Here is a 72,089-nt window from a genome sequence, read left to right on the forward strand (position 1 = left end):
CATCTCTGATCAGTCTTCTCCTTGTATGAGCTGAAAGTTTAGAGGGACGGCCAGGTCTTGGTAGATTTGCAGTGGTCTGATACTCCTTCCATTTCAATATTATCGCTTGCACAGTGCTCCTTGGGATGTTTAAAGCTTGGGAAATCTTTTTGTATCCAAATCCGGCTTTAAACTTCTTCACAACAGTATCTCGGACCTGCCTGGTGTGTTCCTTGTTCTTCATGATGCTCTCTGCGCTTTTAACGGACCTCTGAGACTATCACAGTGCAGGTGCATTTATACGGAGACTTGATTACACACAGGTGGATTTGTATTTATCATCATTAGTCATTTAGGTCAACATTGGATCATTCAGAGATCCTCACTGAACTTCTGGAGAGAGTTTGCTGCACTGAAAGTAAAGGGGCTGAATAATTTTGCACGCCCAATTTTTCAGTTTTTGATTTGTTAAAAAAGTTTGAAATATCCAATAAATGTCGTTCCACTTCATGATTGTGTCCCACTTGTTGTTGATTCTTCACAAAAAAATACAGTTTTATATCTTTATGTTTGAAGCCTGAAATGTGGCAAAAGGTCGCAAAGTTCAAGGGGGCCGAATACTTTCGCAAGGCACTGTACTGTACTCGATACCATCTACTGCATCTTGCCTGTGCCATTCTGTACCATCACTCATTCATATGTCTTTATGTACATATTCTTTATCCCATTACACTTGTGTGTATAAGGTAGTTGTTGTGGAATTGTTAGGTTAGATTACTCGTTGGTTATTACTGCATTGTCGGAACTAGAAGCACAAGCATTTCACTACACTCGCATTAACCTCTACCATGTGTATGTGACAAATACAATTTGATACTTTCCAGTGAACGACACACTGACATCACGTACAGATGCACGTGACTCTTGGCTGCAGTAAGAAAGCCACGCCATCTGCTCACATTCAACATAGTCTAGATTTACGTTTTTATAAGTTCTAAACAAAATAACTTTTGGGGGGCTCTCCTAACGCTTGATGTGTTGATGTGTTGATTCTTGCTTGAACAGTCACTAAGAATATAATTTGGTGTTGATCTTTGTAAATGAACTATTTTGGATGCAGCAAGTTGTTAGCTAGAATGCTAAACACTCAATGACATGGACATAGGATGTAGCCAAAGAGACATTTTACTGGTTGAAGTTGAAGTTATTTTTAAGTATAATGCATTTGATTTACAATGATGACACAAACGTTATATTGAGCAGGACTTTCGTATGAGCCTTAATAAACTCCAATTATAATCCAAAAGTAATGTGAAATGCACTCATATGCAACATGTAAATAGAGGCTTTTTTTGTTGGTGTTCCGTTCTGTCACCATAGTGGATTGAGCAGTCAAATGGAATGGTGAACAGACCATTTTTTTGTGTTTGTAAACGTTGCTGCATGAGGGCGATGCGCGCAACGTTTGCAAACACAAAAAATAGTCTACTCCCTATTCCATTTGACTGCTCAATCTACTATCTCATCAGCCCAGCCAGGCAATTTATTACCTTGATCTCCACTGTAAAAAGCATTTAGATATTATATCCCATTTATTTTAGACTAGCATTTGGTTTTCAACAGTGGAGATTTGTATTAATCTTGCTGTCTGTCTCATTCCACGGGGATGCTGACCCATGTTGACTCCAATCCTTCCCACATTTGTGTCAAGTTGGCAGGATGTCCTTAGGGTGGTGGACCATTCTTGATACACACAGGAAACTGTTGAGCGTGAAAAACCCAGCACTGTTACAGTTCTGGCACCTAGTACCATACCTCGTTCAAAGGCACTTAAATATTGTGTCTTGTCCTTTCCCCCTCTGAATGGCACACATACACAATCCATGTCTTTAACCTGTCTCCTCCCCTTCATCTATTTACTGATTTAAGTGGCTTTAACAAGTGACATAAATAAGGGATCATAGCTTTCACCTGGATTTGCCTGATCAGTCTATGTCATGTTAATGTTTTGTATACCCAGTGTATACAGCATCTCATGGAAGGATGAAATCGTATGGATGAATTCATCAAAATAACGTTTTTATTGAAAATATGTCAATCATTATTTTAATATTTTGGTAACCCGTTGTTTTGTCTGGTAGACCAAAAAGTTACATATTGCAGCTTTAAATCCATAATAATGATACTGACCTTTGGCTTTGAGGTACTGGAAGGTATCTAGACATAACAAAATGGGTCATTATCATGCTCCTTTTGCCATTATGAAAAATAAGAAAACATGAGATGGGATCACTTTACACAAGCTGGCGAAGCAGAACAGTCTGTAATGCATTCACAGCCATGTTATCAAGCAGTGGTCATTCTTATCTGTACAAAATGCAAAATAATGACAGAGAAATTAAAAATCAATAGGATGATCAATGGAATAAGACACTTATTATATCCATAACATGTTGAAATGTTAAGAGTTCCTAAAGTAAAAGACTAAAAGAGGGGAAAGAAGAATGGAATATCCTGAAGCACAAACAGATGATGGAACGGAAAAATAACTCACTGAAAAGGAGGATGAGTAAAAACAGATGACCAGCCATATCAGGGATGAACAATGTCATTTTTTAGACAGCTACATACATACTGTTAGTCTGACTTCACAGAAGATGGTGGTAGTGACTGGGACAAAGATTAACTGTTTCAATAGAAAAGCAGATGTGGAGCTTGTTCACAGGAAAACCACATATGTCTCATATGACAACTGTGGGCTAATGTCATGTTGCAGAGGACAAGGAGGCTGAACATTCAGAATCATTCATCTGTAATTATTTTTAGGTTCTAAAGCTACCTGTCTTCAACAAAATGTATTTTGTATCATTATTGCAGGCAATTCAATTTCTAAAACCAACAAACTAACTTGTCTTTCGGAGAAAAATATTTATCTTAGACTTTTTGGTTTAAGTTTTTAACAGCTGCACAATGTTTAACTACAAAAACCCTGCCAGGGTTTTCATATTTCATTTATGTTTGGTGAGTCACATTTCATAAAATGCCAGAGCAGCCAGAGCAGTGACGGTACACTGAAATTGTATGTGTGGGGTACAGAGATGAGGTTATTAGAAAATCATGTTAAACACTATTATTGCACACAGAGTGAGTCCATGCAACATATTATGCGCCTTGTTAAGCAACATTTTACTTCTGAACTTATTTTGGATTTCCATAACAAAGGTGTTGAATACTCATTCACACTTGTTTTGTTTTTTACGTAATTCCACTTTGACATTTATTTAAATTTAAATTTTAACTTTATTTAACTAGGCAAGTCAGTTAAGAACAAATTCTTATTTTCAACGACTGTCTAGGAACAGTGGGTTAACTGCCTTGTTCAGGGGCAGAACAACTGATTTTTACCTTGTCAGCTCGGGAATTCCATCTTGCAACCTTTCGATTACTAGTCCAAAGGTCTAACCATTGGATTACCTGCCACCCCGATATGGGTTATTGTGTGTAGGCCAGTGACAAAAAAATCTAAATTTCATACATTTTAAATTCAGGCTGTAACACAAGATGTGGAAAACGTCTGAAGGGTATGAAGACATTGTATGTTTCATCATTTAGATATAAAAGCACTTTATCTATATAGACCCCACATTTGGCAGGGTAGCCTAGTGGTTAGAGCGTTGGACTAGTAACCGGAATGTTGCAAGTTCAAATCCCCGAGCTGACAAGGTACAAATCTGTTGTTCTGCCCCTGAACAGGCAGTTAACCCACTGTTCCTAGGCCGTCATTGAAAATAAGAATTTGTTCTTAACTGACTTGCCTAGTTAAATAAAGGTAAAATAAATTTTACAAAATTTGAAGAAGAAGAAGTCACAAGTATTTGGACAAACTCATTCATGGTGTATTAACGTAGTCAAACATTTTCTATTTTGGTCCTATATTCTTTGCACCCAATAAATACATCAAGCTTGTGACTCAACAAACTTCTTGGATGAATTTGCAGTTTGTTTTGGTTGTGCTTTAGACTATGTTTTGCCCAATAGGAAATTAATTATATCCAACCGCTATGGAAGGAGGTATCTCACAGTCAACATAATATACATAATTACAGTAGATTTAACATTTACTAGGGGGAAGAAATAAGTAAAATGCTCAAAGGGGAATATGCCCCGGACCCCTCCGAATAAAAAATATTTTAAAAGTAACTGATATTATGGATTCACATTCACATTACAGTAACTGGAAGTGTGAAACAAAGGATGTCGTGTGAGAAAGAATGCATTTGTGTGAGATGTGTGAGACATAGCTAGAGAAAGCTAGAGGTGTAGTGTCAGTGTGTCTGCAGAAGACTGTACAACCCATCAGGCTGGGCTGAGGTTGCTGGTCTGTCGGGGATTGAGCTGTATACGTGGTACATATCAGAATAGAGGAAAGAAACAGATTCACTTCAGGGCTTTGAATCTACAGTACAGTAAATGTAATTCATAAGGGACATTTTATGAGGATGTAACACCAATCTTAAACTGAAAGTCATAAAAAACAGTGAGAGAGACTTTTAAAACATTTTTTAAACCTTTATTTAACTAGGCAAGTCAGTTAAGAACAAATTCTCATTTACAATGACTGCCTACACCGGCCAAACCCGGACAATTGTATGCCGCCCTATGGGACTCACAATCACGGCCTGGTGTGAAACAGCCTGGATTTGAACCAGGGTGTCTGTTGTGACGCCTCTAGCACTGAGATGCAGTGCCACTCGGGAGCCACTAAAGTGTTGTCAGGAGAGAGAGAGAGAGAGAGAGAGAGAGAGAGAGAGAGAGAGAGAGAGAGAGAGAGAGAGATAGAGAGAGAGAGAGAGAGAGAGAGAGAGAGAGAGAGAGAGAGAGAGAGAGAGAGAGAGAGAGAGAGAGAGAGAGAGAGAGAGACTGTAATCCTCTAGTCAGTCTGTCTGTGAAAACAATGCTACATATCATAATATAACAATATAATACAATGAATTGTACAACGATGTACGTATGAGTGTGTGTTTGAGGTGGGATCATGTGTATTTCACATGTCTACATTGCATGTGTGTTACTTAGTCAAGATTGCCCTATTGCGTTAGTAACAACCAAACAGAAGAAGTGCAAGTAACAAGGCTTGATGTCATTTCACACTTCTCCTCATGACTCAAACCCCCCTGCAGATCTGCAGATCTACAGATCTATTCTCACGCTCCCCAGATGCTCTGACACATTCATTTTCTAATTAAGTGTTTTAATTTTAAGTGTCATATATGCGTTTTGATAAGGTTGATATGGTTAGGCCCAAAGTTTAAGCATGTAAAGTAGCTGTGCACGTGCAGATGGTTCTGAGTTCTGAGGGACAAACCTGAGGGCATGAATGTGTACAGTACAGAAGTGATCTGAGAATCGATTCCAGCATCTCCTGAATCCACCTGTAGTGGAGAGAGAGGGAGAAGAGAGAGGCGTTTTATCCTCCAGTCGTAACAAACTGTCTGTCTATTCTATTCTCTAACTCGAGACATGAACTGCACCCTCCTTTGTATCACAGGAAGTGTTTGTGGGTTTTGTGTTATTCTGAGGTCTACACATGTCCAATGCAAGATGTAGGTTATTTGATAAAAAATAGTTTATAAGACTGAACTCTGTACCTACTTAGGAACACATTTACAAGGTTTAACATGAATTAATGTATTAAGAAATTATTTCTGGGGAAAAACATCTTATTTGATAATAAATATAAATTGCCATATAAATCTGTAAATAAATATAGCTGTTGATTTGATACTTTGAACATTCATATGTTGAAGCACTACTAATGTAACATTAAGGTCTTGATCCTCAGATCAGACAGTCAGAGGATGCTGGTGAGAGGAGTTATAGGAGGACAGGCTCATTGTAATTGTTGAAATGGAATGAAGAGAATGGAGTCAAACACGTAGTTTTGATGTATTTGATGTGTTTGACTCTGTTCTGTTAATTTCATTCCAGCCATTACAATGAGCCTGTCCTCCTATAACTCATCTCACCAGCCTCCTCTGTCAGAGGGGTACATGTGTACAGATTCCACTGTAATGTAGAATAATCACCATGACTCCGCTGCTCACCGCTCCCATAGACACCAAATCATCTACAACAGAAACACAATGAAAATGGGATTACAGTGTTTGTACATGTGATTATATAGTTCTGTATGTCGTATGTGTGTGTATGTTTGATGTATTTTGTTTGGAACATACATTGTCTGTGATCATCCTGTCTGGCTGTAGGTCTGTACAACATAAAAGTATAAGGAGGTTGTGGTAAGAAAATCTCATCATGGACAATACAGAACTGAAGGTTGATACAATCTGCATCATATTCACAAGGGAATTCTTACCTCTGAGAATTGGTTTTCTCTGAAAAACAAATGATACTAAATTAATTACATTGAATATTGTCTAACCTATACAATATGATCAAAATGAGTTGATAAATGAATCCATGCCAAAGGCACTTACATTAATGTTAGCACGGTAAATTTTCAAATGATTTGTTTTGCAGAATCAAATGTACTCACTGGTCCTCCTGCAGAGACAGACAGCTGTCAACCCTACCAGGAACACGCCCACTCCAGAAGCCACACCCACTGCTGCCTGCCATAATTGCCCCACTATTTGGTGACATGATGACATTGGGAGAGGTCATCAGCTCTTGTTCTTCTAAGAAAATGTGCACAGCTCTGTTTTCATGTGTGAGAAAAGACAACTAGAAAAGGATACTTACCCAGAATGCTTTCTTGACTGTTTGATTCCACTTCACTTTCTGTGGAGCTTTGACCTCCTGGGCACATGCAAGAGAGAAGGACAACTTAATAACAGAGTTATGTAAATATTTCTAAGAAGAGAAATTGTTTGATTAATCCTAATGCCTTGACTGAATTTACATTTGGCTACATTTGAAAAATTGGTTTATGCTTTAATAGACAAAAATATTTAGCAACTAAATTAAACCTATTGGCTAAACTTACTTTCAGTTGGACTCGCTGGGGTGTCAGTGGTCAAAGTACAGCAAACAGTCGACCCTGATGCAAAACAAATCATTGGATCTGATTATAAAAAATACATCTAAATGTGTTGATTTTAATCAATCAAAAATCAACCTCTTTTTGTAATGAGGCAAATTTGTGATGTGGAAAAAACAAAACATGGAGAAGATAAAGCTACTCTATTTGTTTTACTTATATTTGCTAACTAGATAAAGATGATTAGGAGAACTGATGAAGGATTCACTGCCCTGCTAGGGGTCAAAGGGGAGGTCAAACCTGGTGAGAAGGTATTACTCATATTACACAAGAACAAATGAAAGTGAATGTAATATCTAAGGTCTTTCAATAAGCATGAAGGGAAGTACACTACACATTACCTACAAATCAGATGGACTAAAAGTGGTTCAAAATCTGGACTGAAAAGAGCTTTAGTGAATGAATGTGAACAAAGATATTGTATTGGCAAACTAAGTTATAATTGGTGGATCTACTTACTGGTAGTTGGTATCAGTGTGGTGTCTGGGGTAAAGGTACAAGTAACCGTTGAAACTAGTGGGAAGCAATATGATTACACAAGAATAAGGTTTTACATTCACATTTGGGTCACTTAATTTTATGGTCATTTAGAGGCCCAACACACCTTCTGTAGGACTCACTGTTGTGCTGGGAGGCAAAGTAGATATAGGACCTGGAGTCAAACTCACTGAGAAAACACATATTAATGAAATTAGAATTTGATTAATGATTGTATTAATGATCATCATGGTGTTGTTGGCCTTTTGAAATACCTTCATGACTTGTCTATTCAAAGTGGGAAAAGTAGGACTATAAAATCACTACGGACAGATTGCTTCCTGCCCTGGTAGATTAGATTTCTCCTCATTATAGAGATGATAAGACCAATTCATAAGGTGATCAAGTCTTTCAGGGCAGATAAGGTGTTGATTGTTGTTAACAGCTTCCTAGAATAAGGTCACCATGTTATCTAACAGCAGAAGCCTAACAGAGTATAGATACGATCTAAACACTCGACTAGATGAACACAGACATTATAATACTTGTGCTGATGATCCCAGGCGTTGGTGTTGAGGCTGGTGTCATATCTATAGAACAGCTTAATTATCTAACAGAACAGCTTCATTTACACATTAACACAACTATTCTTATTGCTGAAACTTGCTTTGCTTTAAAATAACAGCAGTGTCACTATAAAAGCACAAATGTGTGGACTACCTGCTATAGAAGGTGTCTGTATAGTTGTTGGATCACTGATGTGAACTCCCACCAGATCTAAAATAATTTGGGAATGAAATGTGGTATTTAGTTTGTTGGTCAGAATTAACATAGTCATACTAAGAAGATGCTGAAATAAAAGTGAGTCAGATCATGAAGACCTGCAGCACTGATAGATATGTTTAGATTATGACTCACCTGTAAAGCTGTGTCCATCACTGCGTGGAGAGAGAGAGTTTGGTCCTGAGCTCACTCTGTAGTCACAGCTCACCTCCTTACGCCTCACTGACTGTAGACGACTGATCAGATCACTATGTTTTGGAGTGAATTGACAGAACTGCTGTACGGATGCTGAGATAGCTTTTCTCTTCATGATCTTTGCTGTGAAGGATGGCTGACTCTCCTCTCCAACATACAGGTTACAGGTGGTGTCAGGACTGACGGATCCACAAATCAAACAGATGATGGTGAAGTCCTCATCAATATTGACTGTAATGTCTGGTTTTGGACCTGTTAGGAAAGGACAGAGACTCCTTTTTGCATCACTGTATTTGAACATAATGTATATGTCACAAGTGACACTGACTCTTACTAAACTAGACCCTGCCATTCTCTTTATATTACGTATTAGCATGTCTTATTTGATATCATGCATATCTATGAGTGCCAAATAATCATGTGTGCTGTGTGTTTACAACGATTGCCTTTCACTTAATTCCTTACATTCTCACGTGTGAAATTAAATTGAATGAAATTGAATCGCACAGACAATTTTGCTTGCTTGTATGGTGTGTAGTGATTCCACAGATCTTCCTCTCCCTGCTCGGGAGGAAGAGCCGAACCCAGTTCGGGTAGAGCCGAACTAATCGTGCTCGGGTAGAAATGAATGAACAAATCTTGCTCGGAAGGACCCGGGAATCACCTGCTGTGTTAGTTTGGCCCGTTGCTTCTTTTTAGCCTACAGCCCTAAATCCCAGCCTATTTATACTTTTCTAATAGGACCGTAGTGATACTGTGTATTACGGTGTAAACTGAGTTTATAAAGAACCTTTGGTTGTACTTTGGCCTCTCTGTGGTTGTTTGCTGTGGGATCTTAGAACTCTACTTTTAACATTTACATTTCAAATATTTAATGTCTTCACAACAACTATTTGAAATGACATTGGATGAGATTGTGATTTAAACAGAATCATCCAAGACAATCTGAATATATCATTTCTTACCAAGAATAGTAACAGAGACTGAACCACTGTGCATCGATGGATAGTGAGATTCTACAGTGTAAAAACATCTCAGTTTGATCTCAGCTGATGAACTTTGACCTGCCCACGAGAGCAGCTCAGTCCCCGTGAGTGATCGCGTACAGGTTGAGGGTTTAGGATCTCTCCCCTCTATGTAGAAGTAACACTGAGACACAGAGACAGATGGGGGAGTCTGACAGCTCAGCCGAACTGAGTCTTTCTCTCTGATGACTGTAGAACTGACTGTCAGCCTGGGAGGAGGTGGGTCTGTGAGATCAGGAGAATAGTGTCACTTTGAAAGTTGTATTTCAAAAACATCACAGGTAATCCATACATACTAACAGTATGGAAACTCCATTAATCAAATGTTCAACTATGTCAGCATTTATGTTTGTACAAAGTACAGTAATTCCTATCATTATGTGCAATGAAGACACAAGATCTCATTTTCAGAACGAGCATAATTAATACGGTATAACAGTGACGTGTATAATTTTATGAACCACCTACTTACCCTGAACAGTGACTGAGACAGGGTTACTTGAAGGAGATATGTGAGACATCCCTACAGCATAGTAACACTTCACTTTGACCACATCTGGAAACGTTTGATCTGCCCTCTTGAGCAGCTCTGTTCCTGTGAGTGTCTGAGTACAGGATGAGTCTGGAAGATTCTTCCTCCCCTCTATGTAGAAGTAACAGTGAGACACACGGAGAGATGGAGGAGTCTCACAACTCAGCTGAACTGATTCTGTCTCTCTCATGACTGTAGAACTCACTGTCAGCTGGGGAAGGTCTGTGAGAATTGGGGAATTAAGCATTTAGCATTTTGTGGTTTTGAGAAATATACTGATAGTCTAATCCCTCCTTGTTATTTCAGAATTAAGGATCTTGAGTCAATATCTTTATGCAGCGACAGTATGGGAAATTAAGGAGATATAATATATTGCTTGATTGCTTCATGTAATAGATTATGACAACACACAGTATGATAACATATCACAAGAGGAACATGGTAATGATGGCACAACAGTACATTGTTTACAACCATTCAAATAGTCTTCTTACCCTGAATTGTGACTGTTGAAGGCTCACTGTATATGGATCTAAACTGTGAACCTGTAGCACTGTACTGACATTGTATTTTGACCTCAGCTGGTGAACTCTGACCTGTCCACCTCACCAGTAGTGTTCCTGTGAGTGTCTGTTGACAGGGTGATGAAATGGTGAATTCCACTTGCCCAGCCATTTTGAAGTAACACTCAGAGACAGATGGAGAAGTCTGACAGTTCAGCTGAACTGAGTCTCTCTCTTTGATGAATGCAGGAATCACTGTTAGACTGGGCTGAGGAGGATCTGTGAGATCAGTGGGATGATGGAGTGTCTTTTTAAATTGAATTATGAATTCATTTTCAATGTTTAACTACTCATACAGATAATGTACAACTTAATATTGTATGAGTTTGACAGAGAAAACAATTCAGACACTGTTGTCTATTTAAGCAATAAACAATGAGAACCCGTGCCAGGAACAGCCCTTAGGAGGGAGTTATCACACAATAATCCTCGGCCTCGATGGACATTTTGCTTTTGTAAAACGGTTGCCAACATTTAAATTAAAGATGAAGAACATGTCTTTCATTAAAGACGTATTATTGTTCATAGTAAATGTGTTTTATTTTCATCCTTCCACCAGGACATATGCTCATTTTGGAACGTTGCTAAATGGGCACAGCCAAACAACAGAAGTGATGGATTTCTTTCTGACCAGAACTGTCCCAGAGCTTGGGGAGGTGTGTCTGCGCTTGTGCTGCAGCGGCAGGTATACAAGACCAAACTTTACCAGCATCACACATATCGGTGAATCACTGTGACATATGAAATACAAGTGATAGTGTAATCAATCTGTAATAACTACGTAAAAAAGTAACAAACGTGTTAATTTATTATGTGACGTACAGTCATATCTAGGTCCTGATTGGTCAACAAGCTGATTTGACGCAACAAACAGTGTTATTTCACGTGCATCTTTTTGGAAATGCAAAGACCCAAATGGCGTTCCATACTTTTACAGATGCACAATCGAGAGCATCCTGTCGGGCTGTACGGCAACTGCTCTGCCCCCAACCGTAAGGTTCTCCAGAGGGTAGTGAGGTCTGCACAACGCATCACCGGGGGCAAACTAACTGCACTCCAGGACACCTACACCACCCGATGTCACAGGAAGGCCATAAAGATCATCAAGGACAACAACCACTCGAGCCACTGCCTGTTCACCCACTATCATCCAGAAGGCGAGGTCAGTACAGGTGCGTCAAAGCAGGGACCGAGAGAATGAAAACAGCTTCTATCGCAAGGCCATCAGACTGTTAAACAGCCACCACTAACATTGAGTGGCTGCTGCCAACATACTGACTCAACTCCAGCCAATTTAATAATGGAATATTGTATCACTAGAAACTTTAAACAATGCCACTTAATATAATGTTTACATACCCTACATTACTCATCTCATATGTATATACTGTACTCTATACAATCTACTGCATCTTGCCATCTTGATGTAATACATGTATCACTAGCCACTTTAAACAATGCCACTTTTATGTTTACATACCTAACATTACTCATCTCATATGCATATACTGTACTCGATACCATCTACTGCATCTTGCCTATGCCGTTCTGTACCATCACTCATTCATATATCTTTATGTACATATTCTTTATCCCTTTACACTTGTGTGTATAAGGTAGTTGTTGTGGAATTGTTAGGTTAGATTACTCGTTGGTTATTACTGCAGTGTCGGAACTAGAAGCACAAGCATTTCGCTACACTCGCATTACCATTTGTTAACCATGTGTATGTGACAAATACAAATTGATACTTTCCAGTGAACGACACACTGACATCATGTACAGGTGCGCGTGACTCTTGGCTGCAGTAAGAAAGCCTCGCCATCTGCTCATTCAACATAGCCTAGATTTACGTTTTTATTAGTTCTAAACAAAATAACTTTTGGGGGGCTCTCCTAACACTTACAATAATGTGTTGATTCTTGCTTGAACAGTCACTAAGAATATAATTTGGTGTTGACCTTTGTAAATGAACTATTTTGGATGCATCAAGTTGTTAGCTAGAATGCTAAACACTCACTGACATGGCCATAGGTTGCAGCAAAAGATAGCCAAAGAGCCATTTTACTGGTTGAAGTTGAAGTTATTTTTAAGTATAATGCATTTGATTTACAATGATGACACAAACGTTATATTAAGCAGGACTTTCGTAAGACCCTTAAACTCCAATTATAATCCAAAAGTAGTGTGAAATGCACCCATATGCAACATGTAAATAGAGGCTTTTTTTTGTTGGCTTTCCGTTCACCATAGTGGATTGAGCAGTCAAATGGAATAGTGAATAGACCATTTTTTTGTGTTTGTAAACGTTGCCGCACGAGGGCGATGCGCGCAACGTTTGCAAACACAAAAAAGGGTCTATTCACTATACCATTTGACTGCTCAATCTACTATCTCATCAGCCCAGCCAGGCAATTTATTACCTTGATCTCCACTGTAGAAAGCATTTAGATATTATATCCCATTTATTTTAGACTATCATTTGGTTTTCAACAGTGGAGATTTGTATTAATCTTGCTGTCTGTCTCATTCCACGGGGATGCTGACCCATGTTGACTCCAATCCTTCCCACAGTTGTGTCAAGTTGGCAGGATGTCCTTAGGGTGGTGGACCATTCTTGATACACACAGAAAACTGTTGAGCGTGAAAAACCCAGCACTGTTACAGTTCTGGCACCTAGTAGCATACCCCGTTCAAAGGCACTTAAATATTGTGTCTTGCCCTTTCCCCCTCTGAATGGCACACATACACAATCCATGTCTTTAACCTGTCTCCTCCCCTTAGTCTATTTACTGATTTAAGTGGCTTTAACAAGTGACATAAATAAGGGATCATAGCTTTCACCTGGATTTGCCTGATCAGTCTATGTCATGTTAATGTTTTGTATAGCCAGTGTATACAGCAGCTCATGGAAGGATGAAATTGTATGGATGAATTCATCAAAATAGCGTTTTTATTGAAAATATGTCAATCATTATTTTAATATTTTGGTAATCCGTTGTTTTGTCTGGTAGCCCAAAAAAGTTACATATTGCAGCTTTAAATCCATAATAATGATACTGACCTTTGGCTTTGAGGTACTGGAAGGTATCTAGACATAACAAAATGGGTCATTATTATGCTCTTTTTGCCATTATGAAAAATAAGAAAACATGAGATGGGATCACTTTACACAAGCTGGCGAAGCAGAACAGTCTGTAATGCATTCACAGCCATGTTATCAAGCTGTGGTCATTCTTATCTATACAAAATGCAAAATAATGACAGAGAAATTAAAAATAAATAAGATGATCAATGGAATAAGACACATTTATTATAACCATAACATGTTGAAATATTAAGAGTTCCTAAAGTAAAAGACTAAAAGAGGGGAAAGAAGAATGGAATATCCTGAAGCACAAACAGATGGAAGGAAAAATAACTCACCGAAAAGGAGGATGAGCAAAAACAGACGACCAGCCATATCAGGGATGAACAATGTCATTTTTTAGACAGCTACATACATACTGTTAGTCTGACTTCACAGAAGATGGTGGTAGTGACTGGGACAAAGATTAACTGTTGTCTCAATAGAAATGCAGATGTGGAGCTTGTTCACAGGAAAACCACAGATGTCTCATATGACAACTATGGGCTAATGTCATGTTGCAGAGGACAAGGAGGCTGAATATTCAGAATCATTTATCTGTAATTATTTTTAGGCTCTAAAGCTACCTGTCTTCAACAAAATGTATTTTGTATCATTATTGCAGGCAATTCAATTTCTAAAACCAACAAAGTAACTTGTCTTTCGGAGAAAAATATTTATCTTCGACTTTTTGTTTTAAGTTTTTAACAGCTGCACAATGTTTAACTATAAAAACCCTGCAAGGGTTTTCATATTTAATTTATGTTTGGTGAGTCACGTTTAATAATATGCCAGAGCAGTGACGGTAAACTGATAAGCGCAGTAAAGGAAATAATGGATGGAAGGAAGGAAAGGAGGAGAGAAGAAAAAGCGAGTTCACACTACTCGGACTGATCAGTTTACCTTTAATGCTTTGACTGGTACCTACATTTCAGCGCCCGTTCAGATAAACCGCGTGCTTTGCTTGAAGTGCATAACATTGAACGTGTGTAGGCTGAGAATGCAGTTGCTGTTTTTAAACGAACGTTTTTATATAGCCTAACTTTGAGATTAACCGTTTGATCATGCTACCTAAAAAAAAGCATCAGTTTTGGTTAGATTACGGTTGATACATTTGTCAATTTCATTGTTAGAATCCAGCAAAGCGCCTGCTGTGGCACGAAAAACTCCTCTTCATCCACCCACGATGGTGTTGGTTAATGAAGCGCTGAAGGAGTTGGACTCTCGAATCGTCTCATCGCAGGCCATTCGCGGCTACATAACAGAGAAATATCCATCTGTGGACCTGATGAGGTTGAAGTACATGACACGAAAGTTCCTGAAAATAGGAATCGAGGGCGGAGTGTTGGTGAGGACATCAACTCGATAGCAAACGGCGCACAGGTGAGGTTTCGGTTAAGGGACCCATGCATCCTACATCTTATTCAAGTAAATGCCCAGTGTTTCCAGATTTCTATTAAATATGACCTATAATTTACAACATGAGTGAAATGGTTTTCCTTCCCAAAAATGTTAATTGAGTATGTTAAAGCAGCATTCCTGTTTGAATAGTGTTTGTTATTTATATATTACTACATTGGGCAATTAAATACAATTTCCAGTGGCACACTGACTCACGTAATGATGAAGCCACCATATGCTACTACTCACGGTGATGGTCAATGCGCTCTTCTGGCTAGAGGAGCAATAGCCTATCTCAAGATGAGCTACTTTGAAAAACAGTGCTGCTGGTCACTAAAATTTGGGAGTTCAGAATTATATTGGTTCTAGAGACAGTCTTCTATTTTCAGCAGTAGACATTTGCCTTCCAAACTATGTTTTTCCCGCAATTTTTATATTGAAACGTGCAAACAGCTGCAACCAACTACATATCATCCATGGATGGCAGTTCCAGTTCAGATCAGGACTGGCAGCCATTGCTAGTGTACCCATGAGTTTCCACTCAAAATGCCAGGGTAAGAGGATCCAAAAATCGATGTATTATGTCTATGGCCACAACACAACAAGCTGTATATTTGGCTGCCAAATTGCAGCCTTCCAGACTGTAGGCAACCTGTAACTACCAAAATAAAGGAAACATTTGAATACATTTGGGACAAAGTTTATAGTGTGTGTGGGGTGCGTTTTCCTGTCATGGTTTAGATCAATTTCTAGAATTTATGCGAAGGCGCATTGAAGCTGTTCTTGCAACTGGTGGAGGCCAAACACCCTTTTTAACACACTTTGTTGGCGTTTTTTTTAATTTTGTTAGTTACCTGCATGACTTTACAGATAATTGTATGTGTGGGGTACAGAGATGAGGTTATTAAAGAATCATGTTAAACACTATTATTGCACACAGAGTGAGTCCATGCAACATATTATGCGCCATGTTAAGCAACATTTTACTTCTGAACTTATTTTGGATTTCCATAACAAAGGTGTTGAATACTCATTCACACTTGTTGTTGTTTTTTTACGTAATTCCACCATTTATTTTAATTTTAACTTTATTTAAAAAGACAAGTCAGTTAAGAACAAATTCTTATTTTCAACGACTGTCTAGGAACAGTGGGTTAACTGCCTTGTTCAGGGGCAGAACAACCGATTTTTACCTTGTCAGCTCGGGAATTCCATCTTGCAACCTTTCGATTACTAGTCCAAAGCTCTAACCACTGGATTACCTGCCACCCTGATATGGGTTATTGTGTGTAGGCCAGTGACAAAAAAAATCTCAATTTCATACATTTTAAATTCAGGCTGTAACACAACAAAATGTGGAAAACGTCAAGGGGTGTGAAGACCTTCTGAAGGCATTGTATGTTTTACCATTTAGATATTAAAAGCACTTTATCTATATAGACCCCACATTTGGCAGGGTAGCCTAGTGGTTAGAGTGTTGGACGAGTAACCGGAAGGTTGCAAGTTCAAATCCCCGAGCTGACAAGGTACAAATCTGTTGTTCTGCCCCTGAACAGGCAGTTAACCCATTGTTCCTAGGCCGTCATTGAAAATAAGAATTTGTTCTTAACTGACTTGCCTAGTTAAATAAAGGTAAAATAAATTGTACAAAATTTGAAGAAGAAGTCACAAGTATTTGGACAAACTAATTTATGGTATATTAAGGTAGTCAAACATTTTCTATTTTGGTCCTATATTCTTTGCACCCAATAAATACATCAAGCTTGTGACTCAAGTTTGTTTTGGTTGTGCTTTAGACTATGTTTTGCCCAATAGGAAATTAATTATATCCAACCGCTATGGAAGGAGGTATCTCACAGTCAACATAATATACATAATTACAGTAGATTTAACATTTACTAGGGGGAAGAAATAAGTAAAATGCTCAAAGGGGAATATGCCCCGGACCCCTCTGAATAAAAAATATTTTAAAAGTAACTGATATTATGGATTCACATGTCACAGAAGCCACTTGTCCAAGTGTAATACAGTAAAAATATTACCTGTTAATCAACTTATTTACAGTAACTGGAAGTGTGGAACAAAGAATGTCGTGTGAGAAAGAATGCATTTGTGAGATGTGCGAGACAGATACAGAAAGCCAGAGGTGTAGTGTTAGTGTGTCTGCAGAAGACTGTACAACCCATCCGGCTGGGCTGAGGTTGCTGGTCTGTCGGGGATTGAGCTGTATACATGGTACATATCAGACTAGAGGAAAGAAACAGATTCACTTTAGGGCTTCGAATCTACATTACAGTAAATGTAATTCATAAGGGAAATTTTATGAGGATGTAACACCAATCTTAAACTGAGAGTCATAAAAAACAGTGAGAGAGACTTAAAAAAAAAGAGAGAGAGAGAGAGAGAGAGAGAGAGAGAGAGAGAGAGAGAGAGAGAGAGAGAGAGAGAGATACTGTAATCCTCTACATTGCATGTGTGTTATTTAGTCGAGTAAAGTAAGTTAGTAACAACCAAACAGAAGAAGTGCAAGTAGCAAGGCTTGATGTTATTTCACACTTCTCCTCATGGCTCAAACCCCCTGCAGATCTACAGCTCTATTCTCACGTTCCCCAGATGCTCTGACACATTCATTTTCTAATTAAGTGTTTTAATTTTAAGTGTCATATATGCGTTTTGATAAGGTTGATATGGTTAGGCCCAAAGGTTAAGCATGTAAAGTAGCTGTGCACGTGCAGATGGTTCTGAGTTCTGAGGGACAAACTTGAGGGCATGAACGTAGACAGTACAGAAGTGATCTGAGAATCGATTCCAGCATCTCCTGAATCCACCTGTAGTGGAGAGAGAGGGAGAAGAGAGATACTTTTTATCCTCCAGTCGTAACAAACTGTCTGTCTATTCTATTCTCTAACTCGAGACATGAACGGCACCCTCCTTTGTATCACAGGAAGTGTTTGTGGGTTTTGTGTTATTCTGAGGTCTACACGTCATTCTGAGGTCTACACATGTCCAATGCAAGATGTAGGTTATTTGATCAAAAATAGTTTATAAGACTGAACTCTGTACCTACTTAGGAACACATTTACAAGGTTTAACATGAATTAATGTATTAAGAAATTATTTCTGGGGAAAAACATCTTATTTGATAATAAATATAAATTGCCATATAAATCTGTAAATAAATATAGCTGTTGATTTGATACTTTGAACATTCATATGTTGAAGCACTACTAATGTAACATTAAGGTCTTGATCCTCAGATCAGACAGTCAGAGGATACTGGTGAGAGGAGTTATAGGAGGACAGGCTCATTGTAATTGTTGAAATGGAATGAAGAGAATGGAGTCAAACACGTAGTTTTGATGTGTGTGATGTGTTTGACTCTCTTCCGTTAATTTCATTCCAGCCATTACAATGAGCCTGTCCTCCAATAACTCATCCCACCAGCCTCCTCTGTCAGAGGGGTACATGTGTACAGATTCCTCTGTAATGTAGAATAATCACCATGACTCCGCTGCTCACCGCTCCCATAGACACCAAATCATCTACAACAGAAACACAATGAAAATGGGATTACAGTGTTTGTACATGCGTGTATATAGTTCTGTAAATTGTATGTCAAATCAAATCAACATTTCTTAATATAGCCCTTCGTACATCAGCTGATATCTCAAAGTGCTGTACAGAAACCCAGCATAAAACCCCAAACAGCAAGCAATGCAGGTGTAGAAGCACGGTGGCTAGGAAAAACTCCCTAGAAAGGCCAAAACCTAGGAAGAAACCTAGAGAGGAACCAGGCTATGTGGGGTGGCCAGTCCTCTTCTGGCTGTGCAAGTTGGAGATTATAACAGAACATGGCCAAGATGTTCAAATGTTCATAAATGACCAGCATGGTCGAATAATAATAAGGCAGAACAGTTGAAACTGGAGCAGCAGCACAGCCAGGTGGACTGGGGACAGCAAGGAGTCATTTCCGTTCCAATTTTCTGGAAGCTTGCTTCAGAGCTCGGGTATTTTCTGTGTACCAGGGAGCTAGTTTCTTATGATAAATGTTTTTAGTTTTTAGGGGTGCAACTGCATCTAGGGTATTGCGCAAGGTTAAATTGAGTTCCTCAGTTAGGTGGTTAACTGATTTTTGTCCTCTGGCGTCCTTGGGTAGACAGAGGGAATCTGGAAGGACATCAAGGAATCTTTGTCTTGTCTGTGAATTTATAGCATGACTTTTGATGTTCCTTGGTTGGGGTCTGAGCAGATTATTTGTTGCAATTGCAAACGTAATAAATTGGTGGTCCGATAGTCCAGGATTATGAGGAAAAACATTAAGATCCACAACATTTATTCCATTGGACAAAACTAGGTCCAGAGTATGACTGTGACAGTGAGTAGGTCCAGAGACATGTTGGTGTATATGTGTGTGTATGTATGATGTATTTTGTTTTGGAACGTACATTGTCTGTGAACATCCTGTCTGGCTGTAGGTCTGCACAACATAAAAGTATATAAGAAGGTTGTGGTAAGAACATCTCATCATGGACAATACAGAGCTAAAGGTTGATACAATATGCATCATATTCACAAGGAGAATTCTTACCTCTGAGAATTGGTTTTCTCTGAAAATGAAATGAAGCTAAATTAATTATATTGAATATTGTCTAACCTATACAATATTATCAAAAGGAGTTGCCAAAGGCACTTACATTAATATCAGTAAGGTACATTTCCAAATTATTTGTTATGCAGATTCTAATATACTCACTGATCCTCCTGCAGAGACAGACATCTGTCAATCCTACCAGGAACACGCCCACTCCAGAAGCCACCCTCACTACTGCCTGCCATAATTGCACCACTATTTGGTGACATGATGACATAGGGAGAGATCATTAGCTCTTGGAGACAACATTATTGTTTTTCTGGGAAAATGTACACAGCTCTGTTTTCATGTGTGAGAAAAGACAGCTAGATACTTACACAGAATGCTTTCTTGACTGTTTGATTCCACATCACTTTCTGTGGAGCTTTGACCTCCTGGGCACATGCAAGAGAAAGACAGTTTAATAGCAGAGTTATGTACATATTTCTATAATGAGACAAATTGTTTGATTAATTGTCACGTCCTGACCATAGAAAGCCTGTATTTTCCATGGTAGAGTAGGTCAGGGCGTGACTAGGGGTTTTAGTCTAGTTTATTATTTATATGTGGGGTTCTAGGTTTATTTTCTATGTTGGGGTTTGTGTATGATTCCCAATTAGAGGCAGCTGGTAATCGTTGTCTCTAATTGGAGATCATACTTAAGTTGCATTTTTCCACCAGTGGGTTATGGGATATTGTTTGTTTAGTTGCCTGTTAGCACTGCATTGTCGTCATGGTTCATTTATTCTTTATTGTTTTTTTTTTCTTTCTAAGTTTCGCTCTAATTAATAATGTGTAACTCTACGTACGCTGCGCACTGGTCCGTCTATACTAAGGAGCGTGACAGTAACACCTTGACTGAATTTACATTTGGCTATAATTGCAAAACTAGTTTATGCTTTAGTAGACAAAAAAATGTAGCAAGCTAAATTAAACCTATTTGCTCTACTTACTTTCAGGTGGATTCGATGGGGTGTCAGTGGTCAAAGTACAGCAAACATTTGATCCTGATGCAAAGCAAATCATTGGATCTGATTCTACAAAAATACATCTAAATGGGTTGATTTTAATCAATCAAAAATCAACCTCTTTGTAATGAGGCAAATTTGTCATGGGGGGGGGGGGGGGAGGGTAAACATGGAGAAGATAAAGCTACTCTGTTTGTTTAACTTCTATCCGCTAACTAGATAAAGATGACTAAGAGACCTAATAAAGGACTCATATTACACAATAACAAATTTCAATTAGTGTAATACCTAAGGTCTTTCAATTAGCAGAAATAGAGAAGTAAATCACACATTACCTACAAATCAGATGGATTAACATTGTGTTGTTGGCCTTTTGAAATACCTTCATGACTTGTACTATAAAATCACTACGGACAGATTGCTTCCTGCCCTGGTAGATTATATTTATCCTCATTATAGCGATGATAATGGGGTGACAGGTAGCCTTGTGCTTAGAGCGTTGGACGAATCCCCGAGCTGACAAGGTAAAAAAACAGTTAACCCACTGTTCCGAGGCTGTCATTGAAAATAAGAATATGTTCTTAACTGATTGCCTGTCTTTCAGGACAGATAAGGTGTTGATTGTTGTTGACAGCTTCCTATAATAAAGTCACCATGTTATCTAACAGCAGAAGCCTAACAGCGTATAGATATGATCTAAACACTGAAACACTTCAAAAAAATTTTTTTTTTTACTTCTGGTAATGGTTCCAGGCGTTGGTGTTGAGACTGGTTTCATGTCTATGAACAAAATTACATAAAGTTTCTAATGTAAAGTTTTCTTAACAACATCCTCCATCATCAACACAATGAACTACAGAGAAAGACATTCCAACAGCTACACTTACACATTACCAAACCTAACCCCCTTTGTCTCCCTGCTGTAGAGGTTGTCTGTATAGTTGTTGGATCACTGATGTGAACTCCCACTAGTTTTACAACCATTTTGGGATTGGAATGTGGTCTTTAGTTTGTGGTTCAGAACGCTATCAGCTGGCATCAGCTGCCTGTCTGCCATCATCCTCAAGGAGCCATCCTCCAACAGGCCACGCCCAAGAGGAAGACAGACATCCAGGTGGTCTGACCATTTGGGGGACAACCTACACAATCTGGGACTCAACACCAAAGCAGCCTGGGACCTGGCCCAGAATAAGACAGTGTGGAGATCCATATATCAAGGTGCTGTGCTCCAAGGAGCGAGCAAATAGCGAGTGAGTGGGGGAGGGAGGGAGGGTCAGAATGAATATAGTCATATTAAACTAATTAAAGGGTAGTCAGATCATGAAGACCTGTTGAACTGATAGATTATTATTGTATAGATAATGACTCACCTGTAAAGCTGTACCCATCACTGCGTGGAGAGAGAGAGAGTTTGGTCCTGAGCTCAGTCTGTAGTCACAGCTCACCTCCTTATGCCTCACTGTCTGAAGTCTGTTCAGATCACTCTCAGCCACAGAAAATTGACAGAACCAGCATTTGGAATTGGTGTGTTTCTTCTCCCTGATGTGTGCTCTTCTGAGACACTTACTCTGCTCTCCAACATACAGGTTACAGGTGGTGTCATTACTGACAGAGCCAGGAATTAAACAGGTGTCATGACTGTCTTGATCAGGTCAGGTTACAGGAGACCACAACCCTACAGATTATCTCTCAACCCCAACAGAGGAGGAGAGATCTAGGGTTCTGATGATGCGGGGGGGTTTTATGGCCCCTCACAGCCCTGGTAAATCTCAGGCCACAGACAAATTCCTTTGTCCTGTCACTATAGATAACAAGCTTCAGAACATTAAACATGAACTAAAGGGACTTTGGAACAATGTTTTTCGTCAGTCACAATGGTGGTCATGACGAAGTAAACCACACATTGAAAATGTATGCCATTTCTGCTCTGTTATTAAAGGTTAACCTCTTAGAACTACCACCTTACTTTTTCCAATTTCCGCCTTAAGACATACCCAAATCTAACTGCCTGTAGCTCAGGCTCAGATCCAAGGATATGCATATTCTTGATTTAATTTGAAAGAAAACACTCTGAAGTTTGTAAATGTGAATTGAATGTAGGAGAATATAACACAGTAGATCTAGTTTAGATAATACAATGAAAAAAACATATGTTTTTTCATTTTTATTGTTGTATTATCTTTAAAATGAACAAGACAAAACAAACATGGATGATGGGGACAATTTCAGTGAAAAATATAAGAGGGGAGCAGTACTTGTGCAAAGTTACAGAATGATAACTTCCAAAATGAGTGTGCTACATGACATTTATCATGAAGTCACCCAGGTGTCCCACACAAGTAGCCCAAATGTACCCAAGTGGCCAAATTGGTGAAGTTATACATTTTGAATGGAATAACTATATACAAAATACCAAAATGTTATTCTAACACACCCCCCCAAAAAATGGAGAAAAAACATGAAAAAAAAGACATTTACAAAATAACACTTTCAATATTTCGAAGACCCTTTGTCCTCTATACAATATTGTGCTGCTGATGTCAGGTGCCATAGCAGTCTCTTTCTGCTCTAAAGCAGAGGGTCACCAAGCATGTGGTGCAGGTGATGGGGGACTTCATTTTGCAAAGAATACAGCGACGCCTCCATGCTGTGCCCTTTTGGCCCTGAGGCACATCCATGCCTGCAGAAATACATTTGGGCAGATGAACACCACTTGTGGCAGGAGCTGGATGAACCAGCTTCAGTGGGGGATGGACACCTTGGCACTGGGGGCTCCCATTCGGAGTCAGTGTCACTGTGAAAGAAAATGTTCAGTTAGAATAGTTTCACATATGAGCCCTGTATCAACAGGTATAACAAACAGATATATATAGAGTACAGTGAACATAAGGTTGAATATATTATTATAGACCTGCTAGATCTACTGTCTCATTTATATTATGACATTTCAGCTAGATCTACTGTCTCTATTATATTATGACATTTCAGCTAGATCTACTGTCTCTATTATATTACAACAGACCAGCTGTATCTACTGTCTCCATTTCACTTTGGCCATTGTTGTGGGCCTGCCCTCCCCTATTAATTTCAAACAACGGCATTAGCATGAGAAGAACTTACCAGTCCAAAACGATGTCCTCTCCGTTCAAAAAAATATTCCTCCATTTGGGAATCGCTAAATGAATCGTCCTCGATCAATTTCTTCTAAAATTGTGTGTACATCTGTATATCTAGACTTAGATTTAGTTTTCCCTGACTTAGTCGCCATACTGATTGATATATAAACAGCTGAATATGCGCTTTACCAAAACAATGCTGTGCGCAACATGCGTGGCTCCTTCCGGTATGAATCGTCAATGGCGAATGACCCTCTTTACGCCTGAGTTTACTACATGGGTTGGTCTTCCAACACATAAACATTACATATTGCCATTTACCTCAGCTCGTGGGCTATCTACCCAGCTAGATTTCAAGACGATCGGTGGTCATTGGGTTAAAATACAGTCAATCAACGAAACAGCGGTCTTATCATTGGTGCACAATGATGTCATTACTTGTTGTCTTCAAATCGTTTTCTTTCAGTCAATACGTCCCGCGAAATGACCCATCATGTTTGGTTGTATTACAAACAAACCAGTTGATTGCAATGAAACCAAACATGACTGGAAAAGTCACGTTTTGTGTGTGTATTTACCTCGAATGTGTCGTCGAAAATGGAATGAGACGGAATTCAGTTGAGTTTTTACCAAAAAGTTATATTTTGGTTTCATCTGACCATATGACATTCTCCCAATCTTCTTCTGGATCATCCAAATGCTCTCTAGCAAACTTCAGACGGGCCTGGACATGTACGGCTTAAGCAGGGGGACACATCTGGCACTGCAGGATTTGAGTCCCTGGCGGCGTAGTGTGTTATTGATGGTAGGCTTTGTTACTTTGGTCCCAGCTCTCTGCGGGTCATTCACTAGGTCCCCCCGTGTGGTTCTGGGATTTTTGCTCACCGTTCTTGTGATCATTTTGACCCCACGAGGTGAGATCTTGCGTGGAGCCCCAGATCGAGGGAGATTATCAGTGGTCTTGTATGTCTTCCATTTCCTAATAATTGCTCCCACAGTTGATTTATTCAAACCAATCTGCTTACCTATTGCAGATTCAGTCTTCCCAGCCTGGTGCAGGTCTACAATTTTGTTTCTGGTGTCCTTTGACAGCTCTTTGGTCTTGGCCAAAGTGGAGTTCGGAGTGTGACTGTTTGAGGTTGTGGACAGTTGTCTTTTATACTGATAACAAGGTCAAACAGGTGCCATTAATACAGGTAACAGGTGGAGGACAGAGGAGCCTCTTAAAGAAGAAGTTACAGGTCTGTGAGAGCCAGAAATCTTGCTTGTTTGTAGGTGACCAAATACTTATTTTCCACCATAATTTGCAAATAAATTCATAAAGAATCCTACAATGTGATTTTCTGGATTTTTTTTCTTCTCATTTTCCACAAACTTCAGAATGTTTCCATTCAAATGATACCAAGAATATGCATATCCTTGCCTCTGGGGCTGAGCTACAGGCAGTTAGATTAGGGTATGTCTTCAGGTGGAAATTGAGAACAAAGGGATGCAGCCATAACAGGTTAAAAGCATCTACTCAACTCTCTTTCTCTATCTCACTCCTCAGATCTTTTGTAGTTCAGCAGATTCCCAGCAGTAATCTCTTCATGGTCGATGTGGACAACAAGTGTGACTGCAGCTCTGCCCCGCTGGTTTCCATGGATCCCATCAAGATTATATATATCCTTTACTAACCCTCAATAAGTTTGAGGTCTTTGAGTGTATTGTTATAACAAAGCCTTTGAGTGTTTTTTAGTATGAATGTTTTGTAAGTTAACTGTAAGTGAACTCTGAACTTAGACTTTAGTTTTCTGAGAATGTGCATAGCTTCTTCATTGTCAGAGGTATTAATACATTTCTCATACATGTAGCTATTTATGAAGCGTGCATTACGGTTTGGTTTTCTCATCATGCTAGAATGATGTTGCAGAAACAGTCACCACGCTATCAGTTAAATGTATCGGAGGTATCTGAGGTGTGCTTCATCGTCAGTATTTCTATCCTTAACCCCTCTGCACACAATGAGTCTTTGAAATGTGATAGGCTGAAGTTTCAGAAAGACAGAAAGCGGCCAGAAACGTGTCATCCTTTTCACCCCAAGGTACGCAGTGTGTAGATATGTGTCTGCATCACAATTCTGTGATTACACGGAAAGTACATGAACGCCTGTTTATGAGTGTTTAATAACATGAAATTATTGTATGTATTGTATGTATGTATTAATTAATTTCTATGGTGTGAAACTCCTGTGACGTCCCCTGTGTCTGATGCAGGATAATGACATGGAGTATGGAGGAACAGCAGGCCTCTCTGCCCCCCTTACAACAGCACTGCTCCCCCTACTGGCCACTCTCATTAGCAGGTGACCATTAGCAGGACCCAACACTGGACCTAACACTGGAGAGATTGATAGACTGGCGCACCATCAAATGCTGACAACGCACAGGGAGCCTCGCCAACAAGAAGAACTTGCTCAACTAACTAAGTTACTTATTACCAACAGAGAGATGGACCAATTGTAAATCAATCTCCCTGACCAGCAGAGAAATAACAAATTAGACATTGTTCAAGACAAACAGAACAATATTCAAAGGGGGAAACAATATGGACATTAGACAGAAAAAATATAACTGAGAGCAGCAATGAACTGGTTTCACAGGATGACAGAAAGGACACAAGATCAGTTGGATAACAAAGCCAGCCCTCTGTGATGTAGGAACTATCTTCCTTTATGTGCAGTCAGTGAAAGCATTACCATGTTGATTTAAATCTCAGTTGGTTCACTCCACATTAGCGTTCCAAAATACTTCAATACACTCTCACAGCTGTAATACGCTGACTGTGCAAGCGGCAAGACAGGATTTTACAGAATAAAATATCCACTTTTCCCTACATTCAGACATCATAACACGGGCAACGATATGTACAGATATACTAACCACAATATTTGACATAATTTATTGCATGAGACAAAGTCCACATGATCAATAGTTATTGCTCTAATATAATATTGTGGCACTGGTGACGATGAGATCTATAGTGCCACCATTTGGTCTGGTGCAGCCATCTAAGGTTGCAGTGACTTTATATTCACACAGCTTCTAAGGACATACATAAGGTTTACATACCACATTTCATTGCCCCTTGTCCATCGGCTCAGTTCTTATAGCCAGTTACCCATGGTGGAATTATCTGCAGGGCTTGACATGAACTTTTTCTGAAACTTGTCCTTCAGACAAGAATGACAGATTTTTTTCTTTCTTGTCCGAACGGTTAAAGTTTTTGTCCTACAATTCTACTCATTCTGCCATGGGGCGGAGTGAACTTTGATGTTATTAAGCAAATACCCTGAAATTCAACACGTTGTGCCATTGTCGTGGAAATAATAACATTCAGTTTAAAGCTAATTTCCTGCAATTCTCCATATTTGCCATGACTTATGCCATGTTCATTTGATATCTGAGTGAGAGTGACTAACAAAATCATTGGGGGCCCCCTGGAAGTCAGGGCCCCTGGGCAGTAATTTGGCCATTACGACAAGACTTAGATAGCTGGCTAGACTAACTTGCCTAGCAATCTATAAAATCTTAGCTGACATGGGATAATTGAGTGACTGTCAGTGACTGAAATAACAAGAGAAAAACTTCTGATGTAGAACCACATTTTGAAACTGCACGTTGTGTATTCTACTGTCCTACGGTTGTTTTTGGAGGGGGGAGGGGCCTCTAGCGACTGCTTACTGTATGTCGCTTATAAATAGAAACGGTACTGTAGTAGATGTTTTAGATACTTATTTACAGTAACATGATGTGTGATAAATAAAGGACATCCTGAAAGAAACAATATTTCTGTGAGACATACAGAGAGCCAGTGGTGTAGTTTCAGTGTGTCTGCAGAAGACTGTAAAACCCATCCGGCTGGGCTGACGTTGCTGGTCTGTCGGGGATTGAGCTGTATACGTGGTACGTATCAGACTAGAGAAAAGAAACAGACAGTTTAACTTCAGTCCTTTAATTCTACAGTACTGTAAATGTAATGTAATTTAAAAGGATGTAACATCAATCTGAAACTGAGAGTCGTTCACATTCACCAAACACAGTGGGTGATTCTGAACTTACATTGTCGTTTTCAGATGACCTTCCATTTTCTTCAAAAGGACCTGTACAACACAGAAGGAGCCTGAGTGAGTGAGTGAGTGAGTGAGTCAGTATGTGCACACACACACACAAGTCACTTCTCCTCCTGACTCAAACCATCCTGTAGACATACAGCTCTATTCTCATGCTCTAACACATTATCTTATGTATAACTTATACACATACATGCTTACTGATATGACTACCTCAGACAAACAAACAAGCCTAAACAACTTTGAGTCCTATAAAAAGCCCTACATGTTATGAAACATTGGGACAGAGTTAAATAGACAAACCTGGTGGTACAGATGTGGATGATACAGAAGTGATCAGGCTGTAGATCCCTGCATTCTCTGAATCAGCCTGGAGGAAAGAGAGAGAAGAAAGATCCTTATTATCCTTCAGACTGTCTGTCTTTTTGTACGAAAAGGGGGGGGGGGGTAGAAGAAGTGAAAATAACAGGGCTTGATGTCATTTCACACTTCTCCTCCTGACTCAAACCACCCTGGAGACTTACAGCTCTGTTCCCACGCTTTCAAGATGCTCTGATTACAAAATGTAAGTTTGTATGGTAGGCATTTAGTGATTAAGCGTTATTGTGCTGAGTGTCCCAAATTCACGTCCCAGGTCCAAGGTCAGGAAGACAGGGACAGAAGACATTCTGTTACAAACTCACCTGAGTGCAAAAACGTGGACGGTACAAAGGTGATGAGAGAATAGATCCCAGCATCCCTTGAATCCAACATGCCTGCACTACTCATAGCTCCCATCACCAAATCATCTAGAACAGAAACAAAATGAAAATTAAATTAGGATACGTGTTTGGACATGCATGTGTGCAGTTGTCTTAGTAGTGTGTGCAGTGTTTGATGTATTTTGTTTGGAACATACATTGTCTGTGATCATCCTGTCTGGCTGTAGGTCTGTACAACATAAAAGTATCAGAAGGTTGTGGTAAGAACATCTCATCATGGACAATACAGAACTAAAGGTTGATACAATCTGCATCGTATTCACAAGGGAATTCTTACCTCTGAGAATTGGTTTTCTCTGAAAAACAAATTAGTCTAAATGAATGATATTGAATATAGCCTACACTACACAATATCACCAAAAGGAGTTGAAAGATGAAACCATGTCAAAGGCACTTACATTAATATGAGAAGGAAAATGTTTGCAAGTTATTTGTTATGCAGAATCAGAAGTACTCACTGGTCCTCCTGCAGAGATAGACAGCTGTCAATCCCATCAAGAACACGCCCACTCCAGAAGCCATACCCACTGCTGTCTGCCATAATAGCACCGCTGTTTGGTGACATGATGACATCAGGAGACGTCATTAGCTCTTAATCCAAATGTAAATACTTCAATGGTAGACAGGTGTTAGAATACCACTTTATTATTAGTCTTGGTAAATGTTTCCGTTTTCATATATGTGAGAAAAGACAGCCAGTTAGCTAAACATTTTACAGTTGAGTCTGTGAAGGAAAATGTTATGTTTGTGCTTTTCTAATAACCAATTGGACTGGGTCCATGTAACTGACTGATTGATCGTGACTGGGAGGAATCCTCACTATCAGTATAAGCAATTTGGCAGTGCGCCAAGAACATTGTTTTGAAAACCGAAAGGGGTGTCTCAGTTTCAAGGTCTCAGCTTGGAGAGAAGAAGCCTTGTGAGGTATTGGTTGGTCACATGCATGAAACAAACGTTAATGATGAATTAATGATGAATTTTGAATAAGCTAAATCTTGCAAATATAACTTGTCTGTTTAAGCACTAAATAAGAGAACTAATGGGACTTCCCCGGCGGAGCAAGATAGAGACATGCAAGATAGAGACAGTTTGTTAACAGTTAACACACATCACAACTAGTAAACACCAATAAACAAACATCGTGTGGCCATAGAAACTTTCAGTTGGACTCTTTGGTGTGTCAGTTGTCAAAGTAGGATTAACAGTCAAATCTGGTGCAAAGCAAAGTCATTAGATCTGGTTATACAATAAAGTATCTTAATGGGATGATTTAATCAATTCAATATTAACCTCTTTTCTAGTAATTAGGCACATTTGTGATGAGGAAAGAATACAAAGACCTGGGTAAGATAAACTGAAAACAATTGACTTATTTTAACTAACTAAAGATGACCAGCACACCTGATGTAGGATTCACTGCTGTGCTGGGGGCCAAAGGAGAGGTCAAACCTGGTGAGAAGAGATGAGAAATGATTTGTTTCATATCAAATAAAATAAAAAGTTTTTTTGTCACATGCTCCGAATACAACAGGTGTTACAATACAACCTTACCATGAAACACTTACTTTCAACAATGCATTTTTTTTAAGTAAGAAAATATTTGCTAAAAAAATTCAAAAGAAATAAAATGTAATTTATAAAATTAAAACAATAACAAGGCTATAGGTAATTCAGGTAATATGTATATGTAGGAAGGTGTAAAGTGACTACGCATAGGTAATAAACAAAGAGTAGCAGCAGCGTAAAAAGGGAGATCAATGCAAATAGTCTGGTTAGCCATTTGAGCCTTTTGGACTTAGACTTGGCGATCCGGTACCACTTGCCATGCGGTAGCAGAGAGAACAGTTTTTGACTTGCGTGGCTGGAGTCTTGACAATTTGTAGGTCCTTTCTCTGACCCCGCCTGGTATAGATGTCCTGGATGGCAGGAAGCTTGTCCCCAGTGATGTACTGGGCCGTACGCACTAACCTCTACGGTCAGATGCTGAGCAGTTGCCATACCAAGCATTGATGCAATCAGTCAGGATGCTCTCGATGGTGCAGCTGTATAACTTTTTGAGGATCTGAGGACCCATGCCAAATCTTTTCGGTCTCCTGAGAGGGCATAGGCATTGTCATGCCTTCTTTACGACTGTCTTAGTGTGTTTGGACCATGTCAGTTTGTGTATTACAGACTCGGTCAGGGAGAGGTTGAAAATGTCAGTGAAGACTCTTGCCAGTTGGTCAGTGCATGTTCTCAGTATGCGTCCTGGTAATCCATCTGGCCCTGCAGCCAAGTGAATGTTGACCTGTTTAAAGGTCTTACTCACATCGGCAACGGAGAGCGTGATCTCACATTCGTCCGAAACAGCTGGTGATTTCATGCAAGGTTCAGTGTTGCTTGCCTTGAAGCAAGCATAGAAGGCATTTAGCTCGTTTGGTAGGCTTTCGCCACTGGGCAGCTCATGGTTGGGTATCCCTTTGTAATCCGTAATAGTTTGCAAGCCTTGGCACATCCAACGAGCGTCAGAGCCAGTGTAGTAGGATTCAATCTTAAACCTGTATTAATGCTTTGCCTGTTTGATGGTTCATCTGAGGGCATAGCAGGATTTCTTATAAGTATCCGGATTAGTGTCTCACTCCTTGAAAGCAGCAGCTTTAGATTTTTGCTCAGCGCGGATGTTGCCTGTAATCCATGGCTTCTGGTTGGCATATGTACGTACAGATGAAGTCGGTAATGTAGTGTACTCCTCAATGCCATCGGATGAATCCCAAAACATATTTCAGTCTGTGCTAGCAAAACAGTCATGTAGCATAGCATGCGTGTCATCTGACCACTTCTGTAATGAGCGAGTCACTGGTAAGTCTTGCTTAAGTTTTTGCAGGTTAGCAGGAATCAGGAGGATATAATTATGGTCAGATTTTCCAAATGGAGGGTGAGGGAGAGATTTGTACACATCTCTGTGTGTGGAGTAAAGGTGGTCTAGATTTTATTTTTCTCTGATTGCACATTTGACATGCTGGTAGAAATGAGGTAACATGGATTAAAGCTTTCCTGCATTAAAGTCTCCAGCACTAAGAGCACCACTTCTGGATGAGCATTCTCTTGTCTGCTTATGGCCTTATACAGCTCGTTGAGTGCGGTCTTAGTGCCTGCATCGGTTTGTGGTGGTAAATAGACAGCTACAAAAAATAAAGATAAACTCTTTTGGTATATTGTGTGGACTACAGCTTATCATAAGATACTCTACCTCAGGCGAGCAAAACCTCTAGACTTCCTTAATATTTGCACAACAGCTGTTATTGACAAATAGACAGACCACCAGCCCTCGTCTTACTTATTGTTCTGTCTTGCCGATACACGGTAAATCCAGCCAACTGTATATGATCCATGTCCTCGTTCAGCCATGACTCGGTGAAACATAAGATACGGATGGTAAAGCAGGATTATCCACTTGCAGATGAATTCTCACCAAGCATCAGGATCTGCGGCCCCTGTATCGGTCGTCTCCTCTTCATGCGAATGACGGGGCTTTGGGCCTGGTCCGTGAAAATAAGTAAATCTTTCTCCTTCAATTCATTAAAGAAAAAATCTTTGCCCAGTGAGTAATCACTGTTCTGATGTCCAGAAGCTCTTTTCAGTCATAAGAGACAGTGGCAGAAACATTATGTGCAAAACAAGTTACAAACAACGCAAAAAAAACACCCAGAATAGCACAATTGGTTAGGAACCCGTAAAATGGCAGCCATCCCCTCCGGCGCTATTCATATCTAAGAAAAGTACAATTTAGAGTGAACGTACAAGCAGCCATGAATAAGTCTATGAGTAAACCTGTTGGAGCTTCAGTGAATTAGAGTGAACTAAAAATGTAATTGCAAAGTAAGGGATACTTACTAGTTGGTCTCATTGTGATGTCAGGGGTCAAAGTAGAAGTAACAGTCGAAACTGCTGGAAAGTATTAAAAGTTAATTTTGGATCTTATTACACAAGAAGAAAGGTATGCATTATTTCTGTTAGAAAACAACACAACTCAGTCAGTAGAAAGATTCACAATTTCAGAATTTTGAATATTATTGTTAAAACCCAGATCCTTAAAAGCTTATGGTGTACCATGGGATGCCCCGTTAACTTCTTATGGCTGGGGGCAGTATTGAGCAGCTTGGATGAATAAGGTTCCCAGAGTAAACTGCCTGCTACTTAGTCCCAGTTGCTAGTATATGCATATTATTAGTATATTTGGATAGAAAACACTCTGACGTTTCCAAAACAGTTTGAATGATGTCTGTGAGTATAACATAACTCATATGGCAGGCAAAAACCTGAGAAAAAATCCATCCAGGAAGTGGGAAATCTGAGGTTGGTCGTTTCTCAACTCATTCCCTATTGAAGAAACAGTGGGATATTGGTCATGTTGCACTTCCTAAGGCTTCCACTAGATGTCAACAATCTTTAGAACCTTGTTTGATGCTTCTACTGTGAAGTGGGGCTGAATGAGAGGGGATTGAGTAAGGTCTGCCATGAGCTGAACATGCGCTGACCATGCGCGTTGACGTGAGATCGAGCTCGGTTCCATCGCATTTCTGAAGACAAAGGAATTCTCCGGTTGGATCAGTATTGAAGATTTATGTTAAAAATATCCTAAAGATTGATTCTATACTTAGTTTGACATGTTTCTACAGACTGTAATATGACTTTTCGTCTGAACTTTTGCCTGGACCTGCCAGTCGTGAGTTTAGATTGTGTACTGAACGTGCGATCAAAACTGAGTTATTTGGACATAAATGATGGATATTATCGAACAAAACAAACATTTATTGTGGAACTGGGATTCCTGGGAGTGCATTCTGATGAAGATCATCAAAGGTAAATGAATGTTTATAATGTTATTTCTGACTTCTGTTGACTGCACAATACGGCGGATATCTTTTTGTCTTGTTTGGGCTCTGAGCGCCGTACTCAGATTATTGCATGGTTTGCTTTTTCCGTAAAGCTTTTTTGAAATCTGACACAGCGGTTGCATTAAGGTGTAGTGTATCTAAAGTTCCATGTATAACACTTGTATTTTCATCAACATTTATAATGAGTATTTCTGTAAATTGACGTGGCTCTCTGCAAAATCACCAGATGTTTTTGGAACTAACGTAAACTCACCCAATTCCGTACAAATGTGGGTAACCACGGCATTCAAACGAGGCTGCAATGAAAACGAATGAGACTGTAGTGACTGTGTTGGCATCAAAATCCGAGGTGTGAAACTACATTTCGATTCAGCATTGATTGACATGGTAATGAGCTAACAGTATTGGAGAAAAGATGAAAAAACTAACCCCTCTGGTGCTGTACGTTACATCGTGACGTGTCACTACAGTGCGCATTTGCGACTCATTTTGTGCCGTACAGCCTCTTTCCACCAGGGGTAGCCCTTCTCTCGCAGATTAAAATCATGCTCAACCATATACACTTGTAAGAAAACTTCATTATTTTTGTCTAAATTAATATAATTATTGCTAATATTAAACTAATATTTCATGACTAGGGTGCCATTTGCAGTTTTTTGCAGGTCATTTCTGCGAGCCATCATGACACTCAAAAGCCGGAACAGCTGCAGTTCACTTGTGAGGCTAACGTTAGCGCAGCCCTAAACCCCTCTTCAAATTCGACACAAACCTTCAAACAGGTATGTGATGAGACATTACATAAACTCTTTATGTTTTATTTACATTTTAAGGTTAATTAGTTGGACAAATCGGGTGAAAAAAACTGTTTTCTTCACACAACATATTACCCCCTTTCAAGATCACTTCGTAGCCTTCGCTCCCCACCCGCCATTTTTAAAAAGACCAGACGGAGCTCATTGCCTTGATGAATTATGCAGAGATGGGCATCATGAAGGTCTCGTCATTAATTTAGTTAGAAAGGGGAGAAATTGTGCTTTACATTGGCATTGATATTACAGTTGATCTGGAAGTATTACGTTTTTTGGGCTCAAAAATAAGGTCAATTGTACGGATCAAGGCGATGTACAAAAGTGAGTGAGTTTACGTTACTGAACATAACGCGCCAATTTATGCTGAGATTTCTTTATATAAATATGAACTTTATCGAACAAAATTGAGTGTAATCAGATGAAGATCAAAGGTTAGTGATTCATTCTCTCTCTATTTCTGATTTTTGTGACTCCTCTCTGGCTGGAAAAATGGTTTTGTTTTTCTGTGACTTGGCTCTGACCTAACATAATCCTTTGTGGTGCTTTTGCACGAAAAGCCTATTTGAAATCGAACACTGTGGTGGGATTAACAAGAAGTATATCTTTAAAATGGTGTGACATACTTGTATGCTTTAGGAATTTTAATTATGAGATTTCTGTTTGAATTTGGCGCCCTGCACTTTCACTGGCTGTTGTAATATCGATCCCGTTAGTCGGATCTCAGCCATAACATCCCACATAATGCTTACATGGATATTCCATTCATTAACTTCTAGAATGGTCTCTGCTACTTATGATTGCCTGCTGTCTGTTAAATGCTCTACATTGGGTGTCACTCTAGTATGGAACCGTGAAATGCAGGGATTGGGGCCTGACCTGAACTGGGATACCATTTAGGAAAATGTATTTGTTACCTCTAAAAACCCAGCACACCAGTTTATACATAATAAGCTCATACATAGAAGTTATGCAACCACATTTAGACATTTTTAGATTAAGCTGATTCCTACTCCAAAATGTGAGAGACGGCGTATGAATGCTGTTGTAACACAAATGTTTTGGGAATGTCCTGTGGTGTCCCAGTTCTGGTCACATGTTTCGGATTTCCTTACAAACATGTGTTTCCCTGTGAAGATCCACCTTTATTTTCGTTGAATGATAACTCTTCATTTGTACTGCAACTGGTTCAGAAAATAATAATTTATGCGGCATTAACAGCAGCAAAAAAGGTTATCCTTAGTGGATTACCCCTACAATTCCCTTCCCTCAAACATGGTTATCATATAATCAAGATATTGTTCGTTTAGAGCGATCAGCGGGCATGATAAACAAAGCTCGGGCAAATACAATTGAGGCATGGGATGTATTAACCAAAACTCTATCAGATATCAGCACCTCTTGAATAAGCAATGGACCTACATGGTAACGGAGTTGGGGGACAACATTTTATTTTCTGAGAATAATATAGAATATTTTTTATTGTAAACTCCACTTCCTTCCTGTAAATTTCTCATTTGTCTGAAAAGACAAATAGTCAGCTAGAGATGGATGCTTACCCAGAACGCTTTCTGTGGAGCTTTGACCTCCTGGGCACATGCAAGAGAGAGACTGTTTAATAACAGTTAACACACAACACAACTTATTACGCTACTAAACTAAAATCATGTGGACTCTTGGGGGTGTCAGTTGTCAAAGTAGAACTAGTAGTTGAACCCGGTGCAAAGCAAAGTCATTGGATCTGATTATACAACAATAAAAGGTATCTAAATGGGTTGATTTAATTAATGGAATATCAACCTCTTTTTTTATCCCAACCTTTTTTTTATCAGGGGATATTTGTGAGTAAAAACCTGGCTAAAATAAAGCTAGTCTATTTGTTTAGGTCCTATCTGCTAACTAGAGAAAGATGACCAACACACCTGATGTAGGATTCACTGCCGTGCTGGGGGTCAAAGGAGAGGACAAACCTAGTGAAAAGAGATTACACAAGAACAAATGTAAATTCATTTAATATCTAAGGTCATTCAATAAGCAGAAAGAGAGAAGTACACTACACATTACCTACAAATCAGATGGACTAAAAGTATACAAATCTGGACAGAAATTACAAGCATGGGTCAATTCATAAATCGGAAGGAGCTTTAGTGAATTAATGTGAACAAAAATATACATGTAAGTTAAAATTAGTGGATCTACTTACTGGTAGTTGGTGTCACTGTGGTGTCTCGGGTCGAAGTAGAAGTAACAGTCAAAACTAGTTGGAAGCAATATGATAACACAAGAATTAGGTTTTACATTAACATTTTGTTCACCTAATTTTACAGGCCTGTAATCTAAACCACTGACTGTACAATTGGTATTTGCTGAGATGGTCATTTAGAGGCCCAACACACCTTCTGTAGGACTCATTGTTGTGCTGGGAGGCAAAGAAGACCCAGGACCTGGAGTCAAACCCACTGAGAAAACACATATTAATGAAATTAGTATTTTTATTCATTATCGTATTAATGATCATCATGGTGTTGTTGTCCTTTTGAAATACCTTCATGACTTGTCTATTCAAAGTGGGAAAAGTAGGACTATAAAATCACTACGGACAGATTGCTTCCTTCCCTGGTAGATTATATTTCTCCTCATTATAGAGATGATAAGACCAATTCATAAGGTGATCAAGTCTTTCAGGACAGATAAGGTGTTGATTGTTGTTGACAGCTTCCTAGAATAAAGTCACCATGTTATCTAACAGCAGAAGCCTAACAGAGTATAGATACGATCTAAACACTCGACTAGATGAACACAGACATTATAATACTTGTGCTGATGATCCCAGCCGTTGGTGTTGAGGCTGGTGTCATATATATAGAACAGCTTCATTATCGAACAGAACAGCTTCATTTACACATTAAAACAACTATTCTTATTGCTAAAACTTGCTTTGCTTTAAAATAACAGCAGTGTCACTATAAAAGCACAAATGTGTAGTCTACCTGCTATAGAAGGTGTCTGTATAGTTGTTGGATCACTGATGTGAACTCCCACCAGATCTAAAATCATTTGGGAATGAAATGTGGTATTTAGTTTGTTGCTCAGAATGAATATAGTCATACTAAGAAGATGCTGAAATAAAAGTGAGTCAGATCATGAAGACCTGCAGTACTGATAGATTTGTTTAGATAATGACTCACCTGTAAAGCTGTGCCCATCACTGCGTGGAGAGAGAGAGTTTGGTCCTGAGCTCAATCTGTAGTCACAGCTCACCTCCTTACGCCTCACTGACTGTAGACGACTGATCAGATCACTATGTTTTGGAGTGAATTGACAGAACTGCTGTCCGTATGCTGAGATGGCTTTTCTCTTCATGATCTTTGCTGTGAAGGATGGCTGACTCTCCTCTCCAACATACAGGTTACAGGTGGTGTCAGGACTGACGGATCCAGGAATCAAACAGATGATGTTGAAGTCCTCATAAATATTGACTGTAATGTCTGGTTTTGGATCTGTTAGGAAAGGACAGAGACTCCTTTTTGCATCACTGTATTTGAACGTAATGTATATGTCACAAGTGACACTGACTCTTACTCACCGAGAGCCTGCCATTCTCTTTATAATACGTATCAGCATGTTTTATTTGATATCATTCCTATTTATGAGTGCCATTTAATATGTGTGCTGTGTGTTTACAATGATTACCTTTCACTTAATTCCTTACATTCTCACGTGTGAATCAAATTGAATCGCATGGACTATTTTGCTTGCTTGTATGGTGTGTAGTCATTCCACAGATCTTCCTCTCCCTGCTCGGGAGGAAGAGCCGAACCCTGTTCGGGTAGAGCCAAACTAATCCTGCTCGGGTAGAAATGAATGAACAAACCCTGCTCGGAGGGACCCAGGTATCACCTGCTGTGTTAGTTTGGCCCGTTGCTTCTAGTTAGCCTACAGCCCTAAATCCCAGCCTATTTATACTTTTCTAATAGGACTGTAGGGATACTGTGTATTACGGTGTAAACTGAGTTTATAAAGAACCTTTGATTGTACTTTGGCCTCTCTGTGGTTGTTTGCTGTGGGATCTTAGAACTCTACTTTTGACATTTACATTTCAAATATTTATTGTCTTCACAACAACTATTTTGAAATGACATTGGATGAGATTGTGATTTAAACAGAATCATCCAAGACAATCTGAATATATAATTTCTTACCAAGAATAGTAACAGAGACTGAACCACTGTGCATCGATGGATAGTGAGATTCTACAGTGTAAAAACATCTCAGTATGATCTCAGCTGATGAACTTTGACCTGCCCATGAGAGCAGCTCAGTCCCCGTGAGTGATCGCGTTCAGGGTGAGGGTTTAGGATCTATCCCCTCTGTGTAGAAGTAACACTGAGACACAGAGCCAGATGGGGGAGTCTGACAGCTCAGCCGAACTGAGTCTCTCTCTCTGATGACTGTAGAACTCACTGTCAGCCTGGGAGGAGGTGGGTCTGTGAGATCAGGAGAATAGTGTCACCTTGAAAGTTGTATTTCAAAAACATCACAGGTAATCCATACATGCTAACAGTATGGAAACTCCATTAATCAAATGTTCAACTATGTCAGCATTTATGTTTGTACAAAGTACAGTAATTCCTTTCATTATGAGAAATTTTGACTTTTAGGAAATACGACAGAATATCTCATTTTCAGAACGAGCATAATTAATACGGTATAACAGTGAAGTGTATCATTGTTTAAACCACCTACTTACCCTGAACAGTGACTGAGACAGGGTCACTTAAAGGAGATGTGTGAGACCTCCCTACAGCATAGTAACACATCACTTTGACCACATCTGGAAACGTTTGATCTGCCCTCTTGAGCAGCTCTGTTCCTGTGAGTGTCTGAGTACAGGATGAGTCTGGAAGATTCTTCCTCCCCTCTATGTAGAAGTAACAGTGAGACACAGGGAGAGATGGACGAGTCTCACAACTCAGCTGAACTGATTCTGTCTCTCTGATGACTGTAGAACTCACTGTCAGCTGGGGAAGGTCTGTGAGAATTGGGGAATTAAGCATTTAGCATTTTGTGGTTTTGAGAAATGTACTGATAGTCTAATCCCTCCTTGTTATTTCAGACTTAAGGATCTTGAGTCAATATCTTTATGCAGCGACAGTATGGGAAATTAAGGAGATATAATATATTGCTTGATTGTTTCACGTAATAGATTATGACAACACACAGTATGATAACATATCACAAGAGGAACATGGTAATGATGGCACAACTGTACATTGTTTACAGCCATTTAAATAGTCTTCTTACCCTGAATTGTGACTGTTGAAGGCTCACTGTATATGGATCTAAACTGTGAACCTGTAGCACTGTACTGACATTGTATTTTGACCTCAGCTGGTGAACTCTGACCTGTCCACCTCACCAGTAGTGTTCCTGTGAGTGTCTGTTGACAGGGTGATGGAAGGGTGAATTCCACTTGCCCAGCCATTTTGAAGTAACACTCAGAGACAGATGGAGGAGTCTGACAGTTCAGCTGAACTGAGTCTCTCTCTTTGATGACTGCAGGAATCACTGTTAGACTGGGCTGAGGAGGATCTGTGAGATCAGTGGGATGATGGAGTGTCTTTTTTAATTTAATTATAAATTCATTTTCAATGTTTAACTACTCATACAGATAATGTACAACTTAATATTATATGAGTTTGAAAGAGAAAACAATTCAGACACTGTTGTCTATTTAAGCAATAAACAAAAAGAACCCGTGCCTGGAACAGCCCTTAGGAGAGAGTTATCACACAATAATCCTCGGCCTCGATGGACATTTTGCTTTTGTAAAACGGTTGCCAACATTTAAACTAAACTAAAGATTAAGGACCTGTCTTTCATTCAAGATGTATTATTGTTCTGAGTAAATGTGTTTTATTTTCATCCTTCCACCAGGACATATGCTCATTTTGGAACGTTGCTAAATGGGCACAGCCAAACAACGGAAGTGATGGATTTCATTCTGACCAGAACTGTCCCAGAGCTTGGGGAGGTGTGTCTGCGCTTGTGCTGCAGCGGCAGGTGCACAAGACAAAACTTTACCAGCATCACACATATCGGTGAATCACTGTGACATATGAAATACAAGTGATAGTGTAATCAATCTGTAATAACTATGTAAAAAAGTAACAAACGTGTTAAATTATTATGTGACGTACAGTCATATCTAGATCCTGATTGGTCAACAAGCTGATTTGACGCATCAAACAGTGTTATTTCACGTGTATCTTTTTGGAAATGCAACAACCTAAATGGCGTTCCATACTTTTACAGATGCACAATCGAGAGCATCCTGTCGGGCTGTATCACCGCCTGGTACGGCAACTGCTCTGCCCACAACTGTAAGGTTCTCCAGAGGGTAGTGAGGTCTGCACAACGCATCACCGGGGGCAAACTACCTGCCCTCCAGGACACCTACACCACCCGATGTCACAGGAAGGCCATAAAGATCATCAAGGACAACAACCACCCGAGCCACTGCCTGTTCACCCCCCTATCATCCAGAAGGCGAGGTCAGTACAGGTGCATCAAAGCAGGGACCGAGAGACTGAAAACAGCTTCTATCTCAAGGCCATCAGACTGTTAAACAGCCACCACTAACATTGAGCGGCTGCTGCCAACATACTGACTCAACTCCAGCCACTTTAATAATGGAAAATTGATGTAAAAAATTTATCACTAGCCACTTTAAACAATGCCACTTAATATAATGTTTACATACCCTACATTACTCATCTCATATGTATATACTGTACTCTATAACCCTACATTACTCATCTCATATTTATATACTGTACTCTGTAACATCTACTGCATCTTGCCTATACCGTTCTGTACCATCACTCATTCATATATCTTTATGTACATATTCTTTATCCCTTTACGTTTGTGTGTATAAGGTAGTGGTTGTGGAATTGGTATGTTAGATTACTCGTTGGTTATTACTGAATTGTCGGAACAAGAAGTACAAGCATTTCGCTACACTCGCATTAACATTTGCTAACCATGTGTATGTGACAAATACAATTTGATACTTTCCAGTGAACGACACACTGACATCACGTACAGATGCACGTGACTCTTGGCTGCAGTAAGAAAGCCACGCCATCTGCGCCCATTCAACATAGCCTAGATTTAAGTTTTTATTAGTTCTAAACAAAATAACTTTTGGGGGGCTCTCCTACACTTACAATGATGTGTTGATTCTTGCTTGAACAGTCACTAAGATTATATTTTGGTTGTGATCTTTGTAAAATAACTATTTTGGATGCAGCAAGTTGTTAGCTAGAATGCTAAACACTCACTGACATGGCAATAGGCTGCAGCAAAAGATAGCCAAAGAGCCATTTTACTGGTTGAAGTTGAAGTTATTTTTAAGTATAATGCATTTGATTTACAATGATGACACAAACATTATATTAAGCAGGACATTCGTACGAGCCTTAAACTCCAATTATAATCCAAAAGTACTGTGGAATTCTCTCATATGCAACATGTAAATAGAGGCTATTTTTGTTGGCGTTCTGTTCTCTCACCATAGTAGATTGAGCAGTCAAATGGAATAGTGAATAGACCATTTTTTTGTGTTTGTAAACGTTGTCGCACAAGGGCGATGGGCGCAACGTTTGCAAACACAAAAAAATGGTCTATTCACTATTCCATTTGACTGCTCAATCTACTATCTCAATAGCCCAGCCAGGCAATTTATTATCTTGATCGCCACTGTAAAAAGCATTTAGATATTTTGATATATCCCATATATTTTAGACTGGCATTTGGTTTTCAACAGCGGAGATTTGTATTAATCCTGCTGTCTGTCTCATTCCACAGGGATGCTGACCCATGTTGACTCCAATCCTTCCAACAGTTGTGTCAAGTTGGTAGGATGTCCTTAGGGTAGTGGACCATTCTTGATACACACAGGAAACTGTTGAGCGTGAAAAACCCAGCACTGATGCAGTTCTGGCACTTTCTACCATACCCCGTTCAAAGGCACTTAAATATTGTGTCTTGCCCTTTCCCCCTTTGAATGGCACACATACACAATCCATGTCTTTAACCTGTCTCCTCCCCTTAATCTATTTACTGATTTAAGTGGCTTTAACAAGTGACATCAATAAGGGATCATAGCTTTCACCTGGATTTGCCTGATCAGTCTATGTCATGTTAATGTTTTGTATAGCCAGTGTATACAGCAGCTCATGGAAGGATGAAATCGTATGGATGAATTCATCCAAATAACGTTTTTATTGAAAATATGTCAATCATTATTTGAATATTTTGTAATCCGTTGTTTCGTCTGGTAGCCCAAAAATTGACATATTGCAGCTTTAAATTCAAAATAATGATACTGACCTTTGGCTTTGAGGTACTGGAAGGTATCTAGACATAACAAAATGGGTCATTATCATGCTCTTTTTGCCATTATGAAAAATAAGAAAACATGAGATGGGAACACTTTACACAAGCTGGCGAAGCAGAACAGTCTGTAATGCATTCACAGCCATGTTATCAAGCAGTGGTCATTCTTATCTGTACAACATGTAAAATAATGACAGAGAAATATAAATCAATAGGATGATCAATGTTGAAATATTAAGAGTTCCTAAAGTAAAAGACTAAAAGAGGGGAATGAAGAATGGAAAATCCTGTCGCACAAACAGATGATGGAACGGAAAAATAACTCACCGAAAAGGAGGATGAGCAAAAACAGCCGACCAGCCATATCAGGGATGAACAATGTCATTTTTTAGACAGCTACATACATACTGTTAGTCTGACTTCACAGAAGATGGTGGCAGTGACTGGGACAAAGATTAAATGTTTCAATAGAAAAGCAGATGTGGAGCTTGTTCACAGGAAAACCACAGATGTCTCATATGACAACTGTGGGCTAATGTCATGTTGCAGAGGACAAGGAGGCTGAACATTCAGAATCATTTATCTGTAATTATTTTTAGGTTCTAAAGCTATTGCAGGCAATTCAATTTCTAAAACCAACAAACTAACTTGTCTTTCTGAGAAAAATATTTATCTTCGACCTTTTGTTTTAAGTTTTTAACAGCTGCACAATGTTTAACTACAAAAACACTGCATTTGTGGTTGAGAGTTGTAGAATCTCTAAAATGTAGAAGTGTTTTTGTAATAGTTTTCATATTTCATTTATGTTTGGTGTGTCGCGTTTAATAATATGCCAGAGCAGGTAAACTGATAAGCGCAGTAAAGGAAAGGATGGGTGGAAGGAAGGACCGGAGGAGAGAAGAAAATGCGAGTTCACACTACTCGGACTGATCAGTTTAACTTTAATGCTCTGACTGGTACCTACATTTCAGCGCCCGTTCAGATAAACCGCGTGCTTTGCTTGAAGTGCATAACATTGAACCTGTGTAGGCTGAGAATGCAGTTGCTATTTTTAAACTAACGTTTTTATATAGCCTAACTTTGATATTAACCGTTTGATCATGCCACCTAAAAAAAAAGCAGCAGCCGCTGAAGAAGTAACGGATATTTGGTTAGATTTATTTGTCAATTTCATTGTTAGAATCGAGCAAAGCGCCTGCTGTGGCACGAAAACCCCCTCTTCATCCACCCACGTTGGTGTTGGTTAATGAAGCGCTGAAGGAGATGGACTCTTGAATCGTCTCATCGCAGGCCATTCGCGGCTACATAACAGAGAAATATCCATCTGTGGACCTGATGAGGTTGAAGAACATGACACGCAAGACCCTGAACATAGGAATCAAGGGCAGTGTATTGGTGAGGACATCAACTCGATAGCAAACGGCGCACAGGGGAGGTTTCGGGTAAGTGACCCATGCATGTCTAAATCTTATTAAAGTAAATGCCCAGTGTTTCCAGATTTCTATGAAATATGACCTATACTTAATAATATATATATATATATATATATATATATATATATATACACACACACACAGTATGTTAAGTTCTTGTTTCTTGCACCTGCTTAATCAGTACCCTCTTCTGCCAGATTAATTGTTTCACTAGTACAGTGACTTCCCGGTTCCTTGAAAATATTGATGGTTGATGGTTGTTTTCTACACAGTCAGGACTTTGTTGTTCATCTGTTACGGTGCGTGAATGAGGACCCAAAAGCGAATTAACGTAAACAGAGCTTCTTTAATGACAAAACATAGGTAGGCTCAGATGGACCGGCAGATTCCGACAGGACAGGACAAGGTTGCAGCAAACATGACGATAGTCTGGTTCAGGCATGAATAACACAAACAAGAATCCGACAAAGACAGAAACAAAAACAGAGAGAGATATAGAGGACTAATCAGAGGGAAAAAGGGAACAGGTGGGAAAAGGGGTGACGAGGTAGTTAGGAGGAGACAAGGAACAGCTGGGGGAAAGAGGGGGAGAAAAGGTAACCTAATAACGACCAGCAGAGGGAGACAGGGTGAAGGGAATGGACAGAAACAAGACACAACATGACAATACATGACAGTACCCCCCCACTCACCGAGCGCCTCCTGGCGCACTCGAGGAGGAAACCTGGCGGCAACGGAGGAAATCATCGATCAGCGCACGGTCCAGCACGTCACGAGAGGGAACCCAACTCCTCTCCTCAGGACCGTACCCCTCCCAATCTACTAGGTACTGATGACCACGGCCCCGAGGACGCATGTCCAAAATCCTACGGACCCTGTAGATGGGTGCGCCCTCGACAAGGATGGGGGGGGGGGGGGGGGGAAGACGAGCGGGGGCGCGAAGAACGGGCTTGACACAGGAGACATGGAAGACCGGGTGGACGCGACGAAGATATCGCGGAAGAAGAAGTCGAACTGCGACAAGATTAATGATCTGAGCAATACGGAACGGACCAATGAACCGCGGAGTCAACTTGCGAGAAGCGGTCTTAAGGGGAAGGTTCTGAGTGGAGAGCCAAACTCTCTGACCGCGACAATATCTAGGACTCTTAGTTCTACGCTTATTAGCAGCCCTCACAGTCTGCGCCCTATAACGGCAAAGTGCAGACCTGACCCTCTTCCAGGTGCGCTCGCAACGTTGGACAAAAGCCTGAGCGGAGGGGACGCTGGACTCGGCGAACTGAGATGAGAACAGCGGAGGCTGGTACCCGAGGCTACTCTGAAAAGGAGATAGCCCGGTCGCAGACGAAGGAAGCGAGTTGTGGGCGTATTCTGCCCAGGGGAGCTGTTCTGACCAAGACGCAGGGTTGCGAAAAGAAAGACTGCGTAAGATGCGACCAATAGTCTGATTGGCCCGTTCTGCTTGACCGTTAGACTGGGGGTGAAAGCCGGAAGAGAGACTGACGGAAGCCCCAATCAAACGGCAAAACTCCCTCCAAAATTGAGACGTGAATTGCGGACCTCTGTCCGAAACGACGTCTGACGGAAGGCCATGAATTCTGAAAACATTCTCGATGATGATTTGTGCCGTCTCTTTAGCAGAAGGAAGCTTAGCAGGGGAATAAAATGAGCCGCCTTAGAGAACCTGTCGACAACCGTAAGAATAACAGTCTTCCCCGCTGACGAAGGCAGTCCGGTGACAAAATCTAAGGCGATGTGAGACCACGGTCGAGAGGGAATGGGAAGCGGCCTGAGACGGCCGGCAGGAGGGGAGTTGCCGGACTTAGTCTGCGCGCAGACCGAACAAGCAGCCACGAAGCGACGCGTGTCATGCTCCCGGGTGGGCCACCAAAAACGCTGGCGAATGGAAGCAAGCGTACCCCGAACGCCAGGATGGCCGGCTAACTTGGCAGAGTGAGCCCACTGAAGAACGGCCAGACGAGTAGGAACGGGAACGAAAAGAAGGTTCCTAGGACAAGCGCGCGGCGACGGAGTTTGAGTGAGTGCTTGCTTTACCTGCCTCTCAATTCCCCAGACAGTCAACCCGACAACACGCCCCTCAGGGAGAATCCCCTCGGGGTCAGTGGAGGCTACTGAAGAACTGAAGAGACGAGATAAAGCATCAGGCTTGGTGTTCTTAGAGCCCGGACGATAAGAAATCACGAACTCGAAACGAGCGAAAAACAGCGCCCAGCGCGCCTGACGCGCATTAAGTCGTTTGGCAGAACGGATGTACTCAAGGTTCCTATGGTCAGTCCAAACGACAAAAGGAACGGTCGCCCCCTCCAACCACTGTCGCCATTCGCCTAGGGCTAAGCGGATGGCGAGCAGTTCGCGGTTTCCCACATCATAGTTACGTTCCGACGGCGACAGGCGATGAGAAAAATACGCGCAAGGGTGGACCTTGTCGTCAGAGAGGGAGCGCTGAGAAAGAATGGCTCCCACGCCCACCTCTGACGCGTCAACCTCGACAACGAACTGTCTAGTGACGTCAGGTGTAACAAGGATAGGTGCGGATGTAAAACGATTCTTGAGGAGATCAAAAGCTCCCTGGGCGGAAACGGACCACTTAAAGCACGTCTTGACAGAAGTAAGGGCTGTGAGAGGAGCTGCCACCTGACCGAAATTACGGATGAAACGACGATAGAAGTTCGCGAAGCCGAGAAAGCGCTGCAGCTCGACGCGTGACTTAGGGACGGGCCAATCAATGACAGCTTGGACCTTAGCGGGATCCATCTTAATGCCTTCAGCGGAAATAACAGAACCGAGAAATGTGACGGAGGAGGCATGAAAAGAGCACTTCTCAGCCTTCACAAAAAGACAATTCTCTAAAAGGCGCTGGAGGACACGTCGAACGTGCTGAACATGAATCTGGAGTGACGGTGAAAAAATCAGGATATCGTCAAGGTAAACGAAAACAAAGATGTTCAGCATGTCTCTCAGGACATCATTGACTAATGCCTGAAAGACAGCTGGAGCGTTAGCGAGGCCGAAAGGAAGAACCCGGTATTCAAAGTGCCCTAACGGAGTGTTAAACGCCGTCTTCCACTCGTCCCCCTCCCTGATGCGCACGAGATGGTAAGCGTTACGAAGGTCCAACTTAGTGAAAAACCTGGCTCCCTGCAGGATCTCGAAGGCTGAAGACATAAGAGGAAGCGGATAACGATTCTTCACTGTTATGTCATTCAGCCCTCGATAATCTATGCAGGGGCGCAGGGACCCGTCCTTCTTCTTAACAAAAAAAAACCCCGCTCCGGCGGGAGAGGAGGAGGGGACTATGGTACCGGCGGCAAGAGCTACAGACAAATAATCTTCGAGAGCCTTACGTTCGGGAGCCGACAGAGAGTATAGTCTACCCCGGGGGGGAGTGGTTCCCGGAAGGAGATCAATACTACAATCATACGACCGGTGTGGAGGAAGAGAGGTGGCCCTGGACCGACTGAACACCGTGCGCAGATCGTGATATTCCTCCGGCACCCCTGTCAAATCACCAGGCTCCTCCTGTGAAGAAGAGACAGAGGAAACAGGAGGGATAGCAGACATTAAACATTTCACATGACAAGAGACGTTCCAGGAGAGGATAGAATTACTAGACCAATTAATGGAAGGATTATGACAAACTAGCCAGGGATGGCCCAAAACAACAGGTGTAAAAGGTGAACGAAAAATTAAAAAAGAAATGGTTTCGCTATGATTACCAGAAACAGTGAGGGTTAAAGGTAGCGTCTCACGCTGAATCCTGGGGAGAGGACTACCATCCAGGGCAAACAAGGCCGTGGACTCCCTTAACTGTCTGAGAGGAATGTCATGTTCCCGAGCCCAGGTCTCGTCCATAAAACAGCCCTCCGCCCCAGAGTCTATTAAGGCACTGCAGGAAGCTGACGAACCGGTCCAGCGTAGATGGACCGACAAGGTAGTGCAGGATCTTGAAGGAGAGACAGGAGTAGTAGCGCTCACCAGTAGCCCTCCGCTTACTGATGAGCTCTGGCTTTTACTGGACATGAAGTGACAAAATCACCAGCAGAACCGCAATAGAGACAGAGGCGGTTGGTGATTCTCCGTTCCCTCTCCTTAGTCGAGATGCGGATACCTCCCAGCTGCATAGGCTCAGCACCCGAGCCGGCAGAGGAAGATGGTAGTGATGCGGAGAGGGGGGCAACGGAGAACGCGAGCTCCTTTCCACGAGCTCGGTGACGAAGATCAACCCGTCGCTCAATGCGAATAGCGAGTTCAATCAAGGAATCCACGCTGGAAGGAACCTCCCGGGAGAGAATCTCATCCTTTACCTCTGCGCGGAGACCCTCCAGAAAACGAGCGAGCAAAGCCGGCTCGTTCCAGCCACTGGAGGCAGCAAGAGTGCGAAACTCAATAGAGTAGTCCGTTATGGATCGATTACCTTGACATAGGGAAGACAGGACCCTGGAAGCCTCCTCCCCAAAAACAGATCGATCAAAAACCCGTATCATCTCCTCCTTAAAGTCCTGATACTGGTTAGTACACTCAGCCCTTGCCTCCCAGATTGCCGTGCCCCACTCACGAGCCCGTCCAGTAAGGAGAGATATGACGTAGGCGACACGAGCAGTGCTCCTGGAGTAAGTGTTGGGCTGGAGAGAAAACACAATATCACACTGGGTGAGGAACGAGCGGCATTCAGTGGGCTCCCCAGAGTAACACGGCGGGTTATTGATTCTGGGCTCCGGAGATTCGAAAGCCCTGGAAGTGGCCGGTGGATCGAGGCAGAGATGGTGAACCTGTTCTGTGAGGTTGGAGACTTGGGTGGCCAGGGTCTCAACGGCATGTCGAGCAGCAGACAATTCCTGCTCGTGTCTGCCTAGCATCGCTCCCTGGATCTCGACGGCTGAGTGGAGAGGATCCGAAGTCGCTGGGTCCATTCTTGGTCGGATTCTTCTGTTACGGTGCGTGAATGAGGACCCAAAAGCGAATTAACGTAAACAGAGCTTCTTTAATGACAAAACATAGGTAGGCTCAGATGGACCGGCAGATTCCGACAGGACAGGACAAGGTTGCAGCAAACATGACGATAGTCTGGTTCAGGCATGAATAACACAAACAAGAATCCGACAAAGACAGAAACAAAAACAGAGAGAGATATAGAGGACTAATCAGAGGGAAAAAGGGAACAGGTGGGAAAAGGGGTGACGAGGTAGTTAGGAGGAGACAAGGAACAGCTGGGGGAAAGAGGGGGAGAAAAGGTAACCTAATAACGACCAGCAGAGGGAGACAGGGTGAAGGGAAAGGACAGAAACAAGACACAACATGACAATACATGACATCATCCATCATAGGTTGATGACCATGGCACGATTCGTTGGGGAAATCTGATACAGTGAGTGTGCAGATGGTTGAGATCCATCTGAGCCTGGAACACACTGGACATGATATCGTGGTACCAGTCTCCTGAGGGACGACCCTGATACTGGTCTTTCACTGTTCTCTCCACCATGGAATTTTTGATGCTGCTGGTTTGTGGTAGCAGTCTTTCTATACAGTTAGAACTAACCATCTCAAAACAAACATTTCCCATAACTATGAAGCTAAGGGAAGTTATTCAAAACTTTTCTGTTATGGGTCAGTGCCCACAATGGTGCAATGCAACATGTCGTACCACTTCAGTTTGTCCACAAGGGGGTGCAATAACTAATTGGGTCTTCAGTTTGGTATTCAAAAGGTACCCAACCCAGAGCATTGCTGTCCGCTGGTGCTCCTTGTTCTTTATTCCCTGGAAGTTTAACCAGGTTTTACTCAACCACCCCTAAGGAGAAGAATAAATCATTAATGCTGTGGACCTCAAGGCCTGGATTTGAAAAAGGATACACAGGAAGAGAGCATAGGCAATGCCATTGAAGCAGTCATATATGGGGTCTATCTTTTATTTTTTACTTTCACCTTTATTTAACCAGGTAAGATAGTTGAGAACAAGTTCTCATTTACAACTGCGACCTGGCCAAGATACAGTGCCTTGCGAAAGTATTCGGCCCCCTTGAACTTTGTGACCTTTTGCCACATTTCAGGCTTCAAACATAAAGATATAAAACTGTATTTTTTTGTGAAGAATCAACAACAAGTGGGACACAATCATGAAGTGGAACGACATTTATTGGATATTTCAAACTTTTTTAACAAATCAAAAACTGAAAAATTGGGCGTGCAAAATTATTCAGCCCCTTTACTTTCAGTGCAGCAAACTCTCTCCAGAAGTTCAGTGAGGATCTCTGAATGATCCAATGTTGACCTAAATGACTAATGATGATAAATACAAATCCACCTGTGTGTAATCAAGTCTCCGTATAAATGCACCTGCACTGTGATAGTCTCAGAGGTCCGTTAAAAGCGCAGAGAGCATCATGAAGAACAAGGAACACACCAGGCAGGTCCGAGATACTGTTGTGAAGAAGTTTAAAGCCGGATTTGGATACAAAAATATTTCCCAAGCTTTAAACATCCCAAGGAGCACTGTGCAAGCGATAATATTGAAATGGAAGGAGTATCAGACCACTGCAAATCTACCAAGACCTGGCCGTCCCTCTAAACTTTCAGCTCATACAAGGAGAAGACTGATCAGAGAGGCAGCCAAGAGGCCCATGATCACTCTGGATGAACTGCAGAGATCTACAGCTGAGGTGGGAGACTCTGTCCATAGGACAACAATCAGTCATATATTGCACAAATCTGGCCTTTATGGAAGAGTGGCAAGAAGAAAGCCATTTCTTAAAGATATCCATAAAAAGTGTTGTTTAAAGTTTGACACAAGCCACCTGGGAGACACACCAAACATGTGGAAGAAGGTGCTCTGGTCAGATGAAACCAAAATGTAACTTTTTGGCAACAATGCAAAACGTTATGTTTGGCGTAAAAGCAACACAGCTGAACACACCATCCCCACTGTCAAACATAGTGGTGGCAGCATCATGGTTTGGGCCTGCTTTTCTTCAGCAGGGACAGGGAAGATGGTTAAAATTGATGGGAAGATGGATGGAGCCAAATACAGGACCATTCTGGAAGAAAACCTGATGGAGTCTGCAAAAGACCTGAGACTGGGACGAAGATTTGTCTTCCAAAAGACAATGATCCAAAACATAAAGCAAAATCTACAATGGAATGGTTCAAAAATAAACATATCCAGGTGTTAGAATGGCCAAGTCAAAGTCCAGACCTGAATCCAATCGAGAATCTGTGGAAAGAACTGAAAACTGCTGTTCACAAATGCTCTCCATCCAACCTCACTGAGCTCGAGCTGTTTTGCAAGGAGGAATGGGAAAAAATGTCAGTCTCTCGGTGTGCAAAACTGATAGAGACATACTCCAAGCGACTTACAGCTGTAATCGCAGCAAAAGGTGGCGCTACAAAGTATTAACTTAAGGGGGCTGAATAATTTTGCACGCCCAATTTTTCAGTTTTTGATTTGTTAAAAAAGTTTGAAATATCCAATAAATGTCGTTCCACTTCATGATTGTGTCCCACTTGTTGTTGATTCTTCACAAAAAAATACAGTTTTATATCTTTATGTTTGAAGCCTGAAATGTGGCAAAAGGTCGCAAAGTTCAAGGGGGCCGAATACTTTCGCAAGGCACTGTATCAGTGGTGACCTTTTCGCCTAGCCTCAGTGCAGTGGACAGCTGGGAGGAGGTGCTCTTGTTCTCCATGGACTTCACAGTGTCTCAAAACTTTTGGGAGTTAGAGCTACAGGATGCAAAATTCTGTTTGAAAAAGCTAGCCTTTGCTTTCCTGACTGACTGTGTGTTGGTTCCTGACTTCCTTGAACAGTTGCATATCGCGGGGACTATTCGATGCTATTGCAGTCCTCCACAGGATGTTTTTGCAAGAAAATGTCTTCCACGTGTAAACAATTTCACTGGCTCCTCATCATCCTCCTCCTTTCCGCTAAGCCCGCCCTGTGTTGGCCTGGCTCCACCACATGCATCAGAGGCAGAGTACGGGTTTGTTAGTCAGTCGTACCCTGCCCCTCACACCAGGCCCCGCCTCTGTCCCTCATTGTTCAGGGAGCTCTGCCCCGCTGTCGCCTCCCTTCGTCACTCATTGAGAGAGCCCCACCCCTGTAGGTCAACTCGGGGACATCAGGAAGCGATCCAGTTACTGCGAGATGACCTCCCAGTTCCTCCACAGGAAGGCGAGGAGAACGACGAAGAGCAGCATGGAGAAGGTGTGGCTGCGCGTCATTAAACTCTGTTTTAAAGTCACCATTGGCCTCATGGTAAAAATCTCTTAGCGGGTTTCTTTCTCTCCAGCAACTAAGTTAGGAATGATTCCAGTATATTTGTTGTGACTGTTTATATTGATACCCCATCCAAAGTGTAATTGTGTAATTTTACCAGTAAGTGTCCTTCTTTGTAAGGCATTAGACAACCTCCCTGGTATTGTTGTTTGAATATGTGTTTGAAATTCACAACGCGACTGACCAACTTTACAGATAATTGCATGTGTGGGGTACAAAGATCCGATAGTCATTAAAAAATCATGTTAAACACTATTATTGCACACAGAGTGAGTCCATGCAAAGTATTATGCGACTTGTTTAGCAAAATTTTACTTCTGAACTTATTTTGGATTTCCATAACAAAGGTGTTGAATACTCATTCACACTTTTTTAGTTGTTGACATTATTCCACTTTGACATGATTTATTTTAATGTTTTATTCGACCTTTATTTAACTAGGCAAGTCAGTTAATAACAATTTCTTATTTACAATGACAGCCTAGCAACAGTGGGTTAACTGCCTTGTTCAGGGGCAGAGCGACAGATTTTTACCTTGTCATCTCGGGGATTTGATTTAGCAACCTTTCAATTACTGGCCCAACGCTCTAACCAATGATGAGTCGGACCACAGAGTGAAGGAAAAGCAGCCAACAAGTGCTCAGCATATGTGGGAACTCCTTCAAGACTGTTAGAAAAGCATTCCATGTGAAGCTGGTTGAAAGAATGCCAAGAGTGTGCAAAGCTGTCATCAAGGCAAAGGGTGGCTATTTGAAGAATCTCAAATATAAAATATATTTTGATTTGTTTAACACTTTCTTGGTTACTACATGATTCCATATGTGTTATTTCATAGTTTTGATGTCTTCACTATTAGGTAAAATAGTAAAAATAAAGAAAAATCCTTAAATGAGTAGTTGTTACACTACACCGGTAGTGTATACAAATCATTTACTTTGCAATCTCATGGTAATTTGTTATAATTAGTATTACCCTATGGCATTCTTCTACCATGTTCCAATGCATCATTATATATTACAAGATAGGTAATCATTTAATGTAATTCAAACAATTGCAGTGCTGCATTTCACATGTATTCTTATAACAAGACATGGGCTAGTTGTAAAACACAGTATGTATTGTGACTGACGCAGAACCTACATCTCCATGTAAATGCAACTGGTATCTTAGTGGAAGACACACGAAGAATGCAGTTTGAACTCTGCTTCACTGTCAGGAATTACACTGCTCTTTAATTAATAATATACATGAGAAGAATAGTAAACTAACAAATGAAAATGGCAGACACTGCTCTTTGCTTTGGTATTACCCTGCCATTGCAACATATCATGCCAAGGAAGAAGGCAGTAACTGCTGTTTAAGGGTCAAAGGTCATGTCAGAGGTCAGGGTCAACATTAATATAATATTATCCAATAGTAAGGCAACAGATCACCACATCTCAAATGATCTCCCCAGAATTCATTGGACTCAATACCAACGATATAGCTGTACACAGTGTATATATACTAGTGCAAGAGTTGGATCAGAGGAATAACTCACAGCAAAGGAGGATGATCAAAAACAGATAACGAGCCAGATCAGGGGTGAATAACGCAATGTTTCAGAGAAACAGACTATCACAAACTACATAATAAGTACTGTGTCTGTGACTGAGATAATTCTATTAATAGAGAGGAAGACGAGGAGCCTACTCACAGGAAACCACAAAGAAAGTCCATCAACTGGTATGATTAGAGGTAAATGTCTCCTGCTCCTAACATGAGCCAAAACCATTTGCTTATCTGTCAGAGGAAATAACTATATTTTATTCAGGCTTTCTTTTTAACTACACTGCACAATAAAAAGCAGGTTTCATGTACAACAGCAGTATATATTGCCAACATCCAAAAGTAAGAAACAAAAAACAGTCTTGCTGTGTCTCCATATGACTCTCCATATTGTGCATTAGAGGCAATATTTTTCCTATCTACTGTAGTTATTAGCTTAATAAGGTAGAGGTGCAGATACATAAGCAGTAAACTACAACACTGAACATTTCCATGGAAATATAACATGACAAGTGGTGCTTGTTGTAATGTTCAGAAGCATGAATACATTTCTCATAATGGTGATTTTGGAGGGTGAATTTAGTTTAGTTTTTTTTAAATCTTGCTACAATTGTCAGGTAAAGTGGTTGAATAGTTTCAGTTAGATGTATCTGAGGTTTGGTTCAACAGTACCTCTGTCAATCTCCTCAACACAACTAGTCTCTGAAATATGATAGGCTGAAGTTTCAGAAGGACAGGATGCGGCAAGAGTCTTGTCTAACTTTTCACCGTACTGTGTTGTGTGTGTGTGTGGGTGCGTGTGCATGTGTGCACTCGTGCACCTGTTTGCAGGTGTGGATACGTGACAACATACACTTACTGGTTGGTATGTGATCTGTAGACTGTGTGAAACCACAGTACAGATCATCTATAAATTGTCCTTTGAATAATATTTTTAGTCCAGGACTAAGCATTATCTGTCTCTGGGAAAATCAGGGGAAAAGGGCCTTGGTCCGAGAGGTGACCAAGAACCTGATGGTCACTCTGACAGAGCCCCAGAGTTCCTCTGTGGAGATGGGAGAACCATCCAAACAGAAAACCATCTTTGCAGCACTCCACCAATCAGGCCTTTATGGTAGAGTAGCCAGACAGAAGCCACTGCTCAGCAAACGGCACATGACAGCCAGCTTAGAGTTTGCCAAACAGCACCTTAAGGACTCTCAGACCATGAGAAACAAGATTCTCTGGTCTGATGAAACCAAGATTGAAGTCTTTGGCATGAATGCCAAGCATCATGTCTGGAGGAAACCTTGCACAATACCTATGGTGAAGCATGGTGGTGGCAACATCATGCCGTAGGGATGTTTTTCAGCAGCAGGGACTGGGACACTTGTCAGGATCGAGGAAAAGATGAACAGAGCAAAGTACAGAGAGATTATTGACGAAAACCTCCTCCAGAGTACTCAGGACCTCAGACTGGGTCGAAGGTTTACCTTCCACGAGGATAAGGACCTTAAGCACACAGCCAAGACAGGGCAGGTGTGGCTTTGGGACAAGTCTCTGAATGTCCTTGAGCGGCCCAGCCAGAACCCGGACTTGAACCTGATCAAACATCCCTGGAGAGATCTGATAATAGCTGTGCAGCGACGCTCCCCATCCAGCCTAACAGAGCTTGAGACGTTCTGGAAAGAATGGGAGAAACTCCCCAAATACAGGTGTGCCAAGCTTGTAGCATCATACCCAAGAAGACTTGAGGCTGTAATTGCTGCCCAAGGTGCTTCAGAAAAGTACTGAGTAATGGGTCTGAATACTTTTTTAAATCTAATGTTCAGTTTGTCTAAAAGCCTTTGTCTAAAAATCTGTTTTTGCTTTGTCATTATGTGTAGATTAATTGGGCGGGGGGGACTAATTAATCAATTTTAGAATAAGGCTATAACGTAACAAAATGTGGAAAAAGTCAAGGGGTCTGAACTTTCCAAATACACTGTATATGGACTGAAAGAAAAATAGCACCTTGATCTTTACCACTGGCCAGAAAATGTGACGTTTACAACAGTACATATTTTTTGCATTATCTTGAATAATCAACATCAAAATCAAATCATGTAAAATACTAAAAAAGATGAGGGAATGGTTGAGCAAAAAACATAGGATTTGTATTTACTGTAACTTAAAGGTCTCATTGAAGAGGGATTTATTTTGTATTTTATTTTATTTTACCTTTATTTAACCAGGTAGGCCAGTTGAGAACAAGTTCTCATTTACAACTGCGACCTGGCCAAGATAAAGCAAAGCAGTGCAACAAAAACAAAAACACAGTTACACATAAACAAACGTACAGTCAATAACACAATAGAAAGATCTATGTACAGTGTGTACAGTGTATATGAGGTGAGGGGGGAGCCACCCCTTTTCAACAAACAAAGTCATCACCATAATCCCTGACCGCTGGGCTCAAGTGTGCATCGAAACAGAATGTAAGCTCATGGTAACTGGAAAACAATGTAATGAAGTTGTGTTCTCACACCATTTACATCTTAACCACTCCGCAGTCATTGGACTTAAAGGCTAGAATGTGTCTACAACACTACACATTGTAGGAGCGACTGATGTGCTGAGTAAGTATAAATTAAACTGGGAACTTGGAAAATAACAAGTAAACATGGAGACATTTGGAGATTTGAATAGCATTTAGGTAATCTATATTTTTCGGTTTTGCCAACAATGTAAACATTTTTAAAACCAAAATGTTATATTTTGTAGCTTGTAACAAAGTATGTGGGCAATATCAATATCAATACTTTTGCTATAAGATTGGGCTTTTGGGGTTGATAACTTTTGGCGCAAAAATTGTTAAATTAACATTAGACTTTTCCCCCAGTTTTTTTTTTTGGAGGGGGGGGGCTTATATTATAAGCATATTTAAACACAAGATGAATTTCACCAAGAAAAATGTCTTATCAATACCACTTTGGATCTAATGACTTAATTTCAATTCATTTATCTTAATTTCCTATTTACCTGTTTTTTGCATTGTGTGAATATGTTATATATTTATATTTACCCAAGCCTCTTTGTAGGCCTGAGGCTGGTCTCCAGTGTACAGGTTACAGCTATGACCATCACTGGCAGACTCAGGAAGTACACAGGCAATAGTGATGTCATGAGAAGATTCGTCATTGACACTAATGTCTGGTTTCTGCAGTTTACCTGTGAGGAGAACACATCAATAACTGTCCATACTGTATGTTAATGAAAATACACACCTCTTTCTGTACCAGATAACAAAAAGAGTAAGAACTAAATAGTCTGTATATGTTAGCATGACATTACATATTCCAATCTGATTACAGTGAGCCAATCAGATCAGTGTATTCATAATAATAATACTATTTTACCAAGAATAGTGATAGGCGCAGGATGACTGTGCATCGATGGATAGTGAGTCTCTACTGTGAAAAAACATCTCATACCATGATTATTATTATATTTTTACTGGGTAACTAAAAACTCATAATAATGATACTGACCTTGGGCTTTGATGGATTCTAAGAAAATGTGCACAGCTCTGTTTTCATGTGTGAGAAAAGACAGCTAGAAAAGGATTCTTACCCAGAATGCTTTCTTGACTGTTTGATTCCACTTCACTTTCTGTGGAGCTTTGACCTCCTGGTCACATGCAAGAGAGAAGGACAACTTAATAACAGAGTTATGTAAATATTTCTAAGAAGAGACAAATTGTTTGATTAATTCTAAAGCCTTGACAGAATTTACATTTGGCTATATTTGCAAAATTGGTCTATGCTTTATTAGACACAAATATTTAGCCAATTCAATTAAACCTATTGGCTAAACTTACTTTCAGTTGGACTTGCTGGGGTGTCAGTGGTCAAAGTACAGCAAACAGTCGACCCTGATGCAAAGCAAATCATTGATCTGATTATACAAAAATACATACATTTTAATCAATCAAATATCAACCTCTTTTTGTAATGAGGCAAATTTGTGATGTGGAAAAAAACAAAACATGGAGAAGATAAAGCTACTCTATTTGTTTTACTTATATTTGCTAACTAGATAAAGATGATTAGGAGAACTGATGAAGGATTCACTGCCCTGCTAGGAGTCAAAGGGGAGGTCAAACCTGGTGAGAAGGTATTACTCATATTACACAAGAACAAATGAAAGTGAATGTAATATCTAAGGTCTTTCAATAAGCATGAAGAGAGAAGTACACTACACATTACCTACTAATCAGATGGACTAAAAGTGGTTAAAAATCTGGACTGAAAATACAAGCAGCTATGAATACATCTATTAGTTAACCGGTCAGAGCTTTAGTGAATGAATGTGAACAAAGATATTGTATTTGCAAACTAAGTTAAAATTGGTGGATCTACTTACTGGTAGTTGTTGTCACTGTTGTGTCTGGGGTAAAGGTACAAGTAACAGTTGAAACTAGTGGGAAGCAATATGATTACACAAGAATAAGGTTTTACATTCACATTTGGGTCACTTAATTTTACAGGCCCGTAATCTAAACTCTTGACTGTATAATTACTATTTGCAGAGATGGTCATTTAGAGGCCCAACACACCTTCTGTAGGACTCACTGTCGTGCTGGGAGGCAAAGTAGATCTAGGACCTGGAGTCAAACTCACTGAGAAAACACATATTAGTGAAATTAGAATTTTATGAATGATCGTATTAATGATCATCATGGTGTTTTTGGCCTTTTGAAATACCTTCATGACTTGTCTATTCAAAGTGGGAAAAGTAGGACTATAAAATCACTATGGACAGATTGCCTGTCCTGCCCTGGTAGATTATATTTCTCCTCATTATAGAGATGATAAGACCAGTTCATAAGATGATCAAGTCTTTCAGTACAGATAAGGTGTTGATTGTTGTTGACAGCTTCCTAGAATAAGGTCACCATGTTATTTAACAGCAGAAGCCTAACAGAGCATAGATACGATCTAAACACTCGACTAGATGAACACAGACATTATAATACTTGTGCTAATGATCCCAGGCGTTGGTGTTGAGGCTGGTGTCATATCTATAGAACAGCTTCATTATCTAACAGAACAGCTTCATTTACACATTAACACAACTGTTCTTATTGCTGAAACTTGCTTTGATTTAAAATAACAGCAGTGGCACTTTAAAAGCACAAATATGTGGACTACCTGCTATAGAAGGTGTCTGTATAGTTGTTGGATCACTGATGTGAACTCCCACCAGATCTAAAATCATTTGGGATTGAAATGTGGTATTTAGTTTGTTGGTCAGAATTAATATAGTCATACTAAGAAGATGCTAAAATCAAACTGAGTCAGATCATGAAGACCTGCAGCACTGATAGATTTGTTTAGATAATGACTCACCTGTAAAGCTGTGCCCATCACTGCGTGGAGAGAGAGAGTTTGGTCCTGAGCTCAATCTGTAGCCACAGCTCACCTCCTTACGCCTCACTGACAGGAGACGACTGATCAGATCACTATGTTTTGGAGTGAATTGACAGAACTGCTGTCCGGATGCTGAGGTGGCTTTTCTCTTCATGATCTTTGCTGTGTAGGATGGCTGACTCTCCTCTCCAACATACAGGTTACAGGTGGTGTCAGGACTTAAGGATCCATGAATCAAACAGATGATGGTGAAGTCCTCATCTAAATTGACTGTAATGTCTGGTTTTGGATCTGTTAGGAAAGGACAGACTCCTTTTTGCATCACTGTATTTGAACATAATGTATATGTCACAAGTGACCATGACTCTTACTAACCTAGAGCCTGCCATTCTCTTTATATTATGTATCAGCATGTCTTATTTGATATCATTCCTATTTATGAGTTCCATTTTAATTTATCTTTATTTAACTAGGCAAGTCAGTTAAGAACAAATTCTTATTTTCAATGACGGCCTAGGAACAGTGGGCAGACAGACAGATTTGTACCTTGTCAGCTGGGGGATTTGAAATTGCAACCTTTCGGTTACTAGTCCAACACTCTAACCACAAGGCTACCCTGCCGCCCCTTCAGTGGTGCTGTGTGCTGTGTGTTTACAACGATTGCCTTTCTCTTAATTCCTTAACATTCTCACATGTGAAATCAAATTGAATCAAATTGAATCGCACGGACAATTTTGCTTGCTTGTATGGTGTGCAGTCATTCCACAGATCTCCCTCTCCCTGCTCGGGAGGAAGAGCCGAACTCTGTTCGGGTAGAGCCAAACTAATCCTGCTCGGGTAGAAACGAATGAACAAACCCTGCTCGGAAGGACCCGAATGAACATTGGCCACCGATCGGGAATCAACTGCTGTGTTAGTTTGGCCCGTTGCTTCAAGTTAGCCTACAGTCCTAAATCCCAGCCTATTTATACATTTCTAATAGGACCGTAGTGATGCTGTGTATTACTGAGTTTATAAAGAACCTTTGATTGTACTTTTGCGTCTCTGTGGTTGTTTGCCGTGGGATCTTAGAACTCTACTTTTAACATTCACATTTCAAATATTTATTGTCTTCACAACAACTATTTTGAAATGACATTGGATGAGATTGTGACTTAAACAGAATCATTCAAGACAATCTGAATATAACATTTCTTACCAAGAATAGTAAGAGAGACAGAACCACTGTGCATCAATGGATAGTAAGTTTCTACTGTGTAAAAACATCTCAGTTTGATCTCAGCAGATGAACTTTGACCTGCTCACGAGAGCAGCTCAGTCCCTGTGAGTGATTGCGTACAGGGTGAGGGTTTAGGATCTCTCCCCTCTGTGTAGAAGTAACACTGAGACACAGAACCAGATGGAGGAGTCTGACAGCTCAGCTGAACTGAGTCTCTCTCTCTGATGACTGTAGAAGTGACTGTCAGCCTGGGAGGAGGTGGGTCTCTTTGAAAGTTACAATTAAAAAACATTACAGGTAATCCATCCATACTAACAGTATGGAAAATACATTAATACAATGTTCAACTATGTCAGAATTTATGTTTGTACAAAGTACAGTAAATCCTATCATCATGTGAAATGAAAACGTTTAAGAAATACGACAGAAGATCTCATTTTCAGAACAAGCATAATTGATACGGTATAACAGTGACATGTATAATTTTATGAACCACCTACTTACCCTGAACAGTGACTGAGACAGGGTTACTTAAAGGAGATATGTGAGACCTCCCTACAGCATAGTAACACTTCACTTTGACCACATCTGGAAACGTTTGATCTGCCCTCTTGAGCAGCTCTGTTCCTGTGAGTGTCTGAGTACAGGATGAGTCTGGAAGATTCTTCCTCCCCTCTATGTAGAAGTAACAGTGAGACACACGGAGAGATGGAGGAGTCTCACAACTCAGCTGAACTGATTCTGTCTCTCTGATGACTCTAGAATTCACTGTCAGCTGAGGAAGGTCTGTGAGCATTTTGTGGTTTTGAGAAAATTACTGACAGACTAATCCCTCCTTGTTATTTCAGAATTAAGGATCTTGAGTCAATATCTTTATGCAGCGACAGTATGGGAAATTAAGGAGATATAATATATTGCTTGATTGCTTCATGTAATAGATTATGACAACACACAGTATGATAACATATCCCAAGAGGTACATGGTAATGATGGCACAACAGTTCATTGTTTACAACCATTCAAATAGTCTTCTTACCCTGAATTGTGACTGTTGAAGGCTCAATGTATAGGGATCTAAACTGTGAACCTGTAGCACTGTACTGACATTGTATTTTGACCTCAGCTGGTGAACTCTGACCTGTCCACCTCACTAGTAGTGTTCCTGTGAGTGTCTGTTTAGAGGGTGGTGGTAGGGTGAATTCCACTTGCTCAGACATTTTGAAGTAACACTCAGAGACAGATGGAGAAGTCTGACAGTTCAGCTGAACTGAGTCTCTCTCTTTGATGACTGCATGAATCACTGTTAGACTGGGCTGAGGAGGATCTGTGAGATCAGTGGGATGATGGAGTGTCTTTTTTAATTGAATTATAAATACATTTTCAATGTTTAACTACTCATACAGATAATGTACCACGTAATATTATATGAGTTTGAAAGAGAAAACAATTCAGACACTGTTGTCTATTTAAGTAATAAACAAAAAGAACCCGTGCCTGGAACAGCCCTTAGGAGGGAGTTATCACACAATAATCCTCAGCTTCGATGGACATTTTGCTTTTGTAAAACGGTTGCCAACATTTAAACTAAACTAAAGATTAAGGACCTGTCCTTCATTCAAGATGTATTATTGTTCTGAGTAAATGTGTTTTATTTACATCCTTCCACCAGGACATATGCTCATTTTGGAACGTTGCTAAATGGGCACAGCCAAACAACAGAAGTGATGGATTTCATTCTGACCAGAACTGTCCCAGAGCTTGGGGAGGTGTGTCTGCGCTTGTGCTGCAGCGGCAGGTGCACAAGACCAAACTTTACCAGCATCACACATATCGGTGAATCACTGTGACATATGAAATACAAGTGATAGTGTAATCAATCTGTAATAACTACGTAAAGAAGTAACAAACGTGTTAAATTATTATGTGACGTACAGTCATATCTAGGTCCTGATTGGTCAACAAGCTGATTTGACGCATCAAACAGTGTTATTTCACGTGTATCTTTTTGGAAATGCAACGACCTAAATGGCGTTCCATACTTTTACAGATGCACAATCGAGAGCATCCTGTCGGGCTGTATCACCGCCTGGTACGGCAACTGCTCTGCCCACAACTGTAAGGTTCTCCAGAGGGTAGTGAGGTCTGCACAACGCATCACCGGGGGCAAACTACCTGCCCTCCAGGACACCTACACCACCCGATGTCACAGGAAGGCCATAAAGATCATCAAGGACAACAACCACCCGAGCCACTGCCTGTTCACCCCCCTATCACCCAGAAAGCGAGGTCAGTACAGGTGCATCAAAGCAGGGACCGAGAGACTGAAAACAGCTTCTATCTCAAGGCCATCAGACTGTTAAACAGCCACCACTAACATTGAGTGGCTGCTGCCAACATACTGACTCAACTCCAGCCACTTTAATAATGGAAAATTGTATCACTAGACACTTTAAACAATGCCACTTAATATAATGTTGACATACCCTACATTACTCATCTCATATGTATATAGTGCCTTGCAAAAGCATTCGGCCCCCTTGAACTTTGCGACCTTTTGCCACATTTCAGGCTTCAAACATAAAGATATAAAACTGTATTTTTTTGTGAAGAATCAACAACAAATGGGACACAATCCTGAAGTGGAACGACATTTATTGGATATTTCAAACTTTTTTAACAAATCAAAAACTGAAAAATTGGGCGTGCAAAATTATTCAGCCCCCTTAAGTTAATACTTTGTAGCGCCACCTTTTGCTGCGATTACAGCTGTAAGTCGCTTGGGGTATGTCTCTATCAGTTTTGCACATCGAGAGACTGACATTTTTTCCCATTCCTCCTTGCAAAACAGATCGAGCTCAGTGAGATTGGATGGAGAGCATTTGTGAACAGCAGTTTTCAGTTCTTTCCACAGATTCTCGATTGGATTCAGGTCTGGACTTTGACTTGGCCATTCTAACACCTGGATATGTTTATTTTTGAACCATTCCATTGTAGATTTTGCTTTATGTTTTGGATCATTGTCTTGTTGGAAGACAAATCTCCGTCCCAGTCTCAGGTCTTTTGCAGACTCCATCAGGTTTTCTTCCAGAATGGTCCTGTATTTGGCTCCATCCATCTTCCCATCAATTTTAACCATCTTCCCTGTCCCTGCTGAAGAAAAGCAGGCCCAAACCATGATGCTGCCACCACTATGTTTGACAGTGGGGATGGTGTGTTCAGCTGTGTTGCTTTTACGCCAAACATAACGTTTTGCATTGTTGCCAAAAAGTTACATTTTGGTTTCATCTGACCAGAGCACCTTCTTCCACATGTTTGGTGTGTCTCCCAGGTGGCTTGTGGCAAACTTTAAACAACACTTTTTATGGATATCTTTAAGAAATGGCTTTCTTCTTGCCACTCTTCCATAAAGGCCAGATTTGTGCAATATACGACTGATTGTTGTCCTATGGACAGAGTCTCCCACCTCAGCTGTAGATCTCTGCAGTTCATCCAGAGTGATCATGGGCCTCTTGGCTGCATCTCTGATCAGTCTTCTCCTTGTATGAGCTGAAAGTTTAGAGGGACGGCCAGGTCTTGGTAGATTTGCAGTGGTCTGATACTCCTTCCATTTCAATATTATCGCTTGCACAGTGCTCCTTGGGATGTTTAAAGCTTGGGAAATATTTTTGTATCCAAATCCGGCTTTAAACTTCTTCACAACAGTATCTCGGACCTGCCTGGTGTGTTCCTTGTTCTTCATGATGCTCTCTGCGCTTTTAACGGACCTCTGAGACTATCACAGTGCAGGTGCATTTATACGGAGACTTGATTACACACAGGTGGATTTGTATTTATCATCATTAGTAATTTAGGTCAACATTGGATCATTCAGAGATCCTCACTGAACTTCTGGAGAGAGTTTGCTGCACTGAAAGTAAAGGGGCTGAATAATTTTGCACGCCCAATTTTTCAGTTTTTGATTTGTTAAAAAAGTTTGAAATATCCAATAAATGTCGTTCCACTTCATGATTGTGTCCCACTTGTTTTTGATTCTTCACAAAAAAATACAGTTTTATATCTTTATGTTTGAAGCCTGAAATGTGGCAAAAGGTCGCAAAGTTCAAGGGGGCCGAATACTTTCGCAAGGCACTGTACTGTACTCGATACCATCTACTGCATCTTGCCTGTGCCATTCTGTACCATCACTCATTCATATATCTTTATGTACATATTCTTTATCCCATTACACTTGTGTGTATAAGGTAGTTGTTGTGGAATTGTTAGGTTAGATTACTCGTTGGTTATTACTGCATTGTCGGAACTAGAAGCACAAGCATTTCACTACACTCGCATTAACCTCTACCATGTGTATGTGACAAATACAATTTGATACTTTCCAGTGAACGACACACTGACATCACGTACAGATGCACGTGACTCTTGGCTGCAGTAAGAAAGCCACGCCATCTGCTCACATTCAACATAGCCTAGATTTACGTTTTTATAAGTTCTAAACAAAATAACTTTTGGGGGGCTCTCCTAACGCTTGATGTGTTGATGTGTTGATTCTTGCTTGAACAGTCACTAAGAATATAATTTGGTGTTGATCTTTGTAAATGAACTATTTTGGATGCAGCAAGTTGTTAGCTAGAATGCTAAACACTCAATGACATGGACATAGGATGTAGCCAAAGAGACATTTTACTGGTTGAAGTTGAAGTTATTTTTAAGTATAATGCATTTGATTTACAATGATGACACAAACGTTATATTGAGCAGGACTTTCGTATGAGCCTTAATAAACTCCAATTATAATCCAAAAGTAATGTGAAATGCACTCATATGCAACATGTAAATAGAGGCTTTTTTTGTTGGTGTTCCGTTCTGTCACCATAGTGGATTGAGCAGTCAAATGGAATGGTGAACAGACCATTTTTTTGTGTTTGTAAACGTTGCTGCATGAGGGCGATGCGCGCAACGTTTGCAAACACAAAAAATAGTCTACTCCCTATTCCATTTGACTGCTCAATCTACTATCTCATCAGCCCAGCCAGGCAATTTATTACCTTGATCTCCACTGTAAAAAGCATTTAGATATTATATCCCATTTATTTTAGACTAGCATTTGGTTTTCAACAGTGGAGATTTGTATTAATCTTGCTGTCTGTCTCATTCCACGGGGATGCTGACCCATGTTGACTCCAATCCTTCCCACATTTGTGTCAAGTTGGCAGGATGTCCTTAGGGTGGTGGACCATTCTTGATACACACAGGAAACTGTTGAGCGTGAAAAACCCAGCACTGTTACAGTTCTGGCACCTAGTACCATACCTCGTTCAAAGGCACTTAAATATTGTGTCTTGTCCTTTCCCCCTCTGAATGGCACACATACACAATCCATGTCTTTAACCTGTCTCCTCCCCTTCATCTATTTACTGATTTAAGTGGCTTTAACAAGTGACATAAATAAGGGATCATAGCTTTCACCTGGATTTGCCTGATCAGTCTATGTCATGTTAATGTTTTGTATACCCAGTGTATACAGCATCTCATGGAAGGATGAAATCGTATGGATGAATTCATCAAAATAACGTTTTTATTGAAAATATGTCAATCATTATTTTAATATTTTGGTAACCCGTTGTTTTGTCTGGTAGACCAAAAAGTTACATATTGCAGCTTTAAATCCATAATAATGATACTGACCTTTGGCTTTGAGGTACTGGAAGGTATCTAGACATAACAAAATGGGTCATTATCATGCTCCTTTTGCCATTATGAAAAATAAGAAAACATGAGATGGGATCACTTTACACAAGCTGGCGAAGCAGAACAGTCTGTAATGCATTCACAGCCATGTTATCAAGCAGTGGTCATTCTTATCTGTACAAAATGCAAAATAATGACAGAGAAATTAAAAATCAATAGGATGATCAATGGAATAAGACACTTATTATATCCATAACATGTTGAAATATTAAGAGTTCCTAAAGTAAAAGACTAAAAGAGGGGAAAGAAGAATGGAATATCCTGAAGCACAAACAGATGATGGAACGGAAAAATAACTCACCGAAAAGGAGGATGAGCAAAAACAGATGACCAGCCATATCAGGGATGAACAATGTCATTTTTAGACAGCTACATACATACTGTTAGTCTGACTTCACAGAAGATGGTGGCAGTGACTGGGACAAAGATTAAATGTTTCAATAGAAAAGCAGATGTGGAGCTTGTTCACAGGAAAACCACAGATGTCTCATATGACAACTGTGGGCTAATGTCATGTTGCAGAGGACAAGGAGGCTGAACATTCAGAATCATTCATCTGTAATTATTTTTAGGTTCTAAAGCTACCTCTCTTCAACAAAATGTATTTTGTATCATTATTGCAGGCAATTCAATTTCTAAAACCAACAAACTAACTTGTCTTTCGGAGAAAAATATTTATCTTAGACTTTTTGGTTTAAGTTTTTAACAGCTGCACAATGTTTAACTACAAAAACCCTGCCAGGGTTTTCATATTTCATTTATGTTTGGTGAGTCACATTTCATAAAATGCCAGAGCAGCCAGAGCAGTGACGGTAAACTGAAATTGTATGTGTGGGGTACAGAGATGAGGTTATTAGAAAATCATGTTAAACACTATTATTGCACACAGAGTGAGTCCATGCAACATATTATGCGCCTTGTTAAGCAACATTTTACTTCTGAACTTATTTTGGATTTCCATAACAAAGGTGTTGAATACTCATTCACACTTGTTTTGTTTTTTACGTAATTCCACTTTGACATTTATTTAAATTTAAATTTTAACTTTATTTAACTAGGCAAGTCAGTTAAGAACAAATTCTTATTTTCAACGACTGTCTAGGAACAGTGGGTTAACTGCCTTGTTCAGGGGCAGAACAACTGATTTTTACCTTGTCAGCTCGGGAATTCCATCTTGCAACCTTTCGATTACTAGTCCAAAGGTCTAACCATTGGATTACCTGCCACCCCGATATGGGTTATTGTGTGTAGGCCAGTGACAAAAAAATCTAAATTTCATACATTTTAAATTCAGGCTGTAACACAAGATGTGGAAAACGTCTGAAGGGTATGAAGACATTGTATGTTTCATCATTTAGATATAAAAGCACTTTATCTATATAGACCCCACATTTGGCAGGGTAGCCTAGTGGTTAGAGCGTTGGACTAGTAACCGGAATGTTGCAAGTTCAAATCCCCGAGCTGACAAGGTACAAATCTGTTGTTCTGCCCCTGAACAGGCAGTTAACCCACTGTTCCTAGGCCGTCATTGAAAATAAGAATTTGTTCTTAACTGACTTGCCTAGTTAAATAAAGGTAAAATAAATTTTACAAAATTTGAAGAAGAAGAAGTCACAAGTATTTGGACAAACTCATTCATGGTGTATTAACGTAGTCAAACATTTTCTATTTTGGTCCTATATTCTTTGCACCCAATAAATACATCAAGCTTGTGACTCAACAAACTTCTTGGATGAATTTGCAGTTTGTTTTGGTTGTGCTTTAGACTATGTTTTGCCCAATAGGAAATTAATTATATCCAACCGCTATGGAAGGAGGTATCTCACAGTCAACATAATATACATAATTACAGTAGATTTAACATTTACTAGGGGGAAGAAATAAGTAAAATGCTCAAAGGGGAATATGCCCCGGACCCCTCCGAATAAAAAATATTTTAAAAGTAACTGATATTATGGATTCACATTCACATTACAGTAACTGGAAGTGTGAAACAAAGGATGTCGTGTGAGAAAGAATGCATTTGTGTGAGATGTGTGAGACATAGCTAGAGAAAGCTAGAGGTGTAGTGTCAGTGTGTCTGCAGAAGACTGTACAACCCATCAGGCTGGGCTGAGGTTGCTGGTCTGTCGGGGATTGAGCTGTATACGTGGTACATATCAGAATAGAGGAAAGAAACAGATTCACTTCAGGGCTTTGAATCTACAGTACAGTAAATGTAATTCATAAGGGACATTTTATGAGGATGTAACACCAATCTTAAACTGAAAGTCATAAAAAACAGTGAGAGAGACTTTTAAAACATTTTTTAAACCTTTATTTAACTAGGCAAGTCAGTTAAGAACAAATTCTCATTTACAATGACTGCCTACACCGGCCAAACCCGGACAATTGTATGCCGCCCTATGGGACTCACAATCACGGCCTGGTGTGAAACAGCCTGGATTTGAACCAGGGTGTCTGTTGTGACGCCTCTAGCACTGAGATGCAGTGCCACTCGGGAGCCACTAAAGTGTTGTCAGAAGAGAGAGAGAGAGAGAGAGAGAGAGAGAGAGAGAGAGAGAGAGAGAGAGAGAGAGAGAGAGAGAGAGAGAGAAAGAGAGAGAGAGAGAGAGAGAGAGAGAGAGAGAGAGAGAGAGAGAGAGAGAGAGACTGTAATCCTCTAGTCAGTCTGTCTGTGAAAACAATGCTACATATCATAATATAACAATATAATACAATGAATTGTACAACGATGTATGTATGAGTGTGTGTTTGAGGAGGGATCATGTGTATTTCACATGTCTACATTGCATGTGTGTTACTTAGTCAAGATTGCCCTATTGCGTTAGTAACAACCAAACAGAAGAAGTGCAAGTAACAAGGCTTGATGTCATTTCACACTTCTCCTCATGACTCAAACCCCCCTGCAGATCTGCAGATCTACAGATCTATTCTCACGCTCCCCAGATGCTCTGACACATTCATTTTCTAATTAAGTGTTTTAATTTTAAGTGTCATATATGCGTTTTGATAAGGTTGATATGGTTAGGCCCAAAGTTTAAGCATGTAAAGTAGCTGTGCACGTGCAGATGGTTCTGAGTTCTGAGGGACAAACCTGAGGGCATGAATGTGTACAGTACAGAAGTGATCTGAGAATCGATTCCAGCATCTCCTGAATCCACCTGTAGTGGAGAGAGAGGGAGAAGAGAGAGGCGTTTTATCCTCCAGTCGTAACAAACTGTCTGTCTATTCTATTCTCTAACTCGAGACATGAACTGCACCCTCCTTTGTATCACAGGAAGTGTTTGTGGGTTTTGTGTTATTCTGAGGTCTACACATGTCCAATGCAAGATGTAGGTTATTTGATAAAAAATAGTTTATAAGACTGAACTCTGTACCTACTTAGGAACACATTTACAAGGTTTAACATGAATTAATGTATTAAGAAATTATTTCTGGGGAAAAACATCTTATTTGATAATAAATATAAATTGCCATATAAATCTGTAAATAAATATAGCTGTTGATTTGATACTTTGAACATTCATATGTTGAAGCACTACTAATGTAACATTAAGGTCTTGATCCTCAGATCAGACAGTCAGAGGGCAGAGGATACTGGTGAGAGGAGTTATAGGAGGACAGGCTCATTGTAATTGTTGAAATGGAATGAAGAGAATGGAGTCAAACACGTAGTTTTGATGTATTTGATGTGTTTGACTCTGTTCTGTTAATTTCATTCCAGCCATTACAATGAGCCTGTCCTCCTATAACTCATCTCACCAGCCTCCTCTGTCAGAGGGGTACATGTGTACAGATTCCACTGTAATGTAGAATAATCACCATGACTCCGCTGCTCACCGCTCCCATAGACACCAAATAATCTACAACAGAAACACAATGAAAATGGGATTACAGTGTTTGTACATGTGATTATATAGTTCTGTATGTCGTATGTGTGTGTATGTTTGATGTATTTTGTTTGGAACATACATTGTCTGTGATCATCCTGTCTGGTACAATCTGCATCATATTCATAAGGGAATTCTTACCTCTGAGAATTGGTTTTCTCTGAAAATGAAATGAGGCTAAATTCATTATATTGAATATAGTCTAACCTATACAATATCATCAAAAGGAGTTTCCAAAGGCACTTACATTAATGTCCGCAGGGTAAATTTGAAAAAATATTTGTTACGCAGAATCAACTGTCCTCCTGCAGAGGCAGACAGCTGTCAATCCTACCAGGAACGCGGCCACTCCAGAAGCCACACCCACTGCTGCCTGCCATAATTGCCCCACTATTTGGTGACATGATGACATCGGGAGAGGTCATTATCTCTTGGACCACATTATTGTTCTTCTAAGAAAATGTGCACAGCTCTGTTTTCATGTGAGAAAAGACAACTAGAAAAGGATACTTACCCAGAATGCTTTCTTGACTGTTTGATTCCACTTCACTTTCTGTGGAGCTTTGACCTCCTGGTCACATGCAAGAGAGAAGGACAACTTAATAACAAAGTTGTGTAAATATTTCTAAGAAGAGACAAATTGTTAGATTAATATGGCCACATTTACATTTGGCTATATTTGAAAAATTGGTTTATGCTTTAATATACAAAAATATTTAGCAAACTAAAACCACTCAACAGTTTGCTAAAATACATCGGATGAAATAATAAACCCTAAAATCTAAAAGTGCATAACTTCATCTCTTATTACTTCAGCCAGGATTTAAAATGTATATTATATAAATAATATAACATAATCTGGTGTGTTAATCTTGGACCAGAATAGAAAAACACTGGGGTATAATAATACATAAACTACCCTGCTTACCCAGGAGAGTGACTGAGACAGGGTCACTGTAAGGAGAGTAGATAGACATCTCTACAGCATAGTAGATACATCTCATGTTGACCTTGGTGTTTGGACCATGACCTGCCCATTCAAGCAGCTTGGCCCCTGTGAGTGACTGCTGACAGGATGTGGTATGTTGGAGATGTTGTCTTTCCTCTATGTAGAAGTAACACTGAGACACAGAGGTAGATTGAGAAGTGTGACATCTCAGCTGAACTGTGTCCGTATCCCTGATGACTTCAGGACTCACTGTCAGCTGAGGAGGGACTGTGAGTTCAGAGGGAAATAGTATGTCAATCTAATATGTACATAAAATCTTCATGTGTAACAGACGTGAGCATTTCAAGAACATGACTCATCACACAAATTACTTCTAGATTGAAAAAAGACAGTAAATCATTTTGTGAAACATTGTCTTTGAAATCAGAATTATACTGTTGCAGGTTAGTGTATTGTTTAAACGTGTTAACCCTCGCAAGGCTGCAGGCCCAGACGGCATCCCCAGCCGCGCCCTCAGAGCATGCGCAGACCAACTGGCTGGTGTGTTTATGGACATATTCAATCAATCCCTATCCCAGTCTGCTGTTCCCACATGCTTCAAGAGGGCCACCATTGTTCCTGTTCCCAAGAAAGCTAAGGTAACTGAGCTAAACGACTACCGCCCCGTAGCACTCACTTCCGTCATCATGAAGTGCTTTGAGAGACTAGTCAAGGACCATATCACCTCCACCCTTCCTGACACCCTAGACCCACTCCAAGTTGCTTAATGCCCAAATAGGTCCACAGACGATGCAATCTCAAC

General features: G+C 40.3%; 3 protein-coding genes and 1 long non-coding RNA gene across 4 annotated transcripts; all 4 read right to left on the reverse strand.

The window, feature by feature from the left end:
* Positions 1-4,930: 4,930 nt before the first annotated feature.
* On the reverse strand, positions 4,931-15,260 carry LOC118940041. Its single transcript, XM_036948201.1, has 16 exons — positions 14,041-15,260; positions 13,679-13,705; positions 10,546-10,833; positions 9,992-10,273; positions 9,460-9,744; positions 8,435-8,746; positions 8,237-8,293; positions 7,644-7,706; positions 7,499-7,552; positions 6,986-7,039; positions 6,742-6,798; positions 6,536-6,628; positions 6,356-6,374; positions 6,216-6,247; positions 6,066-6,106; positions 4,931-5,411 (listed from the first exon to the last, which is right to left on the reverse strand). The coding sequence occupies exons 1-16, from the start codon at positions 14,096-14,098 to the stop codon at positions 5,244-5,246; spliced, it is 1,890 nt and encodes a 629-aa protein (XP_036804096.1). The 5' UTR covers positions 14,099-15,260; the 3' UTR covers positions 4,931-5,243.
* Positions 15,261-29,896: 14,636 nt separating this feature from the next.
* LOC118940042 (integumentary mucin C.1-like) lies at positions 29,897-38,721 on the reverse strand. Its single transcript, XM_036948218.1, has 9 exons — positions 38,614-38,721; positions 37,600-37,911; positions 37,402-37,458; positions 36,808-36,870; positions 36,615-36,668; positions 36,334-36,381; positions 35,971-36,000; positions 32,602-32,652; positions 29,897-30,177 (listed from the first exon to the last, which is right to left on the reverse strand). Exons 1-9 carry the CDS (start codon positions 38,645-38,647, stop codon positions 30,107-30,109), a joined length of 720 nt encoding a protein of 239 aa, XP_036804113.1. The 5' UTR covers positions 38,648-38,721; the 3' UTR covers positions 29,897-30,106.
* Positions 38,722-39,125: 404 nt separating this feature from the next.
* On the reverse strand, positions 39,126-43,314 carry LOC118940043. The gene is made up of 4 exons (XM_036948219.1): positions 43,142-43,314; positions 42,809-42,835; positions 39,716-40,003; positions 39,126-39,443 (listed from the first exon to the last, which is right to left on the reverse strand). The coding sequence occupies exons 1-4, from the start codon at positions 43,197-43,199 to the stop codon at positions 39,154-39,156; spliced, it is 663 nt and encodes a 220-aa protein (XP_036804114.1). The 5' UTR covers positions 43,200-43,314; the 3' UTR covers positions 39,126-39,153.
* Positions 43,315-58,664: 15,350 nt separating this feature from the next.
* LOC118940046 lies at positions 58,665-59,743 on the reverse strand. Its single transcript, XR_005036678.1, has 3 exons — positions 59,458-59,743; positions 59,260-59,316; positions 58,665-58,727 (listed from the first exon to the last, which is right to left on the reverse strand). It is a non-coding gene; the product is annotated as an uncharacterized LOC118940046 (long non-coding RNA).
* Positions 59,744-72,089: the final 12,346 nt, after the last annotated feature.

The sequence above is a fragment of the Oncorhynchus mykiss genome, chromosome 17, assembly GCF_013265735.2.
Source record: "Oncorhynchus mykiss isolate Arlee chromosome 17, USDA_OmykA_1.1, whole genome shotgun sequence".
Classification (NCBI taxonomy): Eukaryota; Metazoa; Chordata; class Actinopteri; order Salmoniformes; family Salmonidae; genus Oncorhynchus; species Oncorhynchus mykiss.

What these genes read in the sequence shown, in the direction of transcription:
- LOC118940041 (XM_036948201.1), bottom strand. Translation starts at nt 14,098, where the DNA reads ATGACATTGTTCATCCCTGATATGGCTGGTCGTCTGTTTTTGCTCATC. An exon ending in ACAGACACCTTCTATAGCAG is followed by an intron (nt 7,707 to 8,236) that starts GTAGTCCACACA and finishes GTGTTTTCTCAG; the next exon opens with TGAGTTTGACTCCAGGTCCT. An exon ending in CACACTGATACCAACTACCA is followed by an intron (nt 7,040 to 7,498) that starts GTAAGTAGATCC and finishes GTTTTGCATCAG; the next exon opens with GGTCGACTGTTTGCTGTACT.
- LOC118940042 (XM_036948218.1), bottom strand. Translation starts at nt 38,647, where the DNA reads ATGCACAGTGGTTCAGTCTCTGTTACTATTCTTG. An exon ending in CACAGTGACACCAACTACCA is followed by an intron (nt 36,382 to 36,614) that starts GTAAGTAGATCC and finishes TCTTTTCACTAG; the next exon opens with GTTTGTCCTCTCCTTTGACC. An exon ending in GGCAGTGAATCCTACATCAG is followed by an intron (nt 36,001 to 36,333) that starts GTGTGTTGGTCA and finishes GCATGTGCCCAG; the next exon opens with GAGGTCAAAGCTCCACAGAA.
- LOC118940043 (XM_036948219.1), bottom strand. Translation starts at nt 43,199, where the DNA reads ATGACATTGTTCATCCCTGATATGGCTGGTCGGCTGTTTTTGCTCATC. An exon ending in TTTGCTCATCCTCCTTTTCG is followed by an intron (nt 42,836 to 43,141) that starts GTGAGTTATTTT and finishes TGTTATGTCTAG; the next exon opens with ATACCTTCCAGTACCTCAAA. An exon ending in TTCAACAGTCACAATTCAGG is followed by an intron (nt 39,444 to 39,715) that starts GTAAGAAGACTA and finishes CAATTCTCACAG; the next exon opens with ACCTTCCCCAGCTGACAGTG.